Here is a 51,695-nt window from a genome sequence, read left to right on the forward strand (position 1 = left end):
AGGACGACCGCAAGCCAGGAAGGGCTATTGAGCACTTGAAATGTGACTCTTCGACAGCAAGAGATGCTGTAAGGTGAAATATACGACAGGTTTTGAAGATTGAGTGTATAAAAAATGTGCTAACGAGCTCAATAATTCTAGATTGATCACAGGTTGTACTCTTAATAATTTAGATATATTAGATTAAGTATATTAAAATATTTCCACCTGTTTCTTTTTACTTGTTAACATGGCTACTAGAAAAACAATTTTAATTACATATACGACTTGCATTTGTGGCTCATGTTATATTTCTATTGAACAACGTTGCTCTGGACTCCACGCAGCACCTCGAGTGATCCTTTGAGAGCCATGAGTCTCATGTCACTTCTCTCCTCAAACTCTCCAATGGCTTCACATGTCATTCAGGGGCAAATAAAAGATCTTATTTTGGCCTATGAGGCCTCAGATGGTCGTGGATGATCCCAAATACCTCTCCGACCCCCTTGCCTGTCACTCTTGCCTCTGCCACTCCATTCAGGGCACACTGGCCTCCTTGCTACTCACTGAACCTGCCAACCAGGCTTCTACCCCAGGGCCTTTGCACGTGTTGTTCCCTCTGCTCAGAATCCCTTCCCCGGATATTTGTTATGTCACTCCCTCTTTCCTTCAGGTCTCTGCTCAGTTGTTACCATCCTATTTAAAGTAGGAATGCATACACACGTGCGTGCATGTGCACACACACACACACACACACACACACACACACATTACCCTGTACTACCCGTTCCCTCCTTACTCTGCTTTAGTTTTAGTTTTCTTCATGGTGTTTACCACAGCTGTCATTTTTCTGTCAATCTCTCTATCTTAGAATGTAAGCTACATGAGGGTAAGGATTTCTGTGTGTTCTTTACTGCTAAAGACTAAGTGCCTAGAACAGTGCCTGGCATGTAGTAGACACTCAATGAATGTTTGTTGAATGGTTATCAGAGCAATAAATATGTGTGGATCCGGTGGGGGGAAAAGCCCAGGCTGCCCCTCGGGTCTGCTGGTAGCCGAAGCAAAAGGATCTCCTTCGCTACCAATAGATTTCTACACTGGGGTTTGAAGCAAAAGCCTCACAGCAGTGGGGTCCCCTTTGCCTGATCTTGTCTCTACAGAAACCAAGGAGGTGACTATGGCGAGACGGGACCTGGGCGCCATGCAAATATCATCAACCCTAACACAGCTCACAAGTCTTGTGTGTGTGTGTGTGTGTGTGTGTGTGTGTAATTGTTGTTTTCTCTTTTTCTTTGTTTCTTTCTTCCTTCCTTCCTCCCTCCCTTCCGTCCTCCCAACTGAAACAAAATATAATATTTTCAAATTCTTAGGTAAAATCAAAAGGAAGCAAGGAAATCCAAGAGCATAAAACCAGGTACTGTAAGGCTTGGGCTGTGCTCTCGCAATGACTAGAGCCAAGTCACAGGCGGATTGAACTGTCAGGAGCGAGGCCCGGCTTCCTCGGGCTTTGCCTTTCATCTGCCTCCAGGTCATCTGTGCGCTGGACGTCACCTCATTTCCCATGACCTAGCGTTCTCCTGAACATTCTCGACCATTCAAGGAGAAGCTGGAACGTCAGCTTTCCTTGCTGAGAAACCCTTGTTTTCTAGAGGCCTCTAGATCACAGTTTAGTCTCTCTACACACAGTTAATCCCAGTCCTTCCATTTGGCCCCCTACTCTGCCCCCACTGGCCTCCAGCGTCATCTCTGTGCGCTGTTCCCACCCCTCTGGACTCAAGGCAGCGCCCTCCTCCACACAGACCAGATTTAGCAGCTCGGTCCCAACTAACAGGGACATGGGAGCCTCGAGGCTGCGGGGCTCCAGATGGTAGGAGGACCTCCTGGGCCGGCCTCCCCGCCTGAGAGCAGCCGTCCATGCCCCTTCCCCTGGGGAGGGCTGGGCTCCGCTCCCTGCGGGCTCACACAAGAGTACTGTCCCCGCGAACGCTCCTGAAGCCTCCCCCACTCCATCCCCGCAGACTGTCCTGCGCCCCTAATGGAGAGAAAATTCTGCCCCAGTCTTTGGGACTCATCTGTTGGGGATGTGATGACTTAGGCCGTGCTTGAAGAAAGGGAAGAATTACCTAAAAGCACATTCTGTTTCCTCACACCCACCTGCACCCATGTCCACCCCTCTCACCCTCCACCCCGCCAGCCAAAGCCTCCAGGCCCGTCCCCATCACTTCCCTCCCCTGCAGAGCAAGCGCAGGCTAGGGTGTTCCGGCTCCACCACTTAACCACTTCACAGATCGGGGAATCACTTAATCCAGCTGAGCCTTATTTGTAAAACGAGGATGAAATACAAAGCACCCAGCTCAGCGAGACCTTGGAGGTTCTCTGGAAAATGTGCCTGACGCCCACCCCCTCTCCTCCTCCCAGGGTGGGTACTGCGTCAAGCTGGGGCTGGGCCTGGCTTCGTCCCCACGTGAGCAACGCCCCTGACGGAGGAGGGAAAGCGCTGCGGGGCAAAGCTCACATGAGAGATGGATAAAGAAAGATGCGGCAAGTCATGATGAGCCCACCTGGGGCCCTGGATACGGCGGAGCCCAAATCAGATGCACCTCAAAACTTTCAAGTTATGTGAATCAATACATTCTCCTTTTTTGTTCTTTTTTGCTGGTTGGCTGTCTTCTTGTTGCCTGAAGTTGCAAAAGCCCAAACTGAAATACTACATTTCTAGTGCCTGGCTCTTAACTCAGGCAGCTTTGTATAAGATTTTCATGAATCTCTGGCTCCCCTGGGTGGCAAAGAGAATAAATTCACATTTCTAGGATTCCTACTCTCTGCATAAGCATCCTCATTTCTACAATTTATTTACACTTCGACTCCTCTGGTCTCAGATACGCTCGGGTTTGCTCTTAACCCACAAGTGTTTTAACAGAGATTTTTTCCCATGGCTCACCTGTTCTCCTGGCTGTGGTCACGCTGTGTCTGCTGTAAGCTCACTGAATCCCCTCACTGGTCCTGTTTGGGGTGGCCATTGGGTTTGGGTCAGGGGTATAGTGAGTGGCTCGAGCCAGGAGGGCAGCGGGTCACCCTCCTCCAGTCAGGACACGAAGCACCATCTTGATATTATGAGAAGGTTTCACCAACCACGTGACTCCATCATGCCTTTTTAAAAGTCCCAGTCAGGTGAACTGGGTTCATCCAGATTACTCCAAATGAGGAAAGTGCAGAATTGAAAAAAAAAAAAGTCAAGCGGATAGGTATTTCCATTACGTAATTTGTGAGGACATATTAAAAACACAAAGGGACTTCCCTGGCAGTCCATCCTTCCACTGCAGGGGGTGCAGGTTCCGTCCCCGGCCGGGGAACTCAGATCCCACACGCCACGCGGTGTGGCCAAAAAATTAATTAATTAATTAAAAAGTTAAAAATAAAAACACAAAGATTTGGGCATATGGGTTTTACTTGTGTAGATCAATTTCCTGGAGGGCCAGTGCTATGACTTGGAACGCTTACAGTTTCATACTCAGAGGCAGTCTGGAAACACACAGTATGTGTTCACTCTGATGTGCTTACGTTTTTACATCATTGTTGTCCATTCCTTATTTCAGAAACCTGCTTGTCCTCACAGCTCTCAGCACCTCCTGTGATTTGCACATTTGGACCTGAGATGGGGGACCCTTCCTCCACCTGCTCAGCTCAGCTCAGGGGTCAACAACTTATTCCCCCTCCCACACCCTTGCCCCAGGCTGGGCTAGGCTCTCACTTCTTTTCCAACTATTGTTCCAACAATGATGTTCCAATAATGCTCCATGCACAGCGCTGTCATTACAATGATTCCTGGATAATTATCTGTTTAGGGGTTGTGTCCCCAACTCGATTGGGAAGCTTGAGGAGTGGTCTTTATCTCTTTTTGCTTCCTAGCACTGGGCTTGGTTCAAAAATTACTTATTCATTTACTTTTTAAAATATTTATTTATTTGGCTGTGCTTGGTCTTAGTTGCAGCACACAGGATTTTTTTAGTTGCAGCATGAGAATTCTTAATTGCGGCATGTGGGATCTAGTTCCCTGACCAGGGATTGAACCCGGGCCCCCTGCATTGGGAGCCCAGAGTCTTAGCCCCTGGACCACCAGGGAAGTCCCCAAAGTTTATTAAATGAATATATAAGTTAGAAGCACAGGAGAACATAAAATAGCATTTGTTGAGGATCTACTGGCTAGATGTCTTAGAGCACTGTGGTATTTAACAGGAGAGCATAAGTAAATGAATTGAATAAGGAGACGTACCTAGCACACAGTGGACGTGTTTGTTGAATGAATGATGGTGGGTCCGCATTCTGAAAATGAAGATGCTGAGGCTCAGAGAGCTTAAGCTGCTTCCTAGAGTCACACAGTTAGAGAGTGAGGTTTGGGCATAGCTCTCTCTGGTCCCTAAGTCCTTGGTTTCACCTACACCTCCCTGTAGCTTTTCACTTATATCTCCCTGCATCCCTCACCCCAGCAGGTAGGCAAACATTTTCTGTTGATAATGAATCTTTGAATCAACTGTAACACTCTTACATAATGGCTTTTTATGGAAGGAATTCCACAAATATTTGTTGGATGAATGGATGAATGGCTAGACTTGGGGAAACTTCCCATGCTGAACAAGGGTGGCTGACGAGTCCATGCAGTGCATGGTATTGTAACATTCCTTTAGAAAATGTGCTAGTATCACTATAGTGATCTGTTAAGCAGAAATGTAATGCATTATAAAATAACGCTGGGGAAAGGGCTTTAAGAACAATGTAATAGAAATAAAGGTTAAAAAAAATAAAGTTAATCTTTCCAGGACCCTGACAAAGTTAAAATCTATGGCATTCATAATATTCTCAAGACTCTCTCACAGCAGAAAGGAGGCATTTAAATCTCCCCGCTAGAATTTGATTCTCTGATTTTGAATTATCAGCGAACATGTTAACACAGATCTACCGAACTTTTTGAAATCTGTGACTGTCGATTGTCTGAGCAGCGATGCCACAGGAGTGGCAACCCGCAAAGGATGATGAACGGTGAGCAGTTGCGTGTTGTCGTGCTGGGAGGGGATTACAGGGGGAAGGAAGTGTGGAGGTGTCTTTGGTGAGCCGGAAGTCATCAGGCAATAACAACCGCAGCTGCTGTTTGTCGTGCTTCCTTTTTGTGGTAGGCACATTGCTTATGTTGTATTATTTAATTGGTCTCCACAAAGCCACAGTGTGGTAGGTTTCCTATCCACATTACAGGTACGATTTCACAGAGGTTAAGAAACATGCCCACGAGAGGCTGTACATGCCAGGACTTACACCCAGAGGTTGTGGGCCAGGACTTACACCCAGATCCATCTGACTCCAGACACAGAGCCTAGTGTGCGGTCTTGAAACTCTCACTGTTAACGCCGAATCCACAGCCCAGCCAGCCAGGCCCTGAACCTTGTCCTAAGAGCTGCTTCCCCTGCAGCTTCCTGAGGGTAGGGCCTCGGGCCGTTCCTTACCACACCCCCAGTCAGAGCGAAGGCCTTGCACACCAAAGGTGCCCATCCATTGCAGGTGAAGCCAAGCGTGCAGAGTTGACTAATTAGGAAAAAGCACGTCCAGCTGAAGGCTAACAGGCCTTTCCATTATGTAATCTGTAAGGACATATTTAAGAGCACAAAGGTCTGGCCGTACTGGTTTTATTGTATCATGCATGATTAATTTCCTGGAGCCCCACTGCTATTGAAAAAAGTCAACAAGGTACTTGGAACCGTTCCTGGAAGGGTTCAGTACTGGGGTCCCCCCTCCCCCCTTCCTGCCAAGCACCCTGTCATTCCCTTGCAAACAGATACACTTTACCCTGCCCAGGGAAGAGTTCTGATTCTGTTCAAGGACAAATGCCATCCTCAACGACATGTCATAGGTCTCAGTAGTGAAAGTGGGGCTTCCATACTCTGAGGAAACAAAACAGTCCTTTTCTTTCATCGCTGCCCCAGTGGTGGTAAGCCTAGGCTGGTTCTGCTCGTCCTTAGGACATGTCCTCGCCGTTGGAAGACCAAGCAAGGCCAGTGCAGGGACAGAGGGAAAAACGGTCTGTTGTGGTTTGTCCCAGGAGAGAAGGGCACTTTTTTATAATTGATGATGGAAGACAGGACTGGGGCTGCCTTTTGCTCGTTAGGCCCCTCAGCCCTTGGAAGGCCAAGAAGAAACTGGCCAGGAACAGAACATGCATGCTTAAGCACCTGGGCAGTGGGTGAGGAGGTCAGCAACCCGTACTGGGGGTGGGGAAGGAGGGAGGGCGGACTCCTATCCAAAGGCCAATTCCCCTCACAGACAATCAGGGGGCAAGAGCTCTATACGTGGAGGGAGGGGGCTACCTGCAGAAACAGCACAGTCACGGTCAGCTCTCACAGGCCTCTTGAAATCAGTCATGCAGTGGTCTGACCAGCGTCATCTCGATTGCTTTAAATGCAGTTAGTCTTTAGTTCCAGGGTCAGTTTGTTCCCATTTCTTTGAGGCCGGTCCTCAGAATGGTGGCAGCTTATGTCATGGCTACAGCCTGGTCATCAGGTAGTTAACTTCTTCCACCTGGGGGTTTCAGTATCTATAAGACAGATCACAGGATATGGCTCAGATCTATAGCCCTTGAAGAGGAACTAAAGGGGCTAGACTATGCTTAATGACTAAACAATTATTATTTAGTCTTGTTGGACTGTTTTCCTTTGTTTCTGCACTTTCTCACTTCTCTGATTAAACTTATGCTTTGGCTAAAGATTTTCCACAGACAAAAGGCAAGCAGAGGATATGGGGGGAGGTGGGGAGGACCATGGGGTCCTGCTCCTGTGATTTTTTTTTTTTTTTTTTTTTTTTTTTTTTTTTGCGGTACGCGGGCCTCTCACCGTTGCGGCCTCTCCCGTTGCGGAGCACAGGCTCCGGACGCGCAGGCTCAGCGGCCATGGCTCACGGGCCCAGCAGCTCCGCGGCATGTGGGATCTTCCCGGACCGGGGCACGAACCCGTGTCCCCTGCATCGGCAGGCGGACTCTCAACCACTGCGCCACCAGGGAAGCCCTGCTCCTGTGATTTTGGAGAAGGGACAGGTGCAGTCAAGCACACATCTTGGTACAAGTTACTGCTGGTCACAAGGCACAAAAATCTGAATGCTTTTAGTGTTTTCTAAGTATGGGAAGATGTAAGGATTGGGTTCATAAAATTTTCTCCTGAAAATATCTTTCTAAAGGCCTGTCTGCCAGTTCTCCCAGAGCACAGAGGGCCTCATCCTGATCTCTGTCGTCAACTCCTTTCAAGGTGTGTTGAAGGTCAGTGGCAGCAGTGGCTGGTGACTTAATCCTTGTAGAGCTGGATGGCGAGTGACATACTTTAGCTGGTGAAGGGGAAGAATTTATAGAGTCAAAAAATGAAAAGAGTTGATAAATTGTGAACTCCTCGGAAGAGAGGCTTTGCAAGCATAAAATAAAGTGCAATAACATATTTGTGGAGTGTTCTTTCTTTAAAATGAAAAATAACAATTTACAGGGAGTTCCCTGGCGGTCCAGTGGTTAGGACTCAGTGCTTTCACTGCTGAGGGCAGGGGTTCAATCCCTGGTCAGGGAACTGAAATCCCTCAAGCCATGTAGCATGACCAAAAAAAGAAAAAAGAAAAAGAAAGAAAGAAAAATAACAGTTTACAAACTTCTTCAGGAAAAAGACTTAATATTTCAGAATTTAAATATCTGGTTTCAGGGTCGTTAGTCAGTAATGTCAGCTTCGCGACAGTAACTGTTTTCCCCTCTCTAGGAGGTTAGAGGGATACATCTTCAATGCTTTGCTCATTCCTTCGAACATACCTTAAGCCTTATGCTCGCTGATGTAGAAAGCAGCTGGAAGTCATGTGCAATTATTTCGGAGTGCCTTGTCTTTCAGAATTGGCAAGAAATACCCTTTTTGCTGTTTCCCCTTTGTGTTGGGGAATTAAAGTAACTTTAATTTGTGTGACTCGGTTCTCACGTCCCTCTCTTTTCCACTCTAGTTGTCCACCACGAGACAACTGATTCTTTGTGGTTCTATCCATCCTTGCCAAGATTTCACTTTGCTATCAGGTAGCCAGCTCTCCCCAAGTGTCGAAGAAGGGATTTCATTTCACTTGGCACAAATGACGTAAGAACGGTCCCACGTGTCCAATAAAAACACAACTTGAAAATGTTATTCATTCTACCACTCCCACCCTCCTGAGTGGATTATTAATTTGTTGGAGGAACTGAACACACCCTCAGCTCCAAGAACTTGATGTGCCACCCACCAACGGCATCCATCATAAATGCTAACATCTCTGGAGCTCAGACACATCCTGGTTTCAGAGGCTATCTGGTTCAAAAAAAAAAAAAAAAAAAGAAACCAACACTTTGGTGGTTATTTCCTCTCTGAAAGGAAGATGCTTCCTTTCAACAGGGCAAATCCAAATAGTCTGTACTGAAATGACTCATCTTTAAGTGTAAGAACTTTGAATTTACCCCATTATAGTTCAGAATAGAGAAGACACAGGATCCTCTTTCTCCCTTTGCTTTTTCTCCCATGTGCTGAAGAAACAAAGAGAAGAGGAAAAAGGGATCTATTTATAGCATGATGTGAATTTAGTTTTCAGGGTGAGAAATCAGAATGGTATGTAAGGCAGCAATGATCCTGGTTATCCAAACACTAAATTTCTTTCTTTTTCTGCTAAAACAGAATGGTTAAGGTAACCATAAATGTAAGAATTATTTAATAATTTTCAGTAACTGTGCAGGCATTCAAATGATTATTTCACAAGCAAGGAAACTAAGCCAAAGAAAAGTGGTGAGTTATGCATACTTGTCTGAGGGAAATAGTTTAAAATCACAAAAATACTTCTCAACCACAGTCAAAATGAACTCCTTGGAACGGGTAGGGCACATTTTCACAACCAGCATGTCCCGTAGCTAAACGGGAGGCATCGTACCCCTCCACACCTATTGGACCAAATACAGGCTGGCATTGCCTGACTCATTCATAATGAGGCCATCGTTCTTCCCATCTTAGTCTCTGTGGTTCAGAAATCAAACATACTTTTTCTCTCAAAAACATGTCCTAAGGCTGTACCTTTTCTGTGCCAGTGAAGCTTAAATAAAATCTTACAGCTATGGTTCTCAATCGGGGACAACTTTGGGGTCGAGGGGTGCTGTTACTGGTCTCTAGTGGGTAGAGGCCTGGGGTGTTGCTAAACATCCTACAATGCACAGGGCAGTCCCCACACAACCAAGAATCACCTGCCCTAATATATCAACGATTGAAAAACCCTGTATTAGGGGAAAGCTGATGTCCCTTTTGCCTAATAAGTTTATAAGAGAAACAAGGTCACTGCCTTCCTGAACCATACAACTGAAAGAGAAAAAAGAAGTTACTGCATACATACATACATAAATAAGATAGCTGCAGTTTGTGGTATATATTGGAAATGAAATAAACGGATTAACAATACAGGGTAACTGGGTAACCAGGAGATGCTTCGGATAATAGAGCCATGGAAGACCTACCTTGCAGAGGAAATTAGGATGTTTTTGTCAGCAACTAACGAACTCCCAACTCAAGCCGGCCTAAGCAGTAAGGAAACGTACGGTTCACACAATTTAAATCCAGAGGTAGGGTGGGATTCAGGGTTGGCTTATGCCACTGGCTCCCACTTCTATCCAACTCTGTATGCCAGCTTCCTTTTCAGGTCTGTAGCAAGGGCGTTGTAATAGTCATAACCTCACAAGACCTTGGAGGAGCAGGTGGGGGGCATGGAGATGGAGTGGGGTAGAGAAGTAAGGCTCCCATCCCTGCTTTCTACGTGATGGTACTCAGAGTCCCCTGGTTGGGCTGAGTAGGTCACAGGCCCACCCCTGCACCAATGACTGTGGTCAAGGGAAATGAACGTGCTGATTGGCTCAAGCCAATCAGTGACCACACTTGGCGCCAGGTTCACCTTAATAGCTAAGCAAACACTGGGTATTCCTTCGGGAAGGGTGATGTGTTTATTGGTTGGCATTCACAAACTTCCTCTGTGGGAGACGAGATTTACACTGAGCCTTGAAGGACGAGAGGGAGCTGCTCTAGCCAAGAGCCTGAGGAAGAGCTTTCCAGACAGGCCAGACAAGCACAGAAGCCTTGAGGTAGGATAAAAGGCCATGGTGCTCCAGGGGGCAAGCAGCTCTCAGTGAGCTTGGAGGGGCAGATGTGAACATTAATCCTATAATGTGAGTTTTGGTTAACCACATTTGTTGTAAAATATTATGATCCTTTGTAGGTTAGAAGAAAAAAAAACATATAGTCTCTGTTTCCTTCAGGATTTTTCCATATATTACTATTTTTAGGTGATCATTCTTTCTAATATAACTTAAAAACAAGACAAAATAGATTTTATGGGTACCAATTAAATTTTTTAAAAAAATATTGATTGATTGATTTTGGCTGCGCCGGGTCTTAGTTGAGGCGTGCGGGCTTCTTAGTTGCGGCATGCATGCAGGATCTAGTTCCCTGACCAGGGATGGAACCCGGAGCCCCTGCACTGGGAGCTCAGAGTCTTACCCACTGGACCACCAGGGAGGTCTCAGTACCAATTAATTTTTAAAGAATAAATTTCAAGTTAATATATGAGAAGGAAAAAAAAAAACCTTTAGAAAGAAAACACTTTCAGACGTACTGGCGTTACAGACAAAACGCCAGTACAGACAGTACAATGCGTACAGACAGTACGCATTCAGACGTACTGGCGTTACAGACAAAAAGGCACCCTGATTTAGAACAAGTTTGAACTCCTGTAACCTCCAGCACCCGGCACCATGCTGAATACAGAGGAGACCACAAGAATACTGACTCACACCAGAAGTCGAAGGTAATAAGCACTTTCATGTATATTAGTCTATGTATATATCCACTCTTTGCCCATCCCTTCCTTCCTTTCAAGGAAGCGCCTGTCACAGCTCTTCACATCTACTGCACATTCTCTCTTTAAGAGGCATTTTTATTTGAGCTTTTTTCCTTTACATTTGCATATTTTGTCTTTTTGTTGTTGTTCTTCGGGAGCTGTCTCTGCTTCCAGGTTTGAGAACCCTCTTTGCTCGCTAAGACAAATATGGGGAAAAAACCCAATAACTGCAATGGTAGCTGCTGGCAGACTTAGGATAAAGTCACCTTAATTCCCTATTTACTTCTGGATCTACAACAAGATAGCAATTTGTTGGGACTACTTTTACCTGGTTTTATTCTAAAATTTCTGACACTATGGTAGAAATAGTATGAGAAATTGTGTATATATTAAAAACATAATAAATCAAAATAAATAAAATGTAATAAAGTAATAAAAATGACAAGGATTCTAAGAACATCATAAATGCATTATTAGATAATAAATGTGGTAGTTCATATGGCCCCTACTCATTCATCTGTTCCAGTAAATAAATAGTTAAAGTGGACTGATTAAATATAAAAGGGGGCTACACAAAATCGGCATCCACGACAGTACAAGTTGAGCTAAAAGTTCTGGTACTGGCTCTTCTTGAATAGTATTACTACTACTATTACTACAACTTACTGAATATCTATTACCAAACTAGATGTTTTATTTATATCTAATCCTTCCATTCTCCCAACAAGATAGGTATATGTCCATTTTACCCATGTTGAAACTGAAGCCCCAGGAAGAATTCAAAGAATATTAAACGGATATCAGATAATAACGACGCACGTTTAGTGCTTTACATAGCCTTTCAGTCATTACACATATCCTGTGAGGCGGCACACAGGAAGGCTTGGTAATTAGCTCAAGGTCACAGAGCTGGCCGATTCATAAGTACACATAGGCAAGGTTCAAGCCCATGAAGCCTAACTCTAGGGGCTCCCACAAGCTGTACTATAAAGCATATCAGTATTGCCCCAGGATTTGAATCTGATCCAAACCTGTCTGGCTCCAAAGACCTAGAACTGTTCCTTCCTCCTTTCTGCACAAGCTTCCTATAAAAATGTGGGAAGCAGACCAAAAAATCTCAACGTTCTATTTCTGTTCAAAAATGCTATGATTCCATGGATTTTAATATAAGGTTTTCATATACCAAAAAAAAAAAAAAAAAAAAAATGAGGGCGGGGGAGTCAAGAAGTTTTTGTAAAGCAAACCAAAAATAATTATAGCTAACTATATTTTCGAATTTATGAATACAGTCACCTTTAGAGGCTATTTTATTAAATTCTCTCCACCTTAAAGGTGAGTTAACTGAAGCACGTAAGGATTAAGTACCTTTTGTCTAACTGCCGGGTCAAACATACAAGTGATTTTGTATGCAATATAAACCTGGCCTTTTAGCCTTGTCTCTGATTTAACCTCCTAAAGACTGCCATACTCTTAATTTTTCTAACTTCAGGTCGAAATTCCTACGGATTTCATATGTATTCCTACGTCCCTGAGGGAGCGTCAGCAAGGAGCAAACTTAAAAGGACACTGAAGGGTAGAAAAGACCTGACAATACCAGCAGAGTTACCCTCCTTTTTTTTTTCTTTTTATGTTCGTCTCATTACTGAAAAGAATTTAACAGGGATACCTCTTTTCAGGGAAAGAAACAAAAGCTGATTCTGATCAAGCAAGAAGCAAAACTTGTAATTTATGACTCGGGAGTGGCAGGGCAGAACAAGCTCCGTTCAAGTCAGCTGTATCAAAAATAGACAGAAAGTGATACCACAGAGAGCTTTCCAAATTACGCCACACCTAAAATTCGCTTAAAAAACCCAAAACCCACAGAACCCTGACATTTTATTCCACAAGAGAATATCCTGCCGCTGATGAATACAAGAATATTTAACACAAACCCTTACGCTTGTTACTAGAAGTTGAAACGTAAATTCCTTTTTCTAATTCATAATTCACCAGCCGTGGTGTAATCTAGACAATAATAGAAGCGAATACCGAACAAGCAGGCAAACAAAATAACGCTGTGGCTGGAAAACGAGCGAAAAGCGATAAAGGGACGCTCCCCCTCTCCCGCGAGTCCCCCAAGACAAAGCCGGCTCCCAGCCCGCACTGCGACCGGGACTACACATCCCAGCATGCAAGGCGACACGGTCTCCCAGTCGAACTACGGTTCCCGACACGCTTTCCTGACAGCGGGCCGACCTCTCTGGCGCCCGGGGGGTCTCGGGTCTCTGCAGGAGTGGGGTGTGTCTCCGCCCGCCCAGCTTCTCCTTCGAGTCTAAGGGTCAGATACCATCGCCCACTAGTAAATAACGAAGATTACGATTTTTCGAGTCATTCTTCGTTGCCCGTTTTATTAAGACAGCAAAGAGCCTCAGGCTAGGGCGGGCGGGGCGTAGGCGGGTCAGCTTGGCCAGTTTGAGCCAATAGCGTCGGAAGGGCTGTCCTGTTGCCATGGCAACGGCGGCCGTCCCCAGAGGGACCAGCCACCCATTGGGTGGAATCTTTCGAGAAGGCTCGAGAAGAAGGAAGCGGAAGTGGCACGTGGAGGGGCCGGTGGAGGCGCCGGTGAGTAAATGCCGCAGATTCTGGAAAGTTCCGATCAGTACGATACATAAGGCTGAGACGCTGGGATCTTCTCTTTCGGGTCGGTAGTTAAGCGGCACGCTGGTGAGCGAGCCGGTGAATATCCAGGCAGGCAGCCCGAACTGTGGAACGACTTGCGGAGACCGAGCGCAGCTTTCTCCCGTGGTTACTCCTCTGTGAGCCGCCACTGTCCCCGGGAATCCGGCGGTGCCAGACCGGCAGATCGTCCGTGTGTCCGTCCGCGTGACAGGACCGGACCCCGCGGGAGCCGCGCGCAGCCGGGGCAGGAAGCGGCGGCCGGAGGACACAGACCAACCCGAGGCGGACCGAGAGCCGGCCATGTCTGTGGTGGGGTTGGACGTGGGCTCGCAGAGCTGCTACATCGCGGTGGCCCGGGCCGGGGGCATCGAGACCATCGCCAACGAGTTCAGCGACCGGTGCACCCCGTAAGTGGGAGCTTGCGGGGGCGCTGGGGGGAGGTTCTGGGGCGAGGGCAGCAAGCCGGCGGGGGCTGCGGATCCCGGGGACCCCACGTTTGCGGCTGGCCGCGGAGCGCCGGGGCGAAGGAAGGGCGATGTGGGGAGCGGTGCGCCCTCCGTGGGGTCGGGATGCCGGCGGCCTAGCCGCCGGGTAGGGGAGGGGGCTTGCGGCCGCGAATCGGATAGAAGGGTCTCCGGGATTCGAGGGGCCAAGAGAAGCCCGGGAGTCGAGTCCCCCGGGGTCGTCCCTTCTGGCGGGCTCCCTCCTGGGGGCCGGTCTGCGGGCAAGCCCGAGACTTCGCTCCTTTTTCTTGGCAAGAAGCTTCAGCCAGCTCCTTGCGCGGCCGCCCCCGTTTCCCCAGCCGGCTTCTCTGAGCTGGCCGAGCCGCCCCCAGCTCGTCCCCCTCCCTCCGAGCATGTCTTTGCGCACCGCAGAGCTGGGGCTGCCGAGCTTTTTCTTCCGCATTGTGAATCTCGAAATGAGCTGGAAGCTTCCAGAGCTCGTCTGCTGCTTCTTGTGCAGGGAGCGGGCGGATTGTAGTTAGCGACCACAGAATCACTCCTTTGATGATGAATCTACCTTTTCTTGCTCACTCGTGGATCATTTGTGAAAGATGTAAACGTCCTTTTTTCTCGTTTTATGAAAGCCGTTAAAGAGGAATCCTAAATCGTGTTCCAATTTCTTTAATTTTGAACGGCTTAAATAAGGAGAGAAAAGAAAAATTGCACACTTTGGTGCTAGAACTCCTCTAGAGGATGGATGTTGTCACTGAATTAAATGGTATATTCTACAGCAGCATGGGGTGGGCAAAGGGTAACATTTTAATAAGCAACTTTTTTGGAGGGGAGTCTTAATTTCTGAATATGTTGTATGCAAACATGCCTGCATGTACATTGATAAAAACAACTGCTTACTTCTCAGGGAAAATGGTGTAGGTATTTTAGTGCCTTAATCCCAAGATAAAAATCATAGAATGAAACATCGAGCCCAAAGGTGAAATGACTGGGCTTATATCACTATTTGAGTGCAGATGAACATTTATGAAAGTGAAGGGAAGTGAGAGGATAACCAGACATTGACAGTATCAGTAGCGTTGGGAAGACTGCTATTCACAGAGCATGTCGTGCACCAACCTCTTTATAAAGCTACAGTGTTTTAGTTCAGCTGTGTGAAGGGCTCTGATCGGAGTATAGTAAGAAACAAGATAGTATCTCAGGATTTCATGCTTAGGTGCAGTTTACATCTTTGTTCTCTTTGGTCCAGTAAAAGGAAGAAGAGTTGTTCAAGGGAGAGTAGAGAAAAATTACGTATGTGGCTATAGTGACCACTGTGAAACTAAAGCTGACAGGTGTGTCTCAAAAATGTAAACCAAGGGCAGTACTGGAGTTTCCCTTAATGTTTTTTATATAATAGATGTTTGACTCAACTGCATTGGCTACTATTAATTTCTGTTTAGTATAATTAGTTTGATTCTCTTCTTGGAAAATGAGTAAATTCGTTCCGCAACTGTATGTTTACTCTGAGCTCGGAGTGCTGTTCTGTTTTTGGAAGGTATTTTTAAGCTCTAGCCTTTGCTCCAGCAGTTCTCTGGCTGTTAAGATGCTATTTAGCACCTGCTCAGATAATCTAGGTCTAAGATGTCTCTGTTATAGCAAGTTTAAATTTGATTCAGCTTGATATTTAATGCCTTCAGTGTATTCCCATTTTGCTCATACCACACCATTATTCCTACCTGCCCTGTAATCTGAAACCTAATTCACTTTCATCCTTCTGACAAGACTTTATTGCTCTGTGCTACCATTCCATTTCCATTGCTCAGAAGGCTGTTTAACAGTTACAAGTCACTTCATCTCTTCAGAGCTGACTTAAAATGTAACTGATTATTCAGTCCTTTTGCTCAGCATTTATACTTGGTTCTGTCGTGGTACTTGCTCAGCATCATTTTTGCTTGGCTTCCTCAAGTAGAGTCTTCTGTATAGGACCCTCTTTTGTGCGTTTAAACTCCGGAAGCATAGCTTAGGCCCACTTGTTTCCGTTTATCTAAAAACCTTTGATCATAAAGAGTCAGATGATATATCAGGACAGCAATAGCTATGATAGTGACGCTTAGATTTGTATGGAGTTGGTAACTGCGAAGTAGTTACACCATATTTTGTTAATCGTGGCTAGGACCGAGTTAATAATACTCTAACTATTCAAAGCATTTTCACAGTTAATGTCCACTTGCTGATAATTGGGGCCTGGAGAATTATGCTGGTGCTTGCAGTACTGGAAAGTGTCCTCTGAGCCTTGAGCAGACGGGAGTGGGGGCCAGGGTGGGGTGCAGCTGCCACCTAGATTGGATTCTCAGAGTTAAGCAGCTGACGAAAGCTTTGGAGTCCAAAGTTGTGCTGTGCTGTGCCCCCTTCCCCTAGAATGGGTAGGGTATTTTTTTCCTTTTTGGGGGTAGGAAATTTATGTTAGAATTTTCCTCTTGTCAGTTAAAAACCTCCACATTTATGCTTTTAACATTTGTAAAACATGGTTTTTTAAAATTTCTTCTAGATCAGTCATATCATTTGGATCAAAAAACAGAACAATTGGAGTTGCAGCCAAAAATCAGGTATGTTCTTTAAGAGGATTCTGATCATTTTTTAAGAGAGAAGTTTTAAAAGTAAAATCTCAGAGACAAACAAAAATACGAAATACCTAAGCCTATCTATTTTTGAGTTTTAGAATTGTAACGCAGATACTCCTTATGAGCCCTTAGATACTTTTTTTTTCTTTTCTCTTCCTTTTGTTTTATTGAATAAGACCTTTAACTTTCTAATTTTCCAACCTTAATTTTTAATAACTTTCCTACCTTCTAATGTATCTAATTTTTAAAACTTAAAAACGAGACACATGAAGTTCTTTCATGTGAAGTTTCTCATGATACTCATTTAAGAGTTAAAAGCTTCCTTTCATGGAAGGAACTTCTAAGAAGCTCTGTTTAAAAGTGTTTTCAGGTTACTTAATAATTAAGGTAGTACGAGGAGAACTTGTTGTCTAGGCCTGTGCTGGCCTGTAGAGTCGCTGTTACATGTGGCCCTTGAGCACTTGAAATGTGCCTGATCTGAATTAACATGTGAAGTATAAAATACATGTGATTTTGCAGGCTTAAAATGAAATAAACAATCTCATCAACTGTTTACATCAAGTGCATGTTGAAATGACAATATTTTAGATGAATTAGGCTAAATAAGTTATTGGAATTAATTTTACATATTAATGGGACTTGAAAATTTACCTATGTGGCTCCCTTTAGGACTCACATTGTAATTTGAACTTTGGGGATCGGGGAGAAAAATAAATAAATATGAAATATGAAAATCCCTTTTGTGAGAGGCTCTTAAGAAAGGGACTGAAAGCAGACCTGTTACAATATGTAAACGTATCAAAGTAACATACACTGTATGCCTTCAGCTTACACAGTGTTACATGTTGATTTATTTAGTTTAAAAAAAAGTTGAAAAAATTCTCTTAATACAGAAAATGGTATTGCTAAAAAAAGAAAACTAAACCTTGGAGTACTATATTATGGCTAGTTGGAAGAGAGGAACAAAAGAGCAAAAAAACAAAGCAGGGAAGAGAAATGGCCGTGCCCACTCAAAGTAACCTGCTCAAAGGGGAGAGACACTAGTGAAGTAACAACCTCCCCAAATGTGGCCGTTGAGAAGACTGATGTCCCGGACCTGAGATCCCACTGCATTTTTGTGGTTATGTGAGGAAAATCTGTTGAGGCTTAGATCTAGCCTGTAGATTACTAGACATATGTCATCTCGGTTTTATAATCGCAAGGAATTTTAGTACTTAAACATTGTTTGAAATATTCCATATTATTTGAAAACTAGTGTTGCCAAGCTATATTTTTCTTTTTAAAAGAAGTAGATCAGAGAAAGAAGTACACAGTAAACGGTTTTGGTATTTTCAAACTAATAACTTTAGAAGTCTTTGTTTTTCATCTTTTAATTATTTTTGTGTTTTAAATAAGGTTCCCACTGCTGACATCTTTGAGTGAAATATGCTATGAAGTGGGACTTGTATATCCAGAGCCTAATCATCAAAAATATGTACGTGCAGTTGAAAGCATTACCTCATATAGAAACTTTTTGAATTATCTTTGCGTTTTCTGCTTTTTGGTATAGATAATTAACATTCCATGCTATTGATAGGAAAAGTAGCAATCAATATATTTTGTGGCACAAAGTACTTATCCTGGCCACTTAGCGACTCAACAAATAGATTACTGTAACAATTAACTCCTTTTTTAAAAAAATGTGACCAGACTATAGTGCTTCTAAATATCCTTTTTCATTTATTCATTAGGTATAAAACAACTGTAGTGGGAGAAAAGGAATGAAATAAAGTGATACATACAGTTCTTGGGGTTTGTTCAGAGCTCCAGGGATAGTTTCACTATCTGAGTTTTTATCTTGCAGACTTTGAAGCCTGTGTGTATCCCTCTCACTGCCTCCCTCCTGGCATTTCTATAGGAAAAGGAGAAAGAATAAAATCCATTCATTGATGGAGAAAGTCAGGGCTCTGGGGAAGGTTACTTATATCCCTCTGATTTGAGTTGTACAAGTGACTTTCTTTTTAATTGCTGTAAGTACTAATAGGTGTTGAAATTAGAAAAAAATTTAAATCTCAGTGTTTGTTTTTTTTTTTTTTGCAGCAAATCACTCATGCAAACAATACAGTGTCTAATTTCAAGAGGTTTCATGGCCGAGCATTCAATGACCCCTTCATTCAAAAGGAGAAGGAAAACTTAAGTTATGATCTGGTTCCAATGAAAAATGGTGGAGTTGGAATAAAGGTAATATAATCGAGCAATCTTAGATTCCTTACTAGGAAACTGTTTAATTCATCTACAGAGAAAAGTACTTAATTCTTAATAAATATGTAACTCAGTTTCCTTATTTGGACAAGATGGTCTTTTATTTTTTATCTAGTCTCTCTTAAACTATAGGTTTATGTTTAAATCATCCTTGAAAATTATTCAAATGGTATATACTGCTGTAACTTAATTTGTGTTTCTCATAACGTCTTGACAATTATAAAATTTAGAATTCATGGTGTTTAAAGAAATCTAAATTGTGTTGTCATATCAAACAAAAGTCTGTTCCAGTACAGCTCATTTGCAGTTGTTTGGAGAGCTACAGTGTAATACAACCAGAAATCTTTTTTTAAACTACAGAGGCATTCCTGTCTTATGATCTACACAAAATAATATTTATCCCAGTGATTCATCTCTTCAGTTAGAGTGGAAATTTACTATCTTCTATAATACTTTGACTAGTACTTTGGATAGGGGAAAAATCTGCCCCAGCTTTTTTTTCTCTTCATCTCTGGGGAAGAATCTTTCTTTTTTTCTTTGCTTTGCTTTCCTTTCCCTTTTTCTCTTCCTTTTACCTTTCCTTTCCTTCTTCTTTTCTAAACAGTTATAACAGTAAAGGTTTTCTGGAAGAGAATGTGTAATCATGTTTGTAAGTTAATATTATTAGCATGTAACTTTTAGCACTACAGTATTTAAAGCATTTTCTTTTCTCAATACAGGTAATGTACATGGATGAGGAACATCTGTTTAGTGTGGAACAGATAACAGCCATGCTGTTGACTAAGTTAAAGGAAACTGCTGAAAACAACCTCAAGAAGCCAGTAACAGATTGTGTTATTTCAGTAAGTAGAGTTCGGCAAGGCAACGTGTTTTATTTTAATTTGCCTTTTTCATGTTACTTTTTAGTATTGAATGTGTGAAAGCTGTCCTACTACTAGAGATCAGAATTCTGCTGCACTCTATACCATAGTGTTCAGCAGCATTGCATAGTAGGTTTGGGTGGTGATTTTAGCCAGAAGTTGCAAAGGTTTTTGAGTGGTGTTACATGTCAATATCTCCTGTCAGGCTTTTTGAAAATACAGACTGATTGGTCGAATTGGAGGATATTCTAAAGTTAGTTGATGTATTGAGAGGCAATTGTATACTTACACGAGAGCTTTTCAGAATTTTATCCACACGTGAGAACCAGAGAGTTGGTTCTTGGTGATAAGTAGTTTTAAAATGTAACCTACCAGTAGTGACAAAACCTAGGTTTTTTTTTTAGCATTGACAAGCCCACTACTTTCAATGGACAGTTGATAATTAGGTTATTAAAGAGTATTTGTAATGGACAGAAGTCATTTTTTTTTTTTTTTACATTAAGATTTATTAACACTCCCTCGTTTATGTAAGGGATTAGGAAATATGTTAATTGATTTATAGGTAAAGATTTGATCTGGGGGAAAGTGTATACATTAAAATAAGATTAGGTGTTCATTATTGAGGTTAGAGAAACAAGGAAAAAGAGAGGCCTTCCTTCTTCTTTTGAAGACTTAGTTCTCTGTTTTTCTCTTCTAAGTAGTTAAAGTTAATTAAGAGAGCTACTCTGATCTCTCCCACTATCTCTTTTCTACCTAGCCCATGTCTCAGAACAGCTGTTACGGTGAGCTGGCGATTGCAACCAGGCTAGACTGACTGTATAGGGCAGGGGGTCACTTCCCCTGCCCCAAGGATCCTTTACATACATTTTATACCTCATCACCTCTCCCACATGAAAGTTTAGTAGTACAGATTTAGTGTATATCTGTTTCTGTACTGTGGTCCTTTAGACAGCCACAAGCCATTGTAACTAGCTAAATATTTTTTTGTCCTTATGTACCAATTTTCACCCTCTACAACGTTATTATTCTCTGTGGCAAATTTGTGCTATGGGGAAAAGTTATCTTTTATTTGGCAGGGTGGCCTGTCCAGACCTGTCAGAAGCCTTTATGGCAGTGCATCCTGGGATATGCAAGAAGAGAGGCAGAAAGGCTGAAATTTCTCTTGCAAGACAGAAGGTGTTCTACTAAAGGAATGTCTGGGTATTGCTTGGAGAAATGCTATTAATCTCTGGTAAAGTTAAAAAATTAAGTTATAAGTCAGTGGTCCTTCCTTCCTCTCCCACCCCCTCTTTAAATAACCTAATATGGAAAACTGAAAGTGTTCTGATTTGAAAGGTGAGCAGAGACCCACCTTCGCTCTTGTCACTCTTTCTGAAGCATTTATAGGTAACTTGGGGAGAAAATGCGAAAGCCACTGTACCAAGTTTTCTCTTAGGTACTTTCCAGTTAAGTGATTATATGAATGTATTGTTAGATGCTCTTCTGGAAGAAAGTGCTAGTTAAAGTGCTGCCCTAGAAGGCAATCAGAAGAATTCATCTAGCTAGAACACAACACCGTAAGAAACTTTATCCCTTGAGCTGATTTTGTTCTTCTTCCTCTTAGAAAAATCAACAGACTTTGACAAAAAAGTTTCATTTTTGTAATCTGAACAGGTTTACTGAATTAGAAGGTACCCCAACGATTAATGCTTAAAACCAACAAACAGCAAACTAAAGGGCAGAGGCTAGAATTAGCTGTATTATCTTTAAGTTCCTGTAGTCTTTATAGTTTAATTACATTTAATGTTGACATAGCAGAATAATTTCCAAAAGAAATTTAAGACTTGTTTGGAAATAGTATTTCATCCTCTTAAATTTAAAGCTTTTTGTTAGATTTAAGTAGCTGTTAATATGTCTTACGAATACTCCTGGTTAGTTTTTATTTCAGGTTAAAATTTGGTTATAATAAATTTGATACTTATAATTTTAGGGCAATCTTTTCAAAAGTAGTTGCGGTTTCTGAAAGTTAAAGAACTTATTCTTTTTCTGTTTTGTGACTTGACTAGGCACTTATTTAGCTGGACTATTGTGAATTGATTACAGATGGTTGTGAGGGATTTGTATGTTTTATTTTGTGTGTTCTAGGTAAGTTAGATTCTTTCCCTTCTTGTTTGCAGGTCCCTTCTTTCTTCACAGATGCTGAGAGGCGATCTGTCTTAGATGCTGCACAAATTGTTGGCTTAAACTGCTTGAGACTCATGAATGACATGACAGCTGGTAAGAAGAAAACTGTTTTTGTGTAGCAGTTAATATACTTTCGAAACTAAAGTTAAGACACACCAGGTCCTGTTATCAAACACTTTCATGTAGGTGTAGAAACACAGCCTATTAAAAAACGTGTTAGATTTGAAAGCAAAAATTCTAGCCTTTCAGATGCTTGTTTTAATGAGAAGTTGGCACTTTTTCAAATATATGAATCTGTTTTCATTAGGAAATTCTTGTATATAAATTTTTTAATCCTTTAAATTAGTTGTATTGGATTTAGTTTTTTATTTCCTTACATTGTTTTTATAGTTAAGAAACAACTTTTCCCAAAACCTCATGATTTTGGCTTTTACAACTACCTTGACTATTGATTTAGCTTAAATTTTTTTTTCCCTCATATGCTTTCCGATTGTATGTGGTTAGGAGTTGATCATTCATCTTATATCAGATATTAATTTAAGCTGTATGATTTGCCAGGCACCTTGGTAGGAATGGATATAGTGGGGAGCAAAGCACTCACTTATCTCCTCTTAGACCTTGTATCAGCTTCTTGTGATTACAGATGGACTCAAAGTCAGTTACAATGTAGTGTATTCAGGCAAAGCAAATAAGGCTTTGTTTAGTATGTTTTTAATAGATGTTTTAAGAACTCAAAGTATTGATAAAGGTGTGTTCTTAAGTATACGTATTTAGAAATACAGTGGTTTCAAAATTCAGAAAAAGCTAACACAGACTACTTAAGATAGATCATTTATTTGCCTTGAATCTAATTGGTAGGACCTGCAATTGCTGTAGTTATATATTAAATTCTTAATTTTTTTGGATAAGCAGTCTCCTAGCAGGTTGTGGTTAAAATGTAAGTATTGTGTAATGAGTCTGATATTGTTTGTGTGTGGTTACACGTGGTTTACATGCCATTGTTTTTGCATTACGTATGTCCTCTCTGTCACATCTCTCCATATATTTAAAAGTGATAGAACATTGTTCTAAAATCAGAAAGGGACAAAGTATGAAGTCAGATATAAAAGAAATATGTTCACTTTTAATTAATGGAAGTACAGTCAGGTTTCCTGCATGTGTGATTACATTGGTAACAATGAAATTCCTAAGAAAATGTGAACCAAAGAATCGAAACATACTAATTTTTTTTTAGTTGCTTTGAATTATGGAATTTATAAGCAGGATCTCCCAGGCCTGGATGAGAAACCTCGAGTAGTGGTTTTTGTTGATATGGGACATTCAGCTTTTCAAGTGTCTGCCTGTGCCTTTAACAAGGGAAAATTGAAGGTAAAGTCATAAATCAGAACTAAGTGACCCAAATATTACATGTGTGACAGTTGTCATTACTTTAGGCTCTTCGAGGTAATGAAAAGTTTGGGGTAAAGATATTAGCCAAGAGTTGTTCCTAAGGTTGATCCTCCATAAAGATGATGTAATCGTTTCAGCTTCTTGCTCAGGAAAGAAAAGCTTTTTAAGGTTATCTTCCATGTAATCATTAAAATTAAAGACATCTTAGAGACTTAACATTTCGTTTGGATTTTGTAGTTATGCGTCTCCTTACTGACTTGGATTTCATGTTGTAGTTTAAATAGAAATTTTGAGCCTAGGAGTCTTTGGTTGTTTGAATAGCAATATTTAAGACTCTAGTTGCAAATATGATTGAAATAACCAGATTATTTGTTGTTTTAACTAAATTAGGTACTGGGAACAGCTTTTGATCCTTTCTTAGGAGGAAAAAACTTTGATGCAAAGTTAGTGGAACATTTTTGTGCAGAATTTAAAACTAAGTACAAGTTGGACGCAAAATCCAAAATTCGAGCACTCCTTCGTCTGTATCAGGAGTGTGAAAAATTGAAAAAGCTGATGAGCTCTAACAGCACGGACCTACCACTGAATATCGAGTGCTTTATGAATGACAGAGATGTTTCGGGAAAGATGAACAGGTGTGTCTTGAATTCTGACAGATTAAAGAAAACTTCTTGCTGCAACTGTAGTCCACGTGTCAGTTCTAGCTGTGGTGTTGTGAGTCCTGGCCCACATTTCAGGATTGTACCGTACCTGCTGGAAAGACTGTCAACGTCATTAGAACTAGGGTTGCTTCTGCAAAGAGGGTTTTAGGAAGATCTGTGTTCAGTGCCCTCGTAGTGAAGTCTTTTGGGTCATTTTCACTTTTTAGTATTTCTGGGCCAGTAATTCAATAATGGTTTCACAGAATATTTTGCAGAAATATTTTGAAGAGAATGGAAATATTCAAAGTAATGAAAATGGGATCATCTAAAACATTAAGGAATAAAATGGAAATCTTAATATAAAAGTGATTTCTTCTAGTAATACCTGTCGAATTGATTTTCTCCTCATGCCCTTTCTGCATCTGTTTCGTATATTTTTTGAAAAAGAAAAGTTACAAATTACAGTATGGTTGAACTTGGCCCATGTGGAATTCAGGGTGTCTGAGGGGAAAAAAAAAATGTTGGGTTGATAAGACTTATTTTTTAAAAAGTAGGACAGGATATTGGCCTTAAGATAAGTTTTCTAAAGATTTCTAAAGTTTTCCTCTTAATTGCCAAGGGCACAGTTTGAAGAACTCTGTGCTGAGCTCCTGCAAAAGATAGAAGTTCCCCTTTATTCATTGCTGGAACAAACTCAGCTCAAAGTAGAAGATGTGAGTGCTGTGGAGGTAGTTGGAGGCACTACACGAATCCCAGCCGTGAAAGAAAAAATTGCCAAATTCTTTGGAAAAGATACGAGCACGACGCTCAACGCAGATGAAGCAGTGGCCAGAGGGTGTGCACTACAGGTATTGCCTTCTCAGCCCTTCTCCGTCTGAGGGCTCATTCCTTGAACCATTTCTGCTTTACTTCATCGAGGTGGGGTCACAGAGAAAGCAGAGCCCAGTGCCCAGTTAGACACCACAAGGGGGTTACTTACATTTCCACAAATCGTGAGGCCGTGGGGACACAGGATCTGCTACAAGTATTGGAAGGTTTAGGAAGTTTAAGATTCAAAGAACTACTGAGCTAGTGTTTCTCAAGCTGGGGATTAGGGACAGGCATGATTCTGAGGGGATCATAGAAAACACGGCTGTAGAGCGCAGAGTAGCCGTGTGGTGGTGCCGGTTGTTACAGAGCACCAAGGAGGGCAGGGGAACGGCAGTCTGGTGCAGTGAGGAATTGATTTGGGGAAAGTTTGCAGGGTTAAGAGTATTAGCTAACAGGTGGTTTGATGAAATAGCTGTTCCCCCTCCAAACTGATTGTAGCTTATCAAATAAGGAGGCAGCTCAGAGGCATGAAGTTTGGCAAAGTAAAAGCACAAAATCTAGAAGTTACTGATACAAAAAAATTAGTATTGGTTTATACGTAGGATATTATAGTCAAATCTGAGTAGTTTTAACTAAAGTTTTAAATTAATTTGTTTAAATTTGATCTAGTTAGCACAGTTTTTTTTTTAATACAAAGCAGTAGATTCTTTACAGAAAAGTATTTAGACTGACTACTGTGTAAAACTTTTAAAAAAGAACGTGTAGATGCTGACTATTGCCTGTAATCCATTGCATCATCAAGATTCCTCATGTTTTGTAGGGTTTTTGTCTTTGCTTCCTCCTTGACAGTGGCGTGCGCCTCCTTCACTGACTCTTAATCACCCAGGACTTCGGAAGCTTATAGTTTCTGTAGAAGTAGAGCTTCTTTTGGCTTCTCTTCTGAAGAATCCTGTGCTATTGACAGAGTCAGAGATTTACTGACTTTTAGTTTAGTCATCTGTTCAGTCATTTTTATGTGACAAGTCTAAATCCACTGGTTGGTCTGTTGGGTGTTGTCTACCCTAAATTTGAATTGACCATCGCTTCCTTCATTCCTAAAATTACTTGAAAATAGGCACATTTTGGTTTTACCCTTTTTCAGTCTTAGACATTTGAAAGGCAATGCGGACAGAGCTGTTTGGATGTATATACACATTCAAAAGTGATACAGCTTGTAATTAAAATTGCTGTCAGCAGGGCATTTCTGGAAAGACCGCTGCTTTTTCCTCAGCCCCTGTGAAACTTACTAATTAACAGTTGCTAGCCTAAGATTCATTGTACTGTTTAACTTTATATCTAGTGATTGCCGTAGTATTTAGATGATAAATCACTTATGCTTAAGACACGTACACTGTAAGCAATTTCGAATTTGAATTTAAACCTACCCGTTCTATTTGAATTGATTTTTTTTCTTTTTTAATATTTATTTATTTGATTGCGCTGGGTGTTAGTTGCAGCAGGCGGGCTCCTTAGTTGTGCCTTGCCAGCTCCTTAGTTGTGGCAGGCGGGCTTGAATTGATTTTTACATTAAAAGCTGAGTGAAATTTTTCATGTGCTCATGATAATTTTTTTCTTTTTCTTTTTCTTTTTTTTTGAAGTGTGCAATCCTTTCCCCAGCATTTAAAGTGCGAGAATTTTCCGTCACTGATGCAGTTCCTTTTCCAATATCTCTGGTCTGGAGTCACGATTCAGAAGATGCCGAAGGGTATGTAGGAGAAAATTACTTTATTTTCATATAAAGAAAAATTAGCAAATGAATTTCATGGTAGAGTGTTTGATTAACTGGGATCTTTCAACAACAGACTTACCAAAATATTTCTCTCATTCTGAGTTATAAATGGTGAGATGGGATTGATACAGCTCTTAGAATGTGTTTATTCTGTTTGCATAGCACAGTGAGCTTGAACACTTGAGCTGAATGCCTTTGTTTCCTCTTAGCGTCCATGAAGTGTTCAGTAGAAACCATGCTGCTCCTTTCTCCAAAGTGCTCACCTTCTTGAGAAGTGGGCCTTTTGAGCTGGAAGCTTTCTACTCTGATCCTCAAGGAGTTCCATATCCAGAAGCAAAAATAGGTAAGCAATTCATTGTAATTACTCTTTTGAAGACTTGACTTAGTCAGTGTGCAAACTTAAACATTTTTTCTGTTCTTAGCAATGTTGAGTGGGACGATGCCATGTGAAGACATTTTCATTTTGGAATAATGGTGATGGGGAAAATCTCTTTGTTTTGTTGGTGAATAAACTGGCCTATAGAGATGCAGTGACTTGCTGGTGCTCTGCTGGTGCTTCCAAGTGTATATATATATAAGAGCACTTGAGTATTTTTCCTTTTCTGATACAGTCTATACTTTATCACCTACTTTTTTTTTTTTTTTAAAGAAGATATTGGGGGTAGGAGTTTATTAATTAATTAATTTATTTTTGGCTGTGTTGGGTCTTCGTTTCTGTGCGAGGGCTTTCTCTAGTTGTGGCAAGCGGGGGCCACTCTTCTTCGCAGTGCGCGGGCCTCTCACTATGGCGGCCTCTCCCGCTGCGGAGCACAGGCTCCAGACGCGCAGGCTCAGTAGTTGTGGCCCACGGGCCTAGTTGCTCCGCGGCATGTGGGATCCTCCCAGACCAGGGCTCGAACCCGTGTCCCCTGCATCAGCAGGCAGGTTCTCAACCACTGCGCCACCAGGGAAGCCTTATCACCTACTTTTAATATTAACCTTTTCTCTGGGTGAAATGTTACTTGCAGAATATTGCTTAAAACCTGGCTTGGAAACCATTGAAGCTACTTCTCAAATGTACCTTTGTACTGTAATCTTTTTTTTTAAAAAAAAATACATCTTTATTGCTACATTTTTCCTGGGGAGGTTTGACACTAGCCATCTATTTTGACCCATAGTTAACTCTGAAAATGTGGGAGAGCTACAGGCATCTTCTTCAATGGGCGTGTCTCTTTCCCAGGCTACTGGTAAAATTTGCCGATATTGCTAGATCGCTTCAGGGCTCACCTTTGCCCCACTCCATTTCATAATGAAATTGTTTGAAGGAGTCTAACCTGGCCAGTTGTGTTTTCTTTCTTAGTACTTAAAACTAAAAGTGTTCTGACACAGGGGAGTTTTTATTTTTTAAAACAGCTTTTATGAATTTATTTATAGATAATTTAAGAAAATCATTGAATATAGACTAAAATTTTGACAGGCTGCATTCTAGTCCCCATTGTGCAGAGGATAAAATCTAAGCTCTTTAGCATGGCATCACAGTTTTCATTTTATCGCCAAAACCGAGAAGCTTGCACAGACTTAGAGAGCCGTCTTACCTCTCTCTCCTGTGAGCCTTGTTGGATGCCCTTTAGTAAATGCTGTTTCTTTAACTGGATCTTTTGGTAATTATTTCCTGAACCTCGTGATTTGATAATTAATGAAGGTCTATTCCAGTATATTTCACCGACCTACTAAATAAATCTAACTTTCTGTGTGTTTGTGTAGACAGCACTTAATTACAAGGCTATTAAATCTCATATAGTGCTCTGCACATAACAGGTTCAAACTACTTAATTTTGTTTACTGGTTTCTGTAGTAACAGTACTACTATTGGTGGAGGTGATAACTAACACTTAGCCCTTGGTTCCATAGTTATAAGTGCTTCAGTGTAAAACACTTGTCAACTCAGACCACAAAAGCACAGATAAAGTAACTTACAGCAGGTCACACGGCCAGGGTTCAAGCCCAGAGAGTCTGGGTCAGTCAGCACTCTGAACTCCTACTCAGAAATGCTCTGGAACTGCTCTATAACGCATGATAATTTCAGGCTTTGATACAAGTTTTAGCTCACCTCTCCTATTTGAAACATAGGAAAATGTTTGGATCATTCAGTCAGAAAAACAGTATTCCCGGGAAAGGCCCTACAGAATCAGAATGCAGGAAGCACTCGATACCATCTGCCTCACGCTTGGGATTTCCACGTCGAGGTTGTGCTCACCTGGAGAAATAGGGTAGGAGGCAGCGGGGGCAGCTTGTCATCAGCCTTCACACAGTGTCTGTGTCGGAGTGTTCAACAGAAAGTCACAAGAGTGCCCTTGCCTTTGAAGGTTTTATGACATATTAAAACTAATCCCAAGTGTGATAAGTTAGACTGTGTACTTCTGAGTCTATTTTAAGAGGTTATGTTTATAGTATACATTAAAGGGCTTAAATGTAACTCGGTAGAGGAAACGGGGAGATTTTGGAATAGCAATATATAGCCTTTGCTTGATAGAGTTAGATTCAGTTCTGAAATTGTCAATTTCTTTTTGGTCTAGGCCGCTTCGTAGTTCAGAATGTTTCGGCACAGAAGGATGGAGAAAAATCTAGAGTGAAAGTCAAAGTGCGAGTCAATACACACGGCATTTTCACCATATCTACAGCGTCTATGGTGGAGAAAATCCCAGCTGAGGAGAACGAAGTGTCTTCTGTCGAAGCAGACATGGAGTGTCAGAATCAGAGGCCATCAGAAAACCCAGACGCCGAGGTACGTTTGTGGGTAAGCCTTTGAGCTTGAATATATAGTTGACTTAATTCTAAGCCCTAAGAGATGGGTAGGGAAGGGTTAAAATATATTTTTCTTAATTGTGGCTAAAATTTTGGTTGATTGGACAGTAATATACAGCGTGGAGTTCGTGAACTGTGACTAAATTCTGTATAGCTTTATTTGAACTGGCATGTGATAATTTAGAGTGGGTAAAGGTTCTTTGAATTGTTCGTTTAAAGACACAGGCCATTTGAGAAATCAAATGCCGACTGATGATTAAGAAAAAAAAGACTAAATACAAGAGCTACTTAGTGAAATACATAGCAAATATTAATGCTGTGGTTTTTGGGGTTTTTTGGTTTTATTTTTTGATCGTATGGCAAAATTTGGCTTTGGCGTTTTAGAACCTACGTGCTTTTATTTACACGGTTTGCTGTGTTAGGGAGGGAGGAGGCGAAGTGTCCGCCTGGAGTACAGACGTTGTTACCGTCCACGATGTTAATGTAGATAGACTGCGGCAGCACGAGTGCTGGTTTTACATGGTCTGCAGAAGAATTCTAGGAAACTCAAGTAGATGAGCTGTTATAGTTCATTTCTGGGTAATAATCAGAAATAGTTTAAATGAAGAGGTGTAGGCAGTTACAGTGTTTCAGTTCAGATGTGAAGAAGGTATTATAACTATGATCGTTCCTAGAACATTTAAGGAACATTAGCATTTGAGCCTTCATTTTGTTCTCATCAAGAAGAACTTCAGTGTAATGAATTAAATGACCAGGGCCACATACTTTCTCATTAGGCTACAGACACCATTATTCTAATGCCTGTTGTCTCCAGTCTCTTAGTACCTTTTGGATATACATACACCAGGAGTGCCTTGCTTCTGGATATCTCAGTGTCTGCCTTAGGATCTTGAAACTCTGAAAGAAAAATATGAGAGACTTCCAGGTGGGCAGCAAGTAGTTAAATTCGAATGTTTCAGGCTTCTCCCAAAGGTGGGAAAAGATCATAGCAAGCACTGGTTTACTGGGGATTGAGGTGTCTATTAACATGTAGTATTTGTTCTTTATGCTGGGAGTTTTTGAGGTGTAAATAGTTGGATCACGAAAAGAAAGTGGGGACAGAGAGGGTCTTGCGTCTCTCTAAACTGAGGTGATGAACCCCCAGATAACTGATCGTCGGCTGTTTTATGTAATTGTTCAGTTCACTGAAATGGAGATGTGTCGAGATGTGTGACGGCCGCTGTGAAATTAGGTTTTTGGGAGCTTGTTTCTGGGAGAGAGGCCTAGAGGAAATCTGCTTCCTATGCTTTTGAGAGTTAATATCTGTACAAGGCTAGATGGAAGCTTCTTGAACGAGAGTTCTTGATTGTCATCACATCAATCAAAACGCTTACTACTTGTTTAACTACATTAACTGTTATCATTCAAAGAATTTCTTACAGGTTTACAGTATCTAAGAGGTTTTCAAGTACTTTGTGTTTGTATGCTTTTATCAGCATCTTTCCCCCCCACCACCTATTAAGATTTCAGAAATTGAGTGTACTGTGTTTGGTGCCCGATAACCTTTTAAATTTATACAAGTACACCTGCTTTCTACATCCTTTGTGCCTGGGCTTTCATTTCAGAAAAATATCCAGCAAGACAACAATGAAGCTGGAACACAGCCCCAGGTACAAACTGGTGGTCGTCAAACCTCACAGTCTCCCCCTTCACCTGAACTTCCCTCAGAAGAAAACAAAACCCCAGATGCTGACAAAGTGAGTGACTCTTCCAGTTCATTCCGTTAGACAGTGTTGCAACATGTGATCATTAATGATATCATTCAATCCGCAGTTTCAAGAGCAAGCACCAGGTTATCGTATTCCATGTAGGGTTTTTTTCCTGATAATTTTCTATATTTTCCAACTAAAACCAGTTAGAGGTACTCCACCTCAGCTGAGGGAATTGAGTATCCTGCTTTTTAGACCTGAAAGCTTCCCTTCAATAACTGCCGCTCCAAGCAACAGGAGGCGAATGCATACCTTTTGTTGTCTTCTCTAGTGCTAGAGTATCTGCAGTTGCGAGCACCTGAAACAGATACGTCCTGGTGCTGTGTGATTAGTTTCCATTTGATTCATCCAATGATAAAGACGCGGGCTATAGTAGTCTAGTAAAATTTTTTTCTCCTCTCAAATTACCTGTCAAATTTATATAAATTAATTATGATGATCTGGTAATAAGTTTCCATTGTTATCCCAGATCGGCACTTTTTGCAGAACTTTGTTCTTTGTGCAGGTGGGATGTAAATCATTAACTTTCATTAGTAGTTTGGTTTTCTCTCATTCTGAGGACAGAATTCTTTACCCTCACATGAATTACAGAATTGTCCCTTGGGGTCCAAATGCACGTTGCACTTGGTAAAAGGTTCTGGTTTTTAATCTCCCATGCCCTGATTGATCCCTTGGGGGCCCTGATATGAGCTGCAGGTCCTGATTCTGATTTCTGGAAACCTTCTTTTTCTCCTGTTAAAGAGGTATGTGATGATGGTGTAGCAGCATTGCTTTCTTTGCAGTGATTGGCTCCTTAATTTCAGCATCCCTCCCCTTCACCACTTAGCGTTGAGCATTAACTGACTTAGGCCAGTGGTCTTAGTACCTGTCTAGAGCACGACACTGGGTAGCATCTTACGTTCTTAGTTGTCAGTGGGACCACTAGTGTCAAACCCTTTGGAACATTACCACAGACCCCCTTGGAGGATTCCTCGTCTGTGCCACGTCGAATGCCGTTTTGTGATACGTTGGTTTTGTCAGTAGTTGGTTTAATTTTGTTCGGCTAGATAGTCTTATCCTGACTTAACCTGCATATATGTGACTGTCATCCATTTGATTCCCAAATATCTGTTGCACTCCTGTGTTTTGCCAGGTGTAGGTGTCATTTTTCTTTCTGTGTTTTATGCCCCCAGAGCATGCACAAAATATCGGGGGGTTCTCGTGCACTAGAGGGAAGAAGAAGACATGGACATTGCAGGCTGACTGACCAGATCATTGCTAGGGATGCAGCTCACAGCACTTCACAGACATGTGGTCTCTAAGGAACGCTGAAACAGAAGTCTGGGGAACATGCGGTCTCGTCCCGTCTCTGTCTTTATAATTTTAGCCAAGCCATTGAACCTCTTTCAAGTCCCAGTTTCTTATATAAAGAGCCTAGAATTTTAACATCCTTCATAACTCCCCGAAATTCCCCAGTGTCGGTGCTTGTTGTGCCTCGTGGGCTTGTCCCTGTTTTACCATCTCAGCCAATCAGGGTACACGTTACATAACCCTTGGTTATCTTCTAATCTGTCCTACAGCTGAGTTTCCTAAATTGCGTTCTTTGTCATTTGTGCTTATAGGAACCTGCAGAAATGAAAATACTATGAAAGGCTTGGAAAATTCAAGGCCGTAGGAGATACTTCTTTAGCCCTGTATTTACATATTTTGGAAAAACTGACAATAAACTTAGCATTTGCTACATCATTCCATTTGCTTCCATTTTAAGACTTTAAAATCTTTTGACCTTGCAGAGTTGCTAATGAGAAGTGGTATCACTCAAAGCCAGATAGTAGAAATAAGGAGATGTATATATATAGACATATACGTGTGCATACGTAATTTCCAAATTCAGGAAATTTTAAAAGGCACTCATCAGTGTAGTGATAATTGTAATTAAAGCACATTTAATGCTGGGATATAGGGCCTTAAATATATATATTACAGGAATAGAGTTGATCCTAACATGCTTAGTAGTTGGTCAAAATTCATCTGGTGTTAACATTAGATTGTAGGCTATAATTTAAAGATGTGGTAATTTAATAATAATATGTTTGCCTTTTTGGAGTCGCAAACATTGCTTAAAGGGATTAGAAAGCAAGGACTGATGAAGAAAAGCTTTAGCAGGAGAGTTTAAATTTAAATTTAATAGGAAATGAAAAATATCCTGGTGAATTCTTTTAGGGAAGTGTGGCATGTTTAAGTGTAACTGCAGCCCTGATTTAAAATGCATGGGTGGAAAATTAGATGATCTCTTATATATTCTTCCAATTTTATGATTTTAGGAATTTTAATTTTTCCTGAGTCCTCAGTAAGTATGATAGGGAGATTTTTGTTATTCAAGGACTGTTTAAGAATTTCTCCTTTTTTTTTTTTTTTTTTACCCCTCTTCCCAAGGCTAATGAAAAGAAAGTTGACCAGCCTCCAGAAGCTAAAAAACCCAAAATAAAGGTAGTGAATGTTGAGCTGCCAGTTGAAGCCAACTTGGTCTGGCAGTTAGGGAAGGACCTTCTTAACATGTACATAGAAACAGAGGTAAGTGCTTCATTTACGTATTTTTATTTTGGAATGTGTCTAGTTTGGCCCTTTTACGCATATTTCTAGTAGATAAATGGCTATAATTCTTTCTCATATCTCATAAGTCTATACAATTTTTAGGGATAGGATGAAGCCAAAACTAATGGTTTTTTCAGTTAAATTGTTTTTAGCAAGTTTTGTTTATATTTTTGTAACCTTATTAAAGAAATCTATACCATAGATCATTCTGCTTGGTATAAAATTGATTGCCCAAGTTTTTATGAAGAAATCGGGTGCTAATATCTTCTAGCCCAGAGAGCGATACAATTGGTATCTCAGGCCACACTGAATATTTCTGTTAAAATACATTATGCTTCTTTGTAGTCTACATATATGAAATAATTGGTTCATTTTTCTTTTACTGAGATGGGAACATTGTATTTAGAAATTTAATAATTCTATTCCGTTTATATTTGGTAAATAAATAGATTCTAAGTACATGTATTTATCCTTGATTTTAAAATGTGGTGGCAGAATTGTGTGGCTGTTATACATTGGTCAGTATTAATCCCAGTAGGAGACAACCAAGTAACTACATAAAAGAAAACAAAATTGTATAAAAGCAATAGATTGGTTTTTTCCTTAGTATTAAATCTGAAATGTGAAAGCTATGTAATTTATTATAAAATGTTTAAAAAAAAACTCATTCTGTGTATTTAGAAAATGAAGAACTTTGTAGGAATTGTTGGAAGAATTTTATAAGGTATAAATTAGAACTGTTAAGACTGATTTTTTTTTTTTTTGGATATAATCCTTGATTTTGTTAACTCCAGAGTCTAAATAGTTAAAATATAGTTACAGGTAGCAGAGGACTAGAATTAACCTCTTCTGTTTTCCTGACAGGGTAAGATGATAATGCAGGATAAATTGGAGAAAGAGAGAAATGATGCTAAAAACGCAGTGGAGGAATATGTGTACGAGTTCAGGGACAAGCTGTGTGGACCATATGAAAAATTTATATGTGAGCAGGTATGTTTAGGGCTCTGTTTTTATTCAGATAATCTCATTATGAAGTGTTTAATATCAAATTTGACGTTTAAACCTCTACTAGATTATGTAACTTGAGCTCTTTGAAAACAAAACAGCTTGAAATAGAAGTTGTATAAACAGAGTCATGGAGGGAGAGGCTCACTAGTGATGTGCCATTTTATTCTAGTTTATCCACTGAGTTGAGTTTTTACCATCAAAGAAAGAACCGCTCGGCACTTTTATTCATAGTCTGTGACATCACAGTTACTGTGGCCTAGAAACATAAATAAGAGAAAATCCTTGCTTTCAAAGGCCTCAGACTTTTTTTTATGACTCTGGTGCCTTGGTTGCTCTCTGTCATTGCTTTATCCCATAAGACTTGTTCATCCAGTCATTCCAGAGTTTATCAGGCACCACTATTCCCCTTAGGCTTTTGTCAGCTCCCAGGAGCAGTATGGCTCTAAGCAGATCCCTGAAGCTCATTTGTGAAAGATGGGCCTTGGAGAAAAACTGGCCAGTTAGAAATCTCGAGTGGCTTTGGAGTTAATTCTGGACTTAGGAGAATGTAAACTGGGAGTCTGTTTAGTCCTACGATCCTGAGGCTACTTTGTACTGTATTTCTTTCTCAGCTCTGAAGCTGGATTTCTTATGGTTGGGATTCTGAGGTAGAGATGACCCAAACCAGCTAGACCTTCTAAAGCCAGAGTATAACTGCATACTTTATGTGAGTTTGTTAGGAATGGCTTTCGTGTGTGTTCAGTGATTGAATTGTCAACTTGTTTAGTTTTCCTTTCAGTATTTGGTAGTTGTGGAAGTGAGTAGAAAGTTACTAATTGAGACCTAATTGTTTTGGAGAGTAGGAAGATGATTCTTTTTTTTTTTTTTTTTTTACTTTTCGGCTGCACTGCGAGGCACGTGGGATCTTAGTTCCCCGACCAGGGATGGAACCCACGCCCCCTGCAGTGGAGGCGCGGAGTCCTAACCACTGGACCACCAGGAAAGTCCCTATGATTCTATAACCGCATTTCAGTGTACAAATTGTCCAAAATCGGACTACTGAAATACAGTGTTATAAGTCAATAAGAGCATTTTACCACAAATTTTCAAATATCCCTGTGTAAAAGAGAGAATGGCCTAAGAATAACTGTCAGTCCCTCTTGCAAACTATTGCATGGCGCTAATAATGCAGTGTTTATCGCTCCCGGATACTTTGCAGTGAAGAGAATCCAGCTAATCAGTGCCTTCCTAGAAATGAAATGAGCTACTTGATGTGTGACACTTCTGAGGACGACCATTTTGACTATTTTAAAGTAAGATTGCCACTAATACTGATTCTTGTGTTCCGTATGTAGGATCATCAAAATTTTCTGAGGCTGCTCACAGAGACTGAGAACTGGCTCTATGAAGAAGGAGAGGACCAAGCTAAGCAGACGTATGTCGACAAGTTGGAGGAATTAATGGTAGGCCCTTCTCTCCCCCTAGAAAGCAGTACTTGGGTTTCAGATTACAGACTTCTAAAATACAATTATGACAAATACTAATTTATTACATTCGGGTTTAGAAAATTGGCACTCCAATTAAAGTCCGGTTTCAAGAAGCTGAAGAACGGCCCAAAATATTTGAAGAACTAGGACAGAGGCTGCAGCACTACGCCAAGATAGCAGCTGACTTCAGGAGCAACGTAAGTCTCTGTAAAGTGCGAGGACGCCACCCTCGATTTACAAGCTCGTGTTTAAGTTGAGGAACCTTCATTGTGAACAAATGTTTGTTCCTAAGTGAGAAATTGGGTTTTGGTGTGTGAGACCAGAGGTACACGTGAACTTCATGGAAAATTGGGTCAAGTTAGATGCTACTGTTAAATACACTTAATTCTACAGAATGACCAAGTTTTTCCATTTAGGATGAGAAATATAACCATATTGATGAGTCTGAAATGAAAAAGGTGGAGAAGTCTGTTAATGAAGTGATGGAGTGGATGAATAACATCATGAACGCTCAGGCTAAAAAGAGTCTCGATCAGGATCCCGTCGTGCGTGCTCAGGAAATTAGAGCGAAAATAAAGGTGCGTGGCATTGTCTGGTGTGTACTGCTGGGTTTTCTTAGGGCTTCTGGTTGCAATCCTTTGAACCTTGAACATAGCCGTTTTTGCTTGAATCTTTTTACCTCATCCCAGGACCAGATTTCTGAGTTTGTTATTGACATTACAAAATGTGGAATACCTTGTAAGTTTCTGTTAAACTTCTGTTTCTTCATTTGTTCATTTAGTTCAACAAATACATTTGTTGAGCCCCTACCATGTGCCAGTTACTGTTCTAGGAGTTTAACTGTCAGTGTACAAAGAATGGAAGTCACCTGCCGGTGTGAGGAGGACTTGACAATAAACAAGCGTGGAAGGATATCAGATTGTGTTAAGTGCCGAGGGGAAAACAGTCAAAAGGGATTAGGAAACTCGGGGCGGTGGAGAGGGACCCAGGTCAGTATTCATCAGGGCAGGCCTTGCTGAGCGCATGAGGCTTGAAGGAAGTTGGGAAGAAAACCAAGGAACTGCTTTCTGCCTGGAAGAATATTCAAACACAGTGAAGGTTAACATGAGCCTTTGAGGTCATGGGCTATAAGCTTGAATTCCAGCTCTTTGCTCACTACTTTTTCTGTTCCTGAGGTTAAGTTACTTAACCTCTCCTCCGTAGGTGGGGATGATAATTCCTACCTTTTAATAACTGCTGTGAGATTAAATGGGTTAATAATATGTGAGTAGTTAGTAAGTCCCTGACATACCATAGAAGAATATTCACATCTCTTTTGATCAGGCTTCAAGCTATAGTTTTGGGCAAATGTGTTGAGCAAATGGAGTTATTTGAGAGTTGGTAGAAAAATACTGGTTCGGGTATGTAGGAAAGTAATTGAAAATGAACTGGAGTTAGTCTGATTATTAGTTTTGTTTGCCTTTCTTAGGAGTTGAATAACACGTGTGAACCTGTTGTAACACAACCCAAACCAAAAATTGAATCACCCAAACTGGAAAGAACTCCAAACGGCCCGAGTACTGATAAAAAGGAAGAGGACTTAGAAGGCAAAAACAATTTCAGTGCTGAACCTCCACATCAGAATGGAGAATGTTACCCTAACGAGAAGAGTTCCATCAATATGGACTTGGACTAGGTGACATTAAACTGACTTAGTGCTTCAATTAATAAAATATTTTTGCCATGGTATGTGATTCTACATGACATACTGAGACTATTTATATTTTCTTTTTTAAGGATGTTTAGAAATTTTGTGTATTATATGGAAAAAGAAAAAGCTTAAGTCTGTAGTCTTTATGATCCTAAAAGGGAAAATTGCCTTGGTAACTTCAGATTCCTGTGGAATTGTGAATTCATACTAAGCTTCTGTGCAGTATTACCATTTGCATCACTGAGGATGAAACTGACTTTTGTCTTTGGAGAAAATAAAGTGTATTCAAGAGGGCTGTGGTTAAACTCTTCAAGCATTGCTCCGCCAAGGTAGTTTTCTTGCATTTTGCTCTCCGTTTCAGCATGCGTGTGGGTGTGGGTGTTTATAAACAAGACTAAGTCCGACTTCGTGAGGGCTTTCTAAAATTAATTCTGTCCAATAGAATATCACTTTTTGCTTTGATATTATTAAAAATCCAGTGACTAAAAGCAAAAGCTAGTGAAATGTGTTAGCAGCATGCAGAACAAAACCTTTACAATTTCTCTCTCCTTACCCAGTGCCGTGTCATGTGAAGCTGTAACGTGGAGGAAACGTTGATTCTGTTTGTAACTGATATTGTGAAGCCTCTTAAGAGCTTTAAAATAAAGTTCATCTTATGGTGTCATTTCTAAACAGTTTTGTCACTGATTTAAAAATGGGATTGGAGCAGCATGGTGTAAACTGTGAGAATCCAACTTTCCTTCTTTGCTGTTTCTTATATATGCTATCACTGTTCTAAATGAGAATGACTTTCTCCTGATAGAAAAGTAGCATATGTTGATTACAGTGCACTTTTTTAAAACTACAGAGTTAAGTGTAACTTATCTACCACCCAGAAAAAAACAACTCTTCCAGCCTTTCTCTCCTGACGGTGGTGTGTGTGTCAGCACGGGGGGGTGGGGGGTGTGTGTGGGGGGTGTGTGTGTGTGTGTGTGTGTGTGTTAGTGTAGTGTAGGCTGTTTTTTAAAGCTCTGTGTATCAGGGAGATCAGTAAATATCAGGTTTTATAACTTCACTGCGGTGCTGAGTCCCATTATAAAGACATGCATGTTAATACATAAAAATACTTGGGCCAGTCCCAGTGTTGGTGGGCTTTAGGTGTTTCTCATATTCTAAATAATGCTGCAATGAATCTTGTCTCAGGACAAAACTGAAGCAGTGTTGGGGAGAAGGCCTGCATGCTTAGGTTGGATAACGAGTAACGGTTACCACCCACCACTGTGCAGCAGTTACCTCCCTCACCAGCTAGGGGTGTTCATCCTTTACCTGTTGCCAGTCTATTATAATAACTACTGTTGAGCTGCTCTGTACCAGGTACTTCACGTAGTTTGATTCTCAAAACCACCCACGAGGTTAAGTAATTTACAAGATCGCACAGGCATTTATCAGAGTTGGGAACAAACCTGGGCGCTCAAGTTAACTCAGAGTGTAAAGCCCACAGTCCAGACAACCATTCTGCATTAAGTAACGTGTCTTCATTCGTGTGGTGCGTACTTCAACACTTTAAATTTGCCTACTAGTGTTTCACGAATTGAGTATTTTATTCATTCTCGTCTGTAATGCTTGAATATTGGTTTTTGTGTAAAACGTTCTTATAAGGATCTTAACCATTTGCCAGGTGGTCAACGTTTTCCCACTTTGTAATATCTTTGACCTTTTGCCATCTGGAAGCCTTACATTTAACTGTAATCTATCTCTGGGTTTTTATGGTTTTTCTTATGTTCTCTTAATGCACACTAATATATATTCAATGGGTATACATTTACCCATAGAGAGGAGAAGACAGTGTTCTGTGTACAATCAGGAAGCTCATAAAACCCAAAGATTTTTAAAAGTATGAATGGGAAAACATTGTTTTTTCTTTTACCTCAAAATAGCACCTGATGATAATGGAGGAAGTATTAATCTGGCCTAAATCAGTTTGTTTCCTATTCAGGGTTAGAAATTTTCTATAGCATCACTTTTCTGTAAAGGTGAAGCAGAATTTCAAAAAATGGCTCAACTGACTATAGTTTGCAGCCCTGAGAATTGCACTTTGGATATGGGAGAACACATTGTCATGTTGACTATTTTATAATACATTTTAACATCATACCTAGTAATCACCTAGAATCCTCAGGACATGGACCAGTTTGGATAAATGCTGTTTCACAAAAGACTGAATTTTGTATTTAATTTTCCCTTAGATTGTCACGTTATGACAATATTTCCAAAAATGTCTAGTCATTTTAGTAATTGAACTTTGAAAATTAAACCTTTAGTCTAGTTCATCATGAACACTGGTAAAGCCTGAATAGCAATTAACTTAATTTCTTGGGTAAAGTCCCCAAAGTTGACTTGATTTCTATTTGTCCTTGATTCCTCATCAGAAAGAAGTGTAATGTGCCCGTCTCCAAAATAGCCGATGGAGAGTTACTTTCTGAAAGGCCAAAAAATAAATTTCACATTCAGTTAATGTGAGCAATGACCACACACTTTTATCAGCAGCCTTCAGGGTATTTTCCCCTGTTACCACTTGACTGTTTATGTATACCCAGACTTCTGTCTTGCCTGTGGTATTTGCTGTGGAGGGATGTCTCACTCTATGTAATCCTGGCACAAAACAGTTGTGTCATACTTTTATGGGGGAGACTGAGTCTTAATATTTGGAGAAAGATTCCTTTTCTCAACGTATTGAGTAGGTTTGGTTTGTTTAAGCTCTTGTGAACAGGATGATGACGTTTCCCTGTGCTGTTGCCACTTGGCTGCAGCAGATGTGCGATGACTCTGTGGTAGTGGTCTAACTTTGCTAGCTCTGGGTACTTCCTAAAAGATGGCCAGTCACAATTAGTTATTTTTGAGTCTATTTGCATATAGTTTTTAAACAATATAAGCATGTGTAGCATAACTGAAAACTTTAGGATAAATTTAGCTTTTCTAGTAACTAGTGGTTTCACTTTCCCAGAATTGTTCTGCTTAAGGACCGGTGGCAGTACGGTAGAGTGGAAAGAGCACATTTTGGGGTAGGAGAAGATCTGGTTTCTTATCCAAGGGTCCAGACTGTGCACCCCGCCACTCCGCCCCAGCACTGTGGTTTTTAGGCTGATCACCTAGCTTTTCTAATCTCCATTTCCTTATCCAAATCTATAGAACATAACCGACCGAGTCTGTGTCTGATGTTGTGGATTCCTCTAAGGCAGGGTTTCTCAACCTTAGTTCTGTGGACATTCCGGGCTGGATAATTTTTTTTTTTTAATTTAACACAGATTGTTTCTATGTAAAAATTGGATATTTTGTTCATCATGGATTTTTTACTTGAATTTTTTTTTTTTTTTGTCTGTGCGGCATACCGATCTTAGTTCCCCATCCAGGGATCAAACCTGTGCCCCCTGCAGTGGAAGCGCAGAGTCCCAACCCCTGGACCACCAGGGAAGTCCCTACTTGAATTTTTTAATTAAAGTATAGTTGATTTACAATATTATATTAGTTTCAGGTGTACAACATAGTGATTCAAAAATTTTTATAGATTATACTCCATTTAAAGTTACTATAACATTTTGGCTGTATTCCCTGTGCTGTACAAGGTATCATTGTGGCTTATTTCTTTTATACATAGTAGTTTGTATGGGCTGGGTAATTGTGGTGGGCCACCCTGTACACTGAAGAATGTTTACCAGCATCTATGACCACTACCCACTGGAAGGCCTTGTTGTAACAACCAGAAATGACCCCTGCCCCTTGAGGACTTCTGCTGTAGGAAAAGTGACTTTGAACTTCAAACAGAAAGAAGTAAACCGGCACTTAACTGAATGCCTTCTAGTGAGCTTGGCTGTGCTCTATGCTCTTAGGTTCACAATAATCCTCTCATTGTTTTATAGATGGCAGAATGAGGCGAAAGACCATCTGACCAAGTTAAAAGGTTAATCAGAACTTCGATCTGACTCCGAAGCCCGTGTTCTCCCCGTGGTAGTAAAGTGACCACAGCACGCGCTTAGCCAGGCGTAGAAGTTGGTCAGCACTGTCGAAATACTTTCATCCTCGCTGAAAACTCGTAATGGGAGGACTCAAAATCTGTTCTCTGAAATTCTCCATAAAGTTCGATCATGGTAGGATTTGCGGTGTTTTCACCAGGCTGTATCCAGTTTTCTAACCCCATGCTTATACGAAACACCAAAGCTTTTCTTTACCAAATACAGATTCTTAATCCAGTGTTTTCAAACTTGGTCATGACCACAATTTTTCTTTAAAAATATAAAGACAGTAAAACAAAATAGTGCATCAGAAGCAGGTGAGGTATTATTATTTTTTTTTTTTTCTTGCGGTACGCGGGCCTCTCACTGCTGTGGCCTCTCCCGTTGCGGAGCACAGGCTCCGGACGTGCAGGCTCAGCGGCCATGGCTCACAGGCCCAGCCGCTCCGCGGCACATGGGATCTTCCCGGACCAGGGCACGAACCCGTGTCCCCTGCATCGGCAAGCGGACTCTCAACCACTGCGCCACCAGGGAAGCCCAAGGTATTATTTCTCGATGCTTTTGTTAGACAGTTGAAATTGTTCATTTAAAAAACAAGCAACAAGCTTGGCTTTTCTTTGAGCGCTGGGTTAGAAACAATGATTTAGAACACTGGCTGCATTTCTCAGGGGCTTTTAAAAATATATACCCCCCCCCCAGGTCCTGATGGGACCTGGGCATCAGGAAAGCTTCCCAGGTGAGTGTAATGTATAAACTGAAGAACCACTGGACTGTTGACTATATGTGAACTGTCCTATGTGATAACTTTGTTATCTCAGCCTTAAGAACTTGCAGTTCCACTTTCTGAGCAATGATGCTGTATTCTGTAGATAAACTGATACATGCTCACCCATTTACAGTTTTCTGTACTTAGCCTTTTCTCACTGGCTATAGATGTTCACCACCCCTCACCTCAACAACCTCTGCACAAGCACATCTCCATCCCAGAGGTTTCCACAAACGTGCTTTTGTCTTTTATTATTAAAAATAAAGTACAGAGAATTGGGGAACAACCCCCTCTGTACTGAGTCCTGGCTTCAGCTGAGTTGGGGGCTTTACTGATAGTAAAGTAAGTGCTTGCGTGGCTTTTCCGTCAAACATGAGGGTTTACATTCCAGCTCCACGTTTTGCAATCGGCATGGCTTTGGCATTGACCTCCCCTGGCCAGTTTCCTCTGTTAAGATGGGTTTGTCCCTCCACGAAGTAGTTTTGAGGATTAAAGGACTATGTATCCAAGAAGTGTTGTTTGGTGATGCTGGCGCAGAGCAGACACCCAGTGAAGGCCACTGTTAACGATGACTGAAGGGCTCCATCGTCTGTCTCCTTCTTGCAAGTTTTCTTCTCTGCCGTCAGCGTATCCTGTTTAATCCTCACCTCCCAACACTACACACACACAAACACACTGATTTTTTTTTAAAATGTCTTCCCTTTCATGTTTTCTGTGGGAAGTGTGGCTTTTTAAATAGACGCAGGAAGTCAGATCATGCCTTTCTTCCAGCTCCGTGAATGAACCAGCCACTATTGGTTTAGTGGAAACTCAGCGTCTGCTTTTATTGCCCAGGGCTACCTCTTTGCTAACCACTTCCAGGCCAGGGAATGTTCTGAAAGCCAGATGAGGCCAGAAACATCTCTGGAGAATCTCGACTTGACAGTCCATAAGCAGAGAACACTATCTTCCCAGTTCCCAAAATGTGGTGATTTTCAGAATTGGTGAGTTGTCTTGTTTACTAACATAGAAAGCCTCTCTGCAAGAGTCGTTTTAATAATATCCTTTTCCCTTCAAACGAGAACAATCCCAGAGTAGCATTTTTTTTTAATGCCCCACCTTTTAATTTAGAAAAGTTGAAAGCACAGTGCAATGAATACAGGACCGGTCGCTGCAACACCCCTACATCTTCACCACGACGCTTCTCAGCACAGGGACCTCCTCTTCCCAGCGGCAAGTCTGTCATCACATCCAAGAACCCTCCTGTGGGCATGATAGTATTATCAGGTCCAACGTCCCCAAAATGTCCTTTACAGCTATTTTTCAGATTCAAGATACAATCAAGGATTATATGCTTCCTTCGGTTGTCATAATCTGCCCAACACTTTTTAAATGGTATACATTTTGTTTGAGAATTTTGGGCATTTCGCAGCAATACTATACATAAGCGTTTTGCCTAAAGGATAGCTTTTTTAGAGGAATTGGAAGATGACTTCTTATCAGTCAAGTGATTTTTGTTAGACAGTACTTGTATCCACTTATATAAAAAAAAAGCAGCATTAAATGTGGCTCATCAACCAAAAGGTTTATATAAATTTTGTAAAATGTACTTATTAAATTACATCTTTATAAAAGCTACTGGGGTGATCTAGTGATAGGGTCATAAACTTTCTTCCATTAGTACGCAATACATGTCCAGGCATAGGCAGTCCCAATGCTTAACAGCCACAAAAATAAAATCTAGACCAAAAAGGACTTACTGTATAGCACAGGGAACTCTGCTCAATTTTCTGTAATAACCTACATGGGAAAAGAATTTGAAAAAGAATAGATACATGAATCACTTGCTGTACACCTGAAACTAACACAACATTGTTCATCAACTATACTCCAATATAAAATGAAAAATTTTAAAAATTATTTAAAAACTAGGAGATCGCTACTTTACAGTTGCTATGTCTTAATGGAACGTAAGTGTGTGTCCTGCACATAATTGGTCTACACACTTTCCACACACAGCTGATGAGTTCTGGTCACGCTCACTAGGAATGGTTGTCTGGCTGGAATTCCTCTGCCCAGCAGCCCTGGGTCCTCAGGAGGGAGCATCGTCTTCACACTCCTGTGTTTATGCATCTCTACACACACTTGATTGTCTTACGGAGACATATAAATACATAGATTTTAAGATTCTCTGCGGTGAATAGGGGGTGTGTCTTCACAGCACTAACCAGGCCTCCCAGTTGATGGCATGTGATGAAGAGTTTGCAGGATACAGAACACAAAGCCCCACGCCCTTCCCCACCGTCCTTGCTGAAGTCTTACTTCCTGGGCAGGGCGGGAAGCCCCCAGCAGATGTGCTGACACACATCTCCCTGTGTCAAAGAGTCCGGAGAAAACTTGTGATGGGTGCCTTCCTGGGGACAAAAATATGCCCAGGAGTGAGCTCTGTAAGAGCTTGGCCACTTCCACACACACGCACACGTGCACACACACACACACACACACACACCCCACTACCACCACCACCACCACCACCACCCGCCGCATCTCCATGGTCCTGCCCTGTATTTTCCCTGCCCAGGCCTCCCCAGGAAGCTTGGCCAAACTTCCTGACAACATCCATTAGCTCCCCCTGGGGAGCTCCCTTTATGTCTCTCCTGTTGTATTTAAAGCATTTATAGTGATCTCTTTATATTTCTTTCTCCCACTAGACTGTGTACTCCTTGAGGACAGTAACAGTTTCTTAATCCGATCTGTGTCCCCAGAGCTTAGCATAGAGTCTGATACATAGATGAAATGTGAACTAAACGAATAAATGAAATGATTAATGGACAGTTGCTGGCCAGATCCCACTTTCTTTTCTTTTTAATTAAAAACATTTATTTATTTATTACTTATTTAGGCTGCCCCAGTCTTAGTTGTGGCACATGGGATCTTTAGTTGTGGCATGCAGGTTCTAGTTCCCTGACCAGGGATCAAACCCGGGCCCCAACCCAGGCCCCCTGCGTTGGGAGACTGGAGTCTTACCCACTGGACCACCAGGGAAGTCCCAGGTCCCACATTCTTGAGAAGGAAAACCATGCCCCATTCTAGAAACCATAGTGTCTGTATTCATTTCCTGAGGCTGGTGTAACTAGTAAACATAAACTGGGTGGCTTAAAACAACAGAAATTTATTCTCTTATAGATCTGGAGGCCAAAAGTCTGAAATCAAGCTGTTGGCAGGGCTGGGCTCCCTCTGAGGGCTCTCAGGGAGATTCCTCCCTTGCCTCTTCCAGCTTCTGGTAGCTCCAGGCATTCCTGGGCTTGTGGTCGCATCTTCCTCTGTTTCTCCCTCACCCTTTCCCTTATGTGCCCCTGTCATCTCCTTCTGCATCTCGTAAAGACCATTGTGATGGCATTTAGGACCCACCCAGAATAATCCATGGGTATCTCCTTATGTCATGATGCTGAACTTAATCCCATCTGCAAAGACCCGCTTCCCAATAGGGTCGCATTCACAGCTGCTAGGGATTAGAACTTGCTGTCTGTGGCTGACTGTGGTTCAGCCCATACAGTGCTCCACAGTGAATGAAAAAAGTATTGCCTACATCTTTCTTGCAGTTTTTTCCTGTCTGTGCTTCACCAGAGAGAAATCTCCCAGGTAAAATATGCCTGCTGTGTTTTGGTCTAGGAAAATTAAACGAGTAAGTTGAAACGTTAAGCCTTTCGTATTACCTCTGATGGTGATAAAAATGCACACAGATGACATCATTCTTTGTGAGAGTCCCCGTGAACAGGAGGTAGAAGGAAGAGGAGGGGCTGATAGGTGCGTTTCAGGATGGGAGGTCAGGGAAGGTGTGACATGTCAAACCACCCAAATTATTTCAGACTAGCAGATAAACTACAAAATATTCTCTTGGGGATCTTTTTTTTTTTTTTTTTTGCGGTACGCGGGCCTCTCACTGTTGTGGCCTCTCCCGTTGCAGAGCACAGGCTCTGGACGCGCAGACTCAGCGGCCATGGCTCACGGGCCCAGCCGCTCTGCGGCATGTGGGATCCTCCCGGACCGGGGCACGAACCCGTGTCCCCTGCATCGGCAGGCGGACTCTCAACCGCTGCGCCACCAGGGAAGCCCTCTCTTGGGGATCTTGATACCGAGGGGAGGGGGGACCCAGGTTTCACGTGAGCTCAGCAAGGACAGGGGCTGGTGTGAGGGATGGCGGGTAGAGGATGGCCTCAGGGAGCGACCCCGAGTAGTCAGGATTCAAGAAGCACAGAGTGGCCTCCAGGGTCTAGAAGAATGATCCTGGCTCCACCCGGAATCTCAGAGGGACCTGACCAAGCTTCCAGGAGCTGTAGCCAGCCTCCCCTTGAGCACCTGGAGTGGAGAAAAGACCACAATCCCTCCTTGATGGGCCCCTATTTTCTACCAAGTCATCCTAAGAAAACAAACAACTTGTGTCCGGACTTCGCCAAGCCGTGCTCCTGTGGGTTGTCCAGGCAAGAGGAGAGAAGAGAGCCTCATCCTCTAATCCACTGATTAGAGACCGGGGTCCTGACTAGACTTCATTAGTGATGGCAGGTCACTCACACCAGGGTCGTCAGGCTCACGGACCCCGTTGGTCAGCTCTGGGTAGGAGGAGGGAAGAATGGGTTCAGAAACCAGGTCAGAGAAAAGCCAGATGTTTCACTCCTTCGTTTCATGACTTTGCCCCATTTTCTTCTAACCAGGCCAGACCAGTTGGAAGGTGGCACCTGGAAGTATCTGGAACCCTGCAGGCTTGATTTATAAGATGGGTTTTGTTCTCAACACTGCTGACTTCCTATAATGGCATCATTTCCTCAAGGGATTAGTTAATAGAGAGAACACTGCCCTCAGCAACGCAACGCTCATGCAGAGCTCCCAGTTTAAAACAGTACCAGGTAGGCAGGCTGGGACCCCGAGGATTAAACTCTGAATGTGTGGTCCAAAAATCAAGGATTAAAAATGAATACTTAATTAAAATAGAGAGAAATCCACTGTTGAAAGGTTTATAGAAAGCACGGTGGCAAAAGAGGTCCGGACAAGTTAGGCTGACTGCTCAAAGGTCTAGAAACAGAGGTGGGAAGCCTGTTTGGGGAGCAAAGTGCCCCCCACTCCCTTTTTAACAGCTGAGGAAACAAAGGCCCAGAGAATAAAGCAATGATATGCTCTGGCCGTCAGCAAGTTGGCGGCAGAGCTGGGACTGGGTTCCCTCTCTGCCACTGGAGCCTGGATTCAGTGGGAAGGAGAAAACTCAGGGATCAGGCCCAGGTCAGGAAGGAAGGAAGGAGAAGTGGGGAGGGAAGGAGGGGTGGGGGAAGGCGAAGGCAGGCAGACAGACAGGCACAGTCTGAGAGTTTGAGGCAATGGGACTCGATCGTAGACCTTACGGGACATGCAGAGGATTGTCTGTGTGCCTAGCGTCCTCCTCTTCTCCCGGTGACAGTGACCACAGGGCCTTTGCATCTCTGTGGCTCTAGGAGAACAGTCATTTTTTTTTTTTTTAGAACAGTCATTTTTGAAGGACCCAGCCCCAGACTTGAGTTGGTTGGGCCAAGGTAAGTGCTGACCCAAGATTTGTCAGCAAGTCCCTTTGCAAGGGATTGGGGACTTGGAACCCAAGAGAACTCTAAGTCCATCTCTCTCTGGAGCTAAAGCTGCAGATTAAACCTGAAGACTGTTGTGGCCATGCTTCCTGCAACACAGAGGAAACTGGTCTGCCGAGAGAGAACAGGTAGCACTACAGGGGCAAGAGCTGGAAGGACAGTCCTGATGGGGTTTTTAGGTTCCTGGTCATAGTTTTCCCCACAGTTCTAGGAGGCAATAAACATTTTTTGCCTAAGCTTGTTTAACTTTGATTTCCTCATGGGTAAGTCCTCACTGATGCAAGCATTCTGCACAAGCACGAGCTGGAGGTGCCCAGGTCTGGGTTTCTGGCTAGCTGTGTCAGAGGAATCCTGGGGGGAAATCAGACAATTTAGGTAGCAGAGCAGCCTCTCCCACAGAGCTACTGGCAGTTCAGACACGTGTGGAATGTCAGTCATGGTGGAGGTGAGGGCAGGGCTCCTGAAAAGTGCCTGGTGAGGATCCAGCCATTTTGGCAAGGATGGTCTGTGAAGAGGGATCGAGGCCCCTGGGGCCTCGACATGCGGGGTTAGAGGAGTCCGAGAAGTGAAAAGGAAGTCAGGGCAGCCTCACCCCTAATATTTGGGGGGTCCAGGGCAAGAGTGCAAATGGAGGCCCAGTTTTTAAAAGTTAAGTATCAAGTTAACAAACTGTGAAATACAATATTTAACACATGGTGACTGTCTTCCTACCTTGGCCACTCCACAAGGCCCTGGAAGGCCGGTTTGGATGTAGAATTCTTGGCGTCCTTGTAGATCGGTGATGAATGTGCCAATGTGGGGAGAGCCAGCCCCTGGCTCCCAGCCCCTGGCTCCCAGCCCCTGGTTCCCAGCCCCTGGCTTGCCCTCCTTCTCCCTGCACCCCAAGGTCCTCAACGTGCTTATGCATGTTCCCCCAGCCAGCATGTCCCATATCTGTCTGCGCCCGGCAAACACCGCCGCGCAGCCACCTGGGACCTGGGACCCTGCGGGGCTGGGACCGTGTGGTCCCCCCTGTGGATGAACAGATCCCAGGGAAGCTGCACAGGCTCTGAACCTGGACCCGTGGCCACCTGGGCACAGGATCTCCAGGTCCTGGGACCTGCAGCGTGGTCTAGAAGGGGGTGCAGCCTTTGGGGGGACGCCTTCTCCTTGGTCCTGCAGACCCCCAGCCCCGTGGGAGGGGCATGACCAGGACAGCGCCCTCTCGCCCCTCTGGGAAGGATACTGGTCATGGGCTGACTTGAGAAGGGGTGAGCTGTTCTTAGAAAGTGCTGGACTGGGGGTGTCAGGAGACTTCCTAGCTTTGCAACGTGGGCTCTCTTTACCGCAAGGTCTTTGTAAAATGATGGCTCTGAGTCAGAGGCAGAGATTAATAACCCAGTGTTTGGGGCCAAAGTGAGGTTCGAATTTTGAGGGGTTTCTCCCCTTTGCCGTATGACTTTGGGCAAAATATTTAATTTCTCTGAGAACCAGTTTTCTCATCTGTAAAGTAGGGATGTACCGTCTCTAGGCTGCTTTGAGGATTAAATGACGTCCATTTAAGAAGAGATGAGCGTAGTAGGTGCTCTGTAACCAGCAGCTGCATTCTTATTCTTTTTCTGCTATTGTTGGGACCTCTGAGATGGCCTACAGCTTTTAAATGACTGCTCTAGGGCCACGCTTGGAGGGGAGAGGCCCACTGGCCTTCTGATTTATTTTATTCCCTCTTTTCTGAGAGTCACTGCTGTTGGTAGTTAGGAGTGTGGGCTCCGATTTCCTCGTGCCCTTACTTAACTGTGAACCATCGGCGAGTCACTTAGCTTCCTGGAGGCTCAGTCCTTGTTGGCGGAATGGGACTCTAACAGCGTCCGTTCCTAGGGATGCTATTAGGAGTGAGTGAGGTGATCTGTCTAAGAGCTTAACCAAAGCTTGCCCGGCACAAAGCAAACTTTCAAAACTGCCCGCTCCTTTTTACCAACACCTCCCTTCTCTCTCCTGCGGTCCTAGGCCCAGCCGTGGGCAGCCGCTGTTGTGATATTTGGGCTTCTGTGGAGCTACTGTAGGACCCATCGGCCCCGTGCAATCTTCACTCAATGGAATAATGGCTTCCGAGGAAGAAAAACCTCAAATCCGATTTGTTTTCTTAAATCCAAGCTCTAACTGCTTTGGGAAGTAGCCCACGTTGGCTGAAATCATTTCTTGTTTCGTTCTTTTCTTGCGGGGCAAAGCTTAATCTCAGTCAGACTTTTTGATTAACCGGGGAAGAAGCATTTGCCAAGAAAAGAAGATAGCAGGCAGATTTGTTCAGAACTCAGACAAGGAAAGTGCTGCGTGATCAGGATTCCTTTCGCGCGACTTCACATCCTTCTTTTTCTTGTGTAAGAAAATCTAAATGAAACCAACCTGCACCAAGGATGGACAAACGCGGCTTCTCCCTGACAGCTGACACGCGGGCAACCTTGTGGCACCAGAGGATCTGGTGATGCTGGGCACCCCCCAGCGCAGGTGCCCCCCGGGCAGGCTTGCTCTGCTCCAAGGGCGGCCTGGAAGAAAAGAACCAGGTGAGTGTGGATTCCTCGGGCACCTGGTGGCTCACTGCTACCTCCTGTTTACATGGAAGCCCCGGAGGGAGCCCTGTCATCACAGCACGTGGTCCACTAGCAGAGACAGGTATACGCTCATCCTTTCTACTTGACCCTCTGTCACCACCTCTGTCCTCCTGTTCATTTCTGAACACCTTGGAAAGCCAGCTACTTCCATCCCTCAAACGCCTTCCTTTCATGGCCGAGTCGTTGCCACTGTCACCTCCACCCAGCTCTGTGCTAACCAGACTCAACAGTTCCCAGAACCTCCCTTTTCTGCCGTGCCTGGGGCCTTGCCTCCTTTATTTCCCTCTTTTATTTCTCCTCCTTTATTTCCCTCTTCCTGTCTCTCTTTATTATTATTCTTATTATTTCTGCTGCGCTGTGCAGCTCGCGGGATCTTAGTTCCCCGACCAGGGATTGAACCCGTGCCCTTGGCAGTGAAAGCGCAGAGTCCCAACCACCGGACCACCGGGGAATTCCCTCTCTTGCTCTCTTTAATTTTTAATTGTGGTAAAACACACATAACATAAAATTTACCATCTTAGCCACTTTAAGTGAACAGCTCTGTGACATGAAGTCCATTCACATCATTGGGCAACCATCACCACTGTCCATCCCTGGAAGTCTTGTCATCTTGCAGAACTGAAACCCTGTACCGGATAAAAAAAGATCTCCTCCAGGCTTCCCTGGTGGCGCAGTGGCTGAGAGTCCGCCTGCCGATGCAGGGGACACGGGTTCGTGCCCTGGTCGGGGAAGATCCCACGTGCCGCGGAGCGGCTGGGCCCGTGAGCCATGGCCGCTGAGCCTGCGCGTCCGGAGCCTGTGCTCCGCAACGGGAGAGGCCACAGCAGTGAGAGGCCCGCGTACCGCAAAAAAACAAAACAAAACAAAACAGAACAAAAAGATCTCCTCCTTCCCCTCTCCCCCAGCCTCTGGCAACCACCGCTCTACTTTCTATGAATTTGACGATTCTAGGAACCTCATGTAAGTGGAATCACAGCATTTGTCCTTTTACAATTAGCTTATTTCACTGAGCATAATGTCCTCATGGCTCA

General features: G+C 42.5%; 1 protein-coding gene across 4 annotated transcripts; it reads left to right on the forward strand.

Moving 5' to 3' along the window:
- Window positions 1-13,558: 13,558 nt before the first annotated feature.
- HSPH1 (heat shock protein family H (Hsp110) member 1) lies at window positions 13,559-38,405 on the forward strand. Of its 4 annotated transcripts, none has more exons than XM_067713518.1 (19): window positions 13,559-13,940; window positions 16,519-16,576; window positions 18,671-18,811; window positions 19,552-19,674; window positions 21,849-21,948; window positions 23,090-23,223; window positions 23,635-23,879; window positions 24,505-24,733; window positions 26,333-26,439; window positions 26,673-26,806; window positions 29,019-29,227; window positions 30,852-30,983; window positions 33,411-33,548; window positions 34,434-34,559; window positions 35,912-36,019; window positions 36,121-36,240; window positions 36,460-36,621; window positions 37,512-37,718; window positions 37,820-38,405. In XM_067713518.1, the coding sequence occupies exons 1-18, from the start codon at window positions 13,834-13,836 to the stop codon at window positions 37,716-37,718; spliced, it is 2,580 nt and encodes an 859-aa protein (XP_067569619.1). In that variant the 5' UTR covers window positions 13,559-13,833; the 3' UTR covers window positions 37,820-38,405. The 4 variants fall into 4 exon arrangements, with proteins under 4 accessions (XP_067569619.1, XP_067569618.1, XP_067569620.1 ...); XM_067713520.1 differs by adding an exon at window positions 17,987-18,065 and having other exon boundaries at window positions 13,872-13,940; window positions 37,512-38,405; XM_067713517.1 differs by having other exon boundaries at window positions 37,512-38,405.
- The last annotated feature ends 13,290 nt before the right edge of the window (window positions 38,406-51,695 follow it).

This window comes from Pseudorca crassidens, chromosome 18 (genome assembly GCF_039906515.1).
Source record: "Pseudorca crassidens isolate mPseCra1 chromosome 18, mPseCra1.hap1, whole genome shotgun sequence".
Lineage (NCBI taxonomy): Eukaryota > Metazoa > Chordata > Mammalia > Artiodactyla > Delphinidae > Pseudorca > Pseudorca crassidens.

Coding starts and splice junctions, on each gene's coding strand:
- HSPH1 (XM_067713517.1), top strand. CDS start 13,834: ATGTCTGTGGTGGGGTTGGACGTGGGCTCGCAGAGCTGCTACATCGCG. Junction 16,577..18,670: donor GAGTTGCAGCCAAAAATCAG/GTATGTTCTTTA, acceptor TTTTTTTTGCAG/CAAATCACTCATGCAAACAA. Junction 29,228..30,851: donor CAGAAAACCCAGACGCCGAG/GTACGTTTGTGG, acceptor CTTTCATTTCAG/AAAAATATCCAGCAAGACAA.